Here is a 72,089-nt window from a genome sequence, read left to right on the forward strand (position 1 = left end):
CAGGAGAGATGTGGATAGGTGGGCAGGTGTGATAGTGAGAGCATATGGAAGTTCTCTTTTGATTATCTACCAAATATCAGGCACATCGGGCTGCATGAGCGTAGGCATAGAGTGGGTGCCTGATTGACTTTAATGATGGTTATGATTTCACCAGGAAAGGTCACCAAAGCAAAAAAGGAGCAAGGATATTATTATAATGATTATTTATGGAACTTAGGCTGGAAAGGAGGCAAGAGGAAGTCATGGGGGAGATATTTTAGGAACACTGAGAGTGGATTTTAGGTCCTGGTGGGGTTGTAGAATTGTAGGATTTGGGGCGTTAGAAAGAGTGACCAGGAAGATAAGAGGTTATGATCAGAGAAAGGAATATTTGAAACTGAGATTTTGCAGAGGCTGCAGTTATTGGTAACAACAAGATCAAGGGTGCGACTGTGGAAGTGAGTGGCTTAGGAAGGATGGCTGATGAGACCTTTGGAAGAGAGGCAGTCCAGGAACTGAGAGGACAGGATATTGAAAGGATAATCCCAGTAGATTCGGAAATGACCAGAAATTACATAGGAGTAGTATTAGAGAGAGTGATCATGAGCCAGGCACTAAAATCTCCAAATAACGGAGGGGGAATGAACTGGAGAATGGTAGAAGAAGCACCAGCAGGCACAGAGGGTGGTATAGCCTGATGACATGGAAGTGAAAGCTGGGATTTTACAGAGGAAGAAGAGAGAAAGGTCTGGACGCAGTAATGAGGAGCACAGAGGACACCTACCATACTTTCAGGCTCCTTGGTAATAGAGATCTAAGAGAGGAAAAGCTACCTCTTAGAAGGGCTTCAGTGGAATCAGTGTTATGGGAAGAGCCGAGTTTCAACTAGCGCAAAAGAGAAAGGGAAGTTTCCAGAGGAAGTTGAGAATGAGCGGACTTACTGGCGATTGATCTAAAGTCTCAGAGGGTTCAGGGAAAGGGTTTCAGAAGGTTTGGGGCCAGGGTCAGAACAAGTTGTGAACAAAGTCCCATGGGGATTAGTGGAGAAAGGGTAAGACATGATGGTAACTGACATGCAGAGGCCTGATGATATCTGTCCTGCTAGTCCCACAGATGGTAGTAGTGAGGCTGTGAGTTGAGGCAGAGAGAGTGCTGGGTGTAAATTCAAGGGTGGTGAGGTAGACCTTTCCAAGAACATGAAGAGTTTTGAGGTTCCCACTTGGATGTTGCTGAGGAGAAGTTTGTCTTTCAGAAGTGTGGTCACTTGTCCTTCAGAAGAGTGGTGTGACTCAGAACTCACTGATAATCTCTTGACTTGAGCCATCAATGACCTTCAGCGAGGTGGTCTTACACTGAGCAGGCTGGCTCCCTCTGAACTCATCATTACAGAACCCAGTGGCCCATCTTTGATCAGAAGACCACCTTGAATTCCTTTCTCAGCAGAATGTTATACTATTTGGCCCATCAGGTACAGACTCAACTGTGGAATTCATTGTTGCACTTTAATGACCTTCTTCTGTGATCTTTGCTCCAACTATTTCCCACCAACCTACTTATGAACCCTTCCTCCCCTCCCCATTTTTCTTCTCCAACCTGTTCCATTCCTCGATGCAGTAAGTGAATGAATAATGGTCTATGTGACTGTGTCCTCCACTTTCTCTAAAAGTACTGCATTCTCTGATACTGTGCATTCTCTAAAATACTGGTTACTCCACAGTTTTGCTCATCTTCAATGTCATGCATTCTGAACTGAGTGTAGGTATGTGCTTTGCAAGTTCTAGTGACCTTCTCCTTTGTCCTGACCTTCTGTCTTTGCAGAACTGACTTGAGAACTGCAGCTGAATCATAAATGACTCTTAACTTTTCCGTTTTCCATCTAAGACACTTCTAGAACCAACATTGTTCGGGGAGGGATGGTAACATACAGTTTTTGGAGGCACCATAGTTGGTCAGGCACTCGATGAGACTGAGATGCAAGTTGTAGTTAAATTTGAAGCCTCAGGCCCAATATCTCTGAAAAGTAAAGCTGCTTTCTGTTTGTGGATTTAGGAGCAGCTGTTCAGTTTTCTGAAAAAATAAAATATATACATATGAAATAGATATGAATAGAATGAGATCACAATTAGTGACACAGATCATCAGTACCACTGGGGTTATTATGAACTATAAAATTGCTGTTTCTTTTCTTTTCCTACCATGTAGAAACATCGTAAGGATTTTAAGGTATAATATTTGTGTGCTTTTTATGGGAAGCAGATGCTAGAGTCAGTGAAGAACACACAATTTAGATGAATGAACTTTTCTTAACAGTTAAAATTATTCATTATTCATTTTCACCTGTACCACTGGTTATTTCTCTATCCTCACTGCAAGATCAGGTTCGATCTTCTTGTTATACTTCTTGGTCTCCCTCAATATGGTTCTCACTACCTGCAGTTTCTGAGGGGGTGTGACAGAGGTAAGAGCATGGAATGTGGCAACCAAGGGCTGGTGTTTGAATTCTGGTTTACTACTTCCGAGCTGTACAGTGTTGAGGAAGTTAGAGAAGTGCTATTATCCTGTTTTCTTATTGCAGAGTCACTGTGTTAACTGCTCTAATGTATTTGAAAGTGCTCAGCACACTTTTATACGTAGTAGGTTCTTGTGAATATGCATTGAGAATGCCGTATTTATCACCTGCTCCTTGGTTTCAGCCTCAAGTGCTTGGTTAGTTTTCATGTTTTATGTTTTTCTGCCCTCGTCAACTGTCTACTCCATTTCTCCACCCAAACATTTTTTGCCTTTGCTTTCCTCTTGACTGGTGAGTGTGTGCCATATTAGGTTTCTGATTGGGAAGGGGAGGTGTTAGGAGTCTCTCTTTTAGATAAGGGCAATCTGAAGGAAAGGTGCTAATGCTATGTGTGACAAAACTAAATATTTATGGGAAAGAAGGGAAAGATGACATGATGGGAATCTGGGTGCCAAGCGATGGTATAAAGTTTTCATAACCAAACTTCTAGCAATGTCCATGGTATGTAGGACTACCGAGGAGTGAAAACTTGCCAAATAACATTGACTATCTTTTCTAGAATCTGTCAATCAACTTAATAAAATAAAATTCTATTGTTTTCATATAATTATAGAGATGTAATTTTATTTCTCAACATATCTTCCTCAGCACATAGGCATAGCACAAAACTAATAAGACTGTTTAAGAAGTAGGAAGACAGAAACTGATCAATGAGCAGCAAGAACTCAGTACCACAATATTAAAGGGGATCAATATTTTGATTTTTTTTTTTTTTTTTTTTAGAGAATAGAAACCAAAGGACAGGTGATTGGAAATTAACACTTTCCTGTTTGGACCTTTTTTTAATTTTAATTTTTGGGTGTATATTGTTAGAGTCTTTAATCATGTATCATTGAATTAAAAACCAAACCTAGTAATCACCATCCTTAAGTGATGAAATATGTACAATGAAACTCTAAACAGAAGAGATGGTTTAAATGGATTAATTTCCAAGCTCAGTTTCTTGATTGGTACTGTCTTTCAAAACAATTAGGTATTCTATGTGGTTAAAATAGCAGGGAGAAATAGAGAATATATTCTGCCTGACTGTGCCTCTTTGGTCATCTTTTCACACTCCATTAGAGGCTTTATCCAACTTTTGTATTCAGACTTTATTGTATTTTTCCGGTGCTAGAAGAAACTTCAATGAGGACATGATGAATGCCATATTAAATTGGATCCCCCTCCCCTTTTTAATTAAGTTCATTTAAATTTAATTTTTTAATTTTACTTCGGTAAACCATCTGACTCCAGATGTTGCATGCACTTTTTCTTATTTCTGTTTCCACATAATTGTACCTGTAAAAGATTTATAGCTGCAGGAGACATTTTGGAACCTTTTAGAGCATTTTTGGCATATGTTTCATGGATGACTGGTAACATGAGCAATTAACATCCTAAAATGTTGTTCTGCTCCCCAGAATATTTTTAATGGGATAAGTTACTTTTATTAGCTTGAACTTTAAACAAATAATCATCTTAAAGGAAACATTATCATCAAAATAATTCAGTTGAAACGGAAGGCCAGCCCTCAAAGGAAATTGGTAAGACTGAGAAGAAAAGACCCTTAGGCTAAGAGAGCCTTTAACAGAGACATATAAATGAACAGTGAAGATTGGCCTTTGCTAACATCAGAGCTGTAAGCAGAGTCCTGTTCCTTCTGATTGACTCTGAGTCACTGTAATGTGTGTATTGTACAGCATATATTATAGAATGATGGGTCACATCTCTTATGCTTGGGGAACATTTAACTTTGGCTTTCAGTGTACAACACTCAGATAAAAAAGAACCACACAAGCAGTACCTACTTTGTAGGAGACCAAAGAGGGAGGTTCTCATTAGTGTGTTTGTGTATTTAAGAAATATTATGCTGCCTTGGGGCCTAGAACTCAGACTTACTCCCTTGACCAGAGATCTTTACCATCACCTCCTCTCAGGCATTCTTAAAACAACAAAAAAGATTACTCATAATTAGCCTTTCTTGTTACAAGAATTATTTGAATGCTTACAGTTTTTCTAAATCAGCCTTCTTACTTTCTTAGTCAAATCACACTTGATATCTAATAACACACTTGATAACTCACCTGAGACCTTGTCTAATGTAACTCCTAGTCTTCATCAAAGAAACATATAGTACAATTAAACCCTGAGATGACCTACTAAAGAAAAACAGTAACTACAAATCCACAGCATAAAGGAATCAATTTTTTCCTCAAGTGAGAAATTATACTTCATGTTTTTAATATACTATAGTGTATCTCAATGTATATGAAATATTCCCCACTGCTATAAACAAATTAGAGTATGAATTTTTCCCCAGACTTAAGGGATCCGGTAAGCAAGCTCGAATTCTATTCTTTCACAGTCTTGCTTTGCCAGGGCAAGTATATGTGTGCTTGGGGATGAGAGTTGTCTAAGCACCACTGGTGTTTGACATTACTGTTTCCAAGAGCCCTTGTTGCTTTGAGTACTAAATAAGACTGAAATCGTTTAAAAATGACACCAACCACTGGGACCAGGCAAAAGTTGTTAGTCCATATTGGTAGATAAGGAACTCACAGTCTCCACTTGCTTCCAATATAGCAAAAAACAAGCTGATAGCAAGATTCTGTAATTCACAGAATTTTGCAAGTTTACTAAATTTTAAATAGAAAATCAGTGAAGGCCTAGAGAAAGCAATAACATCTGAAGCAGCAAATGGCTTATGGCACATGTAGTATTATTAAATTGTGATGTTACTCAATGTATTTGTTTAGAAAATTACTGTACTAAGTAGGACAGCACACTTAAAACATCCCATGTCTAGATAGAAGAGTGCTCAGTGACTGTTTGCCAATACCTCTAATTCCTACTGGGAATTAAAAATAGATGTCTACCTTGGAAATATAAAGAGAAGAATTTAGAATATATATGGAGCTTTAAAATATTGCATACATTCTAAGTAATAGAAAAAAAGGAAATTAGTTTTGAAAATTAAAAAGTGCATTGTGCTTTCAGTTGCTTCTATAGATCATTCATGATGAAATAAAACAAATTTTAATGAAATAAAATTTTTATCTACCCTAAGTCTTTGTTGAATTAGACCCTATCAGTTTATAGTTACTTGGAAAACATGTTCAGAATAAATGTCTAAGACACTATCTCTGTCCTCAATTTATTTATTTTTATTTATTTATTCATCCATTCATTCACTGACAATGTACTGAATACTTCTTGGGGCAAGCCAAGTGGTAGAGCTTGAGAAACCTGAAATGAAAATCAGAGATGGATCTTTCTGACAAGGAGCTCCCATTTGAATAGGAGAGAGAGGATTATACGATTGTACAAGGAATGAATAAATCTTACAAGAAGAGGTCAAGATGAGGTGTTAGTCCTTCTTTATTTGTACTTGGACCAATTTTCTAAGTAAAAATATTAATGTAAGCTGACTTCTTATACACAAGCACTAGTTTTTAAAAATATTTTGCATATGAGAGATGCCCCGCAACAGTATTGGTCAATGTTAAACCTTCTCATACCTTGGAAAATTGGTACCGATTCTACATGATATAGGTAGAGCAAATCTGAATAAGATGTATGAATTCTCTCTTTAATTTCCATGTTGGCCTAGGAGGCTAATGGGCCACTGGAGGCCTCCCTCAAAAGGATGCTTGTTCACTGCACTGTGCTTTAGCCCTTTGCCACTTGGAATAGTGCTGGTATGGTTTGATATCCCTCACCTTCTCCTTGAATGCAACTAGAATTTGTTTCACTGGACTTGAATAGTAACGGGACCTTTTCTTCCACTTCTAAGTTTTCACAGAATCCAAGGACACTTTGGGGGCATCTTTTCAATGTACAATCTAAAGTCTACCTTCTAATTTCCCAGCCCAATAAACACCTGTTCTAATTACTTTTAATCATTCTCTGCTGGATATTTTTGTGTGTATATTGGCTAGGGGCAGGTGTTCCATAATAATTGGGAGAAAGAACCTATTAGAGACTCCTTTTCTATGCTATTATGTACTAATAAATGCTACTTTGTCTACTTGTCTCATGCCTTGAAAGCGTTTCTGCAATTTTTTCCCCAAATTTTAGAAAAATATACACACTGATTTTGTATTACCTAGTACCTGCCATAGCTTAGTGCAAGAGTTTTAATTGTTATTTTTTCGGTTTTATTTGATATTACTGTCTAATGGTTCCTCATTTTATACAAGAACCCATAGAGCTTCTGATGCAGAGGAAAACACAATGGATTCAGTTTTGATAATCAGTACTCTGCATGGAAGTATTTGGATTAACTGAACCAACTCCATTCTGATCCTATCATGTGGGGCACATGAGAATGTTGTCTTTTTTTTTTTTTTTAAAGATTTTATTTATTTATTTTTCCCCCCAAAGCCCCAGTAGATAGTTGTGTGTCATAGCTGCACATCCTTCTAGTTGCTGTATGTGGGACGCGGCCTCAGCATGGCCGGAGAAGCGGCGCGTCGGTGCGAGCCCGGGATCCGAACCCGGGTCGCCAGCAGTGGAGCGCGCTCACTCAACCACTAAGCCACGGGGCCGGCCCGAGAATGTTGTCTTTATATGGAGAAAGATAGAGCCTTAGGACCACTGATGGTAAAATCTTTCTTCCCAAGGGTTTCTAGTTAAAAGGTATGGAAATACAGAAGGAATATTTGAAGATAGATTTTGGTATTTTATTAACATTTTCTTTAACATATAAAAGCACATCCCTGGTGTGTACTTCCTGCAGGGTATAGAAACTCAAATTCTCTCTTTCACACACGTATATAATACCAAATATTTGTTCCCAAGTGGAACCCAGTGCTAGCAAGGACTAGTTTCACATTTGTTCTGTAATATCCTAGGGGCTGCTGTGGTTCTTTTTCTTGTTACCATTGTGGTAATGAACTGTATAAATTACATAGTTTTTCTCTGCCAGATGCAAGTCATAAATCTGAAAAGAATATTTTCTGTTAAGAAGACATAACAATCATTTTACTGATAAGTTTTAAATGGTAGAAATCACATGCTTCTTTATACTGGTTAAACTATTATAAAAGGAAGTTAATAAGTCAGGTACCAAATGCAATTTGAAATGCCAGTAGGGTGTAATAAGACATATTTGCATTTTCTTTTGTAATCTTATTGAAGTAAGATCTATTTTCAACGATAGCATCATTTCCTTTAATTTAAAGACATGACATTGTAAGTACCCATGATATGAAACACTTTAAAAGGGAGACAAGAGGCATTGATGGAGATCAGTATTGCCCAGAGTGTGTGTCCTGGGACAGAAATCTCAGGAGATGTGGGTCAATGTAATGATCTCTTGGTCATAGAAGTTTGAAAAACACTGCACACATACCTGCTGTGTACTGCACACTCCACAGCCTAATAAGTCTGGGAAATGCCGCATGCTCATGTAGAATCACAATGCACAAAAACGCACAACGGCAGGTTAAATGCTCTGAGAAATATTGCAGTTTAACATTTTTTAACCTAGTGTTTCCCAAACTTGTTAGACTCCTTTTCTTTTTGTCACATATTATAACATCCCATGGAATTATGATTCTTTGGAAAACGTTGATCTCTGTAATATTATCCTTTACCTATCACAAATGAATTTATTTTAAAGAGAGGAAAAATATACACATGAGAAAGGACACTGGATGTGACATTAGAAAACCTGTGTTAGATTCCTGACTGCTCTTTGCTAACTATATGACTTTGGGGATATCGATTAAGCTTGCTGTGAAATGGTGCTAGTCTTTTTTTTTTTTGAGGAAGATCAGCCCTGAGCTAACATCCATGCCAATCCTCCTCTTTTGCTGAGGAAGACCAGCCCTGAGCTAACATCTATTGCCAATCCTCCTCCTTTTTTTTTTCCCTTTTTCTCCCCAAAGCCCAGTAGATAGTTGTATGTCATAGTTGCACATCCTTCTAGTTGCTGTATGTGGGACGCCGGCTGAGCATGGCTGGACAAGCGGTGCATCGGTGTGCACCCGGGATCTGAACTCAGGCCGCTAGTAGCAGAGTGTCTGCACTTAACCGCTAAGCCATGGGGCTGGCCCTGAAATGGTGCTAGTTTTATCGTCTCTAACTCACAGGGGACTTTTAGATCCAAATTCTAAAAGAGGTAGTGCTCTAATTTATGGTATTATTATACTATGAACCACTCCATTTATGGCATTATTGTTATTATCATTATTATTATTAACTCTAAGAGCTGTGCCTTGGAAGTAGTGGAGAAATTCTTATTTATCTTATTTGTTCTGATTTCCTAAACTTTCTTCCCTACCCTCCCTGAGGAAGCTAAGAGAAGTCGTATATTCTTATTAGGGAAAAAGAGAAATGAAACAGGATATATGAAACAAGATAATCAAATAAATTGCTTTCGGACAAATTACTTTGAAATCATTAGTTCCCCAGAAGAGGTCCAAGACTCAGTGTTTTATCAGGTTACAAAAGAGACTTTCCCTAAAGAATATAGGAAAAGAGAGAAGAAGCTGAGCATTTTTTTTTTTTTTTTTTTTTTGGTGAGGGAGCTCAGCCCTGAGCTAACATCCGTGCTAATCCTCCCCTTTTTTTTTTGCTGAGGATGACCGGCTCTGAGCTAACATCCATTGCCAATCCTCCTCCTTTTCTTTTCTTCCCCAAAGCCCCCCAGTATATAGTTGCATGTCATAGTTACACATCCTTCTAGTTGCTGTATGTGGGACACGGCCTCAGCATGGCCGGAGAAGCAGTGCGTCGGTGCGCGCCCGGGATCCGAACCCGCGCTGCCAGTAGCGGAGCGTGTGCACTTAACCGCTAAGCCATGGGGTCGGCCCAAAGCTGAGCATTTTTAATAACCACAAGAAATAGGTGAATTTAGGTGTAAAATGGTCCATCTACCTGCCCATATTGCAACACAGTCAAAAAGAATACCAATAAATCAATCACTGAGAATTTATTTGGCACATATCATATAATATATAACATAATGTAATATGCCCAGCACCGTGAAAGAGAAAAAGAATAGTATGATGCATACATGTTAATAAAAAAACCTTACAGCCTCACTGAGGAACTAACATGAACACATGGTGTAAACAGAGATCAGTCAGTCCTGGCTTTTCAGTTACAACTGCACATTACAGTTTTAAGAGTGAAAATGAGTTCTAAGAATAGAGAGGTAGAACTGTCTTCAGGTGCAGATTTGGGCTTGAATTGGCCTTTAAAAATAGGTAAGATGGGTGTCATGATTTTTGCCTCCTCATCACTTGGTATTTGTGTACATTGTGTATTGCAGGTACTCAGATACCCAATACAGATGTGTTATGTAATTGAGTGAATAGACAAGAGAGTGGGAGGATGGCAGGGAAGGAGGGAGGAGGGAAGGACAAATGGAGAACAGTTCCATTAAAACAGGGCATTCCCACCCTCGAAGATCCAGAGTAAGTATTAGTGTATATGAGGCCAACTGCAGAGGATATATGAGCCCAGGGCCTGCCCAACTCCTGGAAGCAGGAAAGCTGGAGGTAGCAGTGATACAGTGCGGAGAGTACCAAAGTTATCATTAGAAGTGGTGAGCTGGTCAGTTCCTGGTTCTGCCACTCACCACATGCATAACCTCAGGTGAGTGTCTTAAGTTTTCCGAGTCCTCTTATACAATAATGTGCTTTCTTTTTAGGCTTCTTGTAAGGATTAAATAAAGGTCTGGGAAGTTCATTAGTAAAATGTTAGACAGCTGTGAGATAATGTTATTACCTAAGGAAGTGAGGTGAAACTCCAAGAGGTCACAAAATGTTTAACGTAGCCAGTCCTTCAAAAATCTGGTGTGAATTTCTGAGACATTTTATTCAACATAGATTTGCAATATCTGTGAGCATATTGTGCTGTTATTCTACCATGTATTTCTTGGTAAGGCAGTAGAACACTAACAAAATTGTGCATTGGCCATATGCACTTGGCTCTGCAAGAAACAACTGCCTGGGAAGGGATACAATAGGGCAGATGGTACTCTTCTGAATCAACTTTTGTCGTATTGTGTGTTTAAGGCTGCTACGCTCTGTCCTGTCGAAGTCCATCAATAACTAAAATGGTTCAAGGGTGTGTTTAAGAAGATTAAAAAAAAAAAAAAAAGGAAAAAATGTATCTATTCTTGTCCCTGGGAGTTTTAAAGCTCTCAGATTTTTGTGACCAAATGAGTTGACCTTCGCAATGATTAGAAAATTACAGTCTGGGGCCCTAGTGGTAACTGAGCGGACATCCATGGAAAGTTTCTCTTACTTTTTTGCACCTTTAAGTGATACAACACAGCCAAGATATCTTGTGTGCTGGTTTGGAGCCCATGGCTCTAATGGCCCACACAGCCATATCTGAAAGAGAGAGGTCCTTGTCTCACCCTGTGGTGAGCTAATGTGCTTTCCCACTGACTTAGGGACCATTCCCGTGAGTACCCTGAGATGCCAGACTTTGATCAGAGAGGGAAAGTAATAAAAGTGCACCGTGCGAGCTACTCTCTGATTTTAGCATTAAATCCTCCTCCTCCTTCTTCTTTCCCACTTTTCTCCATTCTCCAAAGAATGTCCTCCTTGGTATGCCAAACCATTTCCCCTGCTGTAGAGGAAAAAGTGTTCTTTTTGCCAGCATGGGAACCTATAGCGAAGGAGGAGAGGAGCTGTCACCCTTTGCCTGGGGGCCCATTTTGACTTGCATGATTACTGCAAACTATCACTTCCTTGTTATGTGTTTGTTTGTTTGTTGTCTGTGATCATCCAGGAAGTATTTTTCTTTCTTTGGCATCTCATCAGGCTAGGGGCTGGTCTGGCAAAAGCGAGTTAATTGGGCCTCCTCCAATATAAAATATGTATGGTTTTTAATGAGGCGGATGGAAGGGCAGAAAGATTGGGACAGAGACAGGCTAGAGGGAGTGAGTCTCCTGTGTGGCAGGGCAAACCATTCAGTGTCTGTGCCTGGAAGTACTAAAGCAGGGCAGAGAACCTGAAGAAAATGCATAAAACACTAGAAAAGAAAGAGCGTGTGTTTCCTTTCAAGGTTATAATTTGCTTCCCCGGCCTCTATTCACACCCCAGCCCCCCACAGGCCCAAGGTAATGTCTCAAAGTCCAGATAACATTTATAAGACATGAAGACGGCTACATTCTTTCTGAAACATATGTACACATTCTGTTCATTTGCTCTGTAAAAATGCAAAATTTTTAAGATAGAAAGAAAAGCATAGAAAAGCAGTAAATGCCATCTCTTGGAGAGACTGCCAAGACCATGTCAAATGCGACCACCCTTCCTCACTCTTCACCATCCCTCTGCCATTTCAGCAATGTAGCCTCTTGGACAGGGTGGGGGTAGGGGTGCTGAGTTGCAGGAGCAAGTACTCTTGCCTGGGAAGCCCATGTCAGGCTGGGCAGAGCTCTGCTGGTCGGGAGCCCCTCGTGTGAGTCCCCTTGTAAAGCAAGTCACACAGACCAGTCCCCTGGATCACAGACGGTCATCATTTCTATAGCTATTTAAGAACCAATGTTATAAATCAATGTTAACTCAAGAGGAAAAAAAAAAGCCAATGACTTCTAAATGGATTAGATTCTGTTTGGGGCTCAAAATATGATTTTTCCTCATGTTGGTTGAACCAAATTTTTATGTTGCTTTTAATTCTTGAAGAAGACAGCGGAAACTTACCACGTTCTTGGTGGGAACACTTCGCAATAGTAACTTTCTGGTCCGAGAGGTACCCATGGCTACAAGGTTTGCGTATCACTTTTTCCACTACCTCATTCTAGGCCTCTCTTTTGAGGACGGATGACTATTTGTGTGTAAGGCGTTTTGTAGTGTGAGTCTTGAGCCTACTCTTTTAAACTCTTTGGTTTCTAAGGCTTTTACCATAAAGTTGGGTATTACTATTATTATTAGTTTATTGTGTTAAGTTAAATTTAATAAATAATAAACTAAAATTTTATTTAGAATAGTACCCTTCAAATTAATATTTCAAAGCACAATTTGAGCATAATGCCAGTTGAAACACAGTCCCCTTCCCCTCCAAACATTGCTTAGAGCCTAAATGGTTCCAAATCCAAATATCTACCCCTTCCTCTGTGTCCTCATTATGAACACGATTCTCTCTCTGCTCCTCTTCCCACTCTTCAGCAAACCTATATCCTCCCACAATGATCAAAGATTGCCCACCAACCACATCATCCTGGTTGGATGGATGGAGCTGTGGGCTGGACAGTGGCCTGGCTGGCAGCATGGCACTGTGGATAGCAGGGAGAGTTTTGTCATTGCCCTTACGGTCCAGCATGTGGATGTGAGTGAATCATAGTGGCCCCAATTCCAAGGACACCCACAAAAATGATTCCTGTGTGGTCTGTTTCAATGCCTCCTGTTGATTCACATGCACAAAAGAAATGAGCAGTTTAGACTTCAGATACAATACAGTTGAAAATGCCTCTGACATCAAGACATGTCTTATGTAACTGAAACATATCTTAGTGTTTCTGTTGAAACAAGGATAATAATTATAAATAAGCTTTCTGTTTATTTCATAAATCTTCTGTGTGTGCATAAGACTTTGCATTCATTTGGACAATCTTGAAATGTGTTAAAAGTATCAATGGATCCTTTTAATTTTTTAAAATATCCATCCCAACCACCAGCAATGATACATTGCTTGACTGGGGTGATGTTCCAGTGCATTGAGCAATGCATGAGACTACTGTGCCCTAAAAGATGTTTTCTCCTACAAGAGGAGGCCTGTGTGTTCACAAAATCATTAATGAATCCAAAAGAGCCAAGAGCAATTTCAGACCTGTTAATGCCCTCATTGAAAACCAGCAGAATAGCCAATGTCCACTCTATAAAACTAATAGATTTGTTTCTTAAATCCTCTATCTTTACAACATGTAGATGAGAAGAGAGTGTGGGGCAAACAAATGTTTCCTTGAGTAAATATGGCCTAGAAATATGGATCAATAGAAACAAAGAGCAATTTCTGTTTAGGCTGGTGAATTTTAGAAGAAGAGTAAAAGTTTTCTTATTAAAAGCTGACAGTTTTCTGATTCATTCTCTCCTTCTCCCCTTTTTCTGTGTATATACATAAGCGCATATGTAAAATACCTGTATATATATATATATATGTGCACACACACATATATATATATGTGTATACATACACACACAGAGTTAGTAAGCGATCAGCCAAAAAAACAAAAAAGGCGAAGTGACTTGGCTTTGTCTGAGAGGAGGCAAAATAGGCTGATGTGCTGAAAAGGTCGTGTGACCACACTTGAAATGAAAAAGCAGCTGTAAAACTAACCTCTCCAAGTTATGAGTTGGTCGGTGTATCTCTTGGGAGAACTACTGTGTTTTCCAAATTAAAACAATTCAGCTTAGAAAAACTAAAAATCTAAATTATCAAATGTTAAGTCCTTTTTGTTTTGGTGAGAAGTGTGAATGTTTAAGATGTGAAAAATTGTTTTTAAAACTGTAAAATAAACGAGGCCATCAGTAATTTGTCAAAAACTTAATGAGCTCTTTTTAAAGAGTGGGTAAAATGATTCACCTATTACTTGTGAATGGATCCTTCCAGTGTTTGTAGGGTACTCAAAAAAATTGGCTCATCTCAAAAATGTCCTGAGCCTTTGTACCAGACACTGGGCTAGGTGCTGAAATACAGTGTTAAATTACTATTTATAAGCTGTAAATAAACTATAATCTATAATTACCAATTGTGATAAATGCTATTGGTTCTTTAGTATTTTAGATATTATCACTTTCCTCCTAATTCTATTCTTAATTTCCTTTGCTAAGCTCTTTTCTTGGACAGTACAAATGTAAGTTTCAATCAGGCCCTTGAGTTATTTACATTACTGGAATACTAACAGAGAGTTTTACATTTCTTGATTCTTAGACATATATCCAAGTGTCTTACCATTATAAAATGTGTCTTCTAAACAATAGCTTGTCATGCAGAATAACAGCAATAAAAGCAACAATGGAAACTTCAAAGGCTTTTCATTAAGTAGTCAACTTCTCCAGCTAAAAACAAATAATGATTTTGCCTCAAAATACCAGGGTTTAGATTTTAATAAAAATTGACCCATTGTATTGATGTTTGTGTGATTACTGCATTCAATATGGAAGTGGAGAATAAAAGTGAGAAAGCCAAGTATGAAACAATGACAACGATTTAGGTATGAAATGATGAGGCCTCAATTAAGATGGTGGCATGATTAATAGAAAGTGAGAAATGATATGTGATAAAATTAGGCAGAGTAATTAGGTGGAGAACGGGAAAAACAAGATAATTTTATAGTTTCAAGTCTGGTAATGAATATTGAAAAGATTGATAAAAATAAGAAAGTTTGGAGGAAGCAGTTTGGGAATAGGGGTTTAATCTTGTTGAAATGGGTACGTTCTGAATCATCCAGATTGAAATACTCAGTAGGCTGACGGTGCTGTGGAACTGAAGCAGAGGGAGGAGGGTTCTGGCTCTAAAGGAATAAACTATCTGAGTCCTTCCATCTTCCATCCCTGTGTCGCTTCTTGCTACATGCCATCCTGGTAATTTTCTACGTGTTTTCCTTGTTTTGATGGCCTCCATGAGCAGTGGTAAATAAATATAACTTTGTTTTCATCAGTCTTGGTGAAGAATAACTAAAGGCAGGTGATAGACCATTGAATTGAAGCTACTTCGTGTGTCAAGTCTGTGTTTGGTCCAACTTTGTGTCTACACAGCACATAAATAGTGTCTGGTATGTAGAATTCATTCTACAAATGGATAATGTGTGGTCCCACATGGCATAGCTGAAGCATATGTGAGGGCCCATTGACTATCCAGGAATCAATCCAAGGGCAAGACCTAGTGCACAAGAGGAATATGTGTGTTTATATCAGTGTGTTCTTTGTAAGAAATATGCCAGATGGGAAGAAAAAGGGGGCTTCCTTTGACCTTTAAGAGGGACTAAACACAGCTGGTCATCACAAACAATGCACACGCACATACATGCACACACATAGACCACAGTTCTTGGATAGCTTTATATTGATCCCAGAGAAAGATAATGTTAAAAATGTTAAAGGATAAATGTTAAAAATAAATCACTGGATTGCAAATTAGCGGAGAATGGCCAGATTTTAAACTTAACTGTGTTGAAAACATCATGTTCAAGTTTCAGTTCCTTTTTATATTTTGCCTTATTCTTTGTAGATTTTGTGGTTAGCTGTAGGTGGTGAGGAAGCTGTGCTTTTCTTGGAAAGTCATAGTTGAAAAGACCATTAACAGTCTGAAATTTCTGTGAGGTTGCTACAGTAGAAGCAGCCTGGTTTGTAAACCATCAGTCCCTGTCTTTGATTCCATAATCCTTCAAACGGTTAGTAACATAGATTATGCTCTCCCTCCACTCTTTCTCCATCTTCCATGATAAAATTTGGCTTCATGCAATGATACCTTGTGTCCTATAATATACATGCTCAAAGGCCCTGATGAGAAGCAATGAACTGCATATGGCAAGTCTGAGGGTTTGTGGCTCCCTTTCTAGTTGGACCAGATTAGTTTCCTTCTGAGCACTTTAGCTAAGAGAGGTGCTGAGGCTGCTGTCTGCTGGACTCTCAGAATGCTCTGGCTCAGTTTGGCTTATTCTGATCTGGCTCTTGAGAGAGATAAGATTCATACTGGGCTCTTTCTGGGTAGAAACACTACTACCTAGAGTAAGTTGATCTGTTTGTCTGACTTGTAGTAAGAATTTAGAAAACTTTTTTTTAACGGTTTTCCACTGACTTCTGTATACATTTTAAAGAGGAATCATGCTTTGGATCACTAAGATCCTATTCACAAGTCATATTACTGTGTTTTTGTTTTCTTAAAAACAAACAGAAAGATGGTATGGAAAAGAAAAGCACTCGCCAAATATTCCTTATATTTCCCCAGTATCCTTGCAATTTAGTAGGGGTGATATGATTAGCTTTGGCCTAAGGGCTGTGAAGGGAAGAGGCATGAGTCACTTGCAGGCTGCGGCAGTAAGATATCCATGCTCAATGAACCAGTCTCTCATCCCCTGAGGAGGCTGAGTGTTCCAGCACTTTGGTCTCTGAGTGACTCTAAGAGAGGGGAGCCCCTGACCATATTAGATATGTAGTGCAAATAAAAACTTGACTTCCTGTATTAAGGCGCTGAGATTTGGGCGTTGTTTGTTATCACATCATTGTTAGCCTGACCTGACTAATACAAATACTAACTATTTCTGATGCTTTAATAGACTTTAAATGATTAATACATATTTTAAATATTTATCCAAAGTGGAAATTTAATCTTTTGAATACAATGACATAGAAAAATGCTGTGGAAAAATGATTGCTTGCAACCAACATTAAAAATAGATGATTTGCTTGTCTGTCCCTCGCTGACACTTAGAAGAGGTTTCCTTTCATCAGCCTAAAAGAAGAGTTTCCAGTGGTTCCTTCAGTCAAATACCTAGGTAGCCAATTGCTGTCTTGTGGCCATTCCAAATTATATTATGTGCCCATTCAGATTATTGTAAGGAACATCTTGCCTTCTTACAGGCTTGGAAAGCCCACAATGGTCTTGAGGGCAAGGGTCACATCTTATTGCGTTTTTTTACCCCTACCACTAATATAATGCATGATCCTGGTGAGCAATATTAAATGTTTGCTCTTGAATGAATCAGTGTGTCAAAATTATTAGTTACCTACAAGCATGTCAGAAAAGTTTATGAATAATCACTTCCAGTCTAACTGAAAATAAATTTTATAAATTTCCCTCTGCACATTTGCCTACATAATATTAATCCTATTCCTTCATCCCGAATCATCCCCACCCACAACAGTCTGAAATTAGCAAAGGAACTAAGCATGGTCTAGTTAGTTTGAGAGGAAAAAGAAGTGATCTCCCACCTTGGATACCAACCTCGCTGGCTGGCTCTTAATCACTTTCATTTTCTCTGACTCAAGGAGAACCTTCTTCAGGAGACCTGCACAGCATTGATCTGTCTGAGTCATAGCCCAATGCAGATGATTCAGCTAATTTGCTATAATTATGAATTTTCTGTTTCCTAGAGGTAAGACAAAATAAAAACCTTGAGCCTCGCTTTTCTTCTAAATAATATACTACATTCCCACTCTCTCGACTGTTTGCCTTGAAAGCACCAAAAGTAACTCCCTCCAAATCTCTTTGATTCATGAGCATGCTATAGAAGTTCTCTTTCTCACTCTGTGCCCTTGCTGTGAGTTAAGCTTCTACCAAAATCGGATGAGTTAGTGGTGGCTTGTAAAAGCTGTCTCACTCCTGGGACTTCTAATTTATAACTGCTACCAAATTTGGATAGTGTGAATGAATTGTTTGACTTCACATGTCCTAGAGTGAATTTCTGATCTTTACCCCCAAATTTATTCAACTTGCAGTCTTCCCCATCTCAGTTTCTCAGACCAAAGCATTTTGGAGTTATTCTGGACTCCTCTCTTCTCTCACAGCTCACATATAATCTTTCAGAAGATCCTATTGGCTCCATATTCAAAATATATCCTTAATCCTACCACGTCTCAACACCTCCATTGCTACCACTCTGGTGTAAGTTGCCATCATCTCTTGCCTGCAGTAGCCTCCTAAATTGTCTCTCTGCTTCCTCTCTTGATTGTTTAGAACCTATCTCAACATAGCAGTCAGAGTGATCTTTTAAAATATAGATATGACCCTGTCACTTCTCTACTCAAAAATCTCATAATGGATTTTCATCTTACACACAGTAAAAGACAAAATCCTTATAACAGCCTATTATGTCCTATGAGATCTGCCTCTTTCTTACTCCTCCCCTCTCCGATCATAAAATCTCCCCACCCCCTTTGCTCACAGTGCTCCAGCCACACTGATCTCCTTGCCATTCCTGAAACCCTCTTGACTTGTTCCTGCCCCAGGAGCTTTGCACTTGCTATTCTTCTGCCAGGTATGTTCTTCCACAGATGGCTAACTCCCTCACCTCCTTCAAGTCTGCTCAGATATCACCTTCATGAGGCCTACCACAGTCATTTGCCCTTGCCCTAACCTGGGGTATCCCTAATTCTGCTTATCCACTTAATTTTCTCGTTCATTTCATTTATTGTTTCTTTTTCCCCTCTAGAATGTAAACTCCATGTGGGAGAGGAGTTTTATTGATTTAGCTCATTGTTGTATCCCAAATGCTTGGAACAGTATCTGTGACACAGTAGATATGCATCAATATACAGTGAATGCATTTGATATGGTGCTGTCTCCTAGTAATACCTTGCAGTAGGTAAGCAGTTGGAGCAGTGAGGTGGTATTTTAGGGAAAAGTGGAAGGGGAAAGAATGAAAACATTTGAATCTACAAGATAAAGAGAGAAGCTGAAAAGTCATCTGAGAACTGGAGCTTTTGTGAATTTTGAATTTCTGATTTCTGTGCAATGAAAGAAGGGAATCACCTTGTATTCTTTGCATGTTATAGTTAGAGCACTGTGCCAATTAATTTGAGCATATATTCTGGAAATTATTACATTAACAATGTTTTATTTTTGTAATCAAATAATAGCTATGTACCAAGAAGTGAGTAATTTGTGTACGTATTTAATGTGTGTGAGTCAGCTCACTTCTGTTTAAAAAACCTACATAAACTGAATACTTACAGTCTATTTATACAGATCAGTTCTCTAGAAGTCTTTAATTATAAGCTGCTCAAGATTCTGTGCCTCTGTTTGTATAGTTACTAGAAACAACTGATGTAATTCGGCCTGAGCTGTACCAACACTATAATTTTGGATGTACTTTCTTCTCTGAATGTGTGAACTCTCCTTTACAGAAAGAGTTTATCCTGTGACCTAAGTGGTGATATGATCTGCACAATATCCTCTTGGCCATGGTGTGTCTTTTCATTACAGGCTTTTCCGTGCGGGATTTCTCATTCACTTTGCAAAGGCAGCGCTAAAAGTAGACGGTGCATTATTGACTAAGCGCTGATGTTGTTCTCGTGACTGAACACTTTATACCTAATTTGTGCCCTGTAGGTTTAGAGGCCAAGTTAAGGAGACAATAAAAATCAGATAAAAAGTAACTGTGAGGTCTCAAATAAACCAGACTCACTTAAATCCTTAAAAATCCTTCACCAAGATACTACTAAAATTTTTTCCAAAAGATCACAATTGCCAAGAGGAATTTGAATACAAAGAGGATAGTAGTTTCATTTGAAAAAGGATTCCAGGCACTAAGGAAAAAGAGGAAAAAAATACAATGCATCCAAGATATAGTGACAGGAAATGTCAGCCTCCAGCATTTCTTGAGCACACACTTTATGATGAGTCTGGAGAGTTACATAAAAGCAAGTTGCTCACATGTGAGTAAGTTGAACTTGGGAGAACAAAAGGAAGGAATGGAAACCACGGGGATGGTGAATACGCTAGAACAGTTGTAAATGTGTTAGAGATTGGATGAAGACAGTGGTTTCAGAAACAGAGGAAGGAACATGTCTAAGACTTATGAAGGAGAGAGAAATATAGGGACCTGGAAGAATGAAGAAATGAAAGAGAGAACTTAAAGATGGCCTCCCATGAGTTAGGACACAAGGAGGCAAGAGATTATCCTCGTCATCAATAAAGCCAAAGAAAATGACACGAAAGTGGGTGTTTGCCATAAACTGGGAATAGACATTTTATAATGAAATTGGTTGTGGTTATATTTCACTTGTTATTGGCAAGAAATCTGTGTGATGACAAGCTATAGTCAGTAAAGAAATATTGGGCTGAGGATTACATTGGGAGAGTCAGATGCAAATACGTATTGGGTGGGATTGTGGGATTTGTTGGCTGGAAAAGAATAAAGCTCTGGGGAAAGAGCACAAGACCCCCAACTAAACTTTGGAAGAGAATTGCCATTTAGGCATGAGGGTGATGGGAGGACCACTTTTTAAGAGTGGCTTTGGCAGGCATGAAATTAGAAAGGAAAGCAAGTGCACAATCTTTCTGAAGATAAAGTCAAGGAGATGATATTGAATGACGTCTAAGATAGGAGAGGCTGAGCTTGAGAATAGAAAATAAACAGGTCAGGTCATTGGTGACCTCCGAGGACTTTTTGTTGTTCAAAACGAAATGCAGCTAGGTTGTCTGGGATGAAAGACATTAGTGATGAGGACATGGAGGCAATTTAGAATATATGCCTTCAGATAGTTCAGCACATAAAAAGGAAAAAAGAAAAAGAAAGTGAGAATTGTGACAGCTTTTTATGGAGCCTGCAGGAGAACCCTTTGCTAGGACTTACATTTATAATTCTTTTCTTGACCTTTAGGAGACCAGACACTACAAACAAGCTCATCTATTTGTCATCACCTTGTACGTAGCTTGCTCTTTCTTCCATTTGCCTTTGAAATGCTACCATCCCTCTGACACTCTGCTTGACACTTACCTTTTCATGGCAGCCCTGTGAGGTTAATCATAAATAGTGTCCTGTTAGCTTTTAGACACTCACTTTACATAATACTGTTTTGTATCTCTTTTGGTCTTTCTTATGTATGTATGAGCTATGTCACCTAAGTAGATCGCATGCCCTTCAAGACAAATATCTCTGTTTCTTGGGCAGTCATTCCTAATCCCCAAAAATATGTTCTTCACCTTGTAATTGACATTTAATGGAAAAATAATCATCTGGAAAGTGAAAGACAAGTTAAATAGAGAAGAGCCATACAAAGCAAATAAATGTTGGAAAGAAGCTAAAGTGGACAAAAGTCAGAAGTGAAAAAAATCTGTAATGCAAACGAGGAGGATGGGAACAAGGTATAGTGAGAAATGACCAATGCAAAGACAAAATGGAATGTTCTTGTTACAACAAGCAAGATAAATGATATGTTTATTACTGCAAAGGATGTAGACACAATGTCATTTGTATAATAGCTTGATATACCATTTATCTTTTAAATGTTCATGGGCAGGAGTTTCAAAATGCACAGCTGTCTTTTCAACCGTAGACACTGCATGATTTTTGGCAACAGCAGATCCCAGTTGACTGAACAAAATTGGCCTTAGAAGATTCCATATACTGAAATGTTTTATGGAATCATAGCCAATACATTTTGTTTTTTTAATGAAGTTAATTTGAACATGTTCCAAACTGTGATATATTATGAATATCTGTTAATATGAAACCTTTCAATCCAAAGAGTAAAGCAGAGAAAGCATTTGTAGCCTGGCTAAAGCTGATTTTCATATGATTCCTTTAGTTGGGAGGGATGGAGTGCAGGAGGGGGAGTGCCACATCTCTACACTGAGAGATCACCCACAGCCCCAAATTCCTTAGTTTGCTATTAATATAAGTATAACTAAATGAGATAATTAGCCAAGTTTTCAACTCATGAATTAGGAGCACTTTCCAACAAGTTTATCACACCTCCCTCATTGTGTACAATTTTTAGCATTATAAAAGCAGCTAAAATTCATCCTAATTTCATTCAGTATGTTATACTTGGAGTAAATAGCTTGGAAAGAAATTCTGAATGACTAGCAAGCCTTGTATTCACAATACATCGACAATATTTCCACTCAAGTTTGGTTAAAATCCATTAATAATATTCTATATGTAGTACACATCAAATGCTGATAATTGCCAGTGTTTCCAAGGCTTGTGACTTACTTGACAGTCTTTGAGACACTTAGGACCCCAAGACTTCGCCTTCACTTCCTGTTCCTATGAGGGAGTGGGTATAACCACACTTTCAAAGGATACCCACTATGATATACAGAAAAGGGAGACTCAGCAACCTCCTTTATGTCTCGGTAGCCAGAGAAAATTTTATACATTTTCCACCCCACAAAGCTGAGCAGGAAGGAGCCTAGCCTGTAGTTGGATGTCCTGAGTTCTTATCTCCACTCTCTACCACCAGCTAGCCATATGACCTATGCCACTTGATCTCCCTGTGCCTCTCTCTTTTCTAATCATTCAAATGAGAGTAACACCTGCCCTAGATAGCTATATTAGTCTCCTTAGGCAAGGGCAACAAAAGCAAAAATAAATGAATGGGACTATATCAAACTAAAAAGCTTTTGCCTAGCAAAGGAAACCATCAACAAAACAAAAAGACAACCTACTGAATGGGAGAAGATATTTGCAAATCGTACATCTGATAAGGTTAATATCCAAAATATATAAAGAACTTACACAACTTAATATCAAAAAAAAATCTGATTAAAAAATGGACAGAGGACTTGAACAGACATTTTTCCAAAGAAGACATACAGATGGCCAGCAGGCACATGAAAAGATGCTCAACATCACTAATCATCAGGGAAAATGCAAATCAAAACCATGATGAGATACCATCTCACACTTGTCAGAATGGCTGTTATCAAAAAGGCAGAAAATAACAGGTGTTTGTGAGAAAATGGAGAAAAGGGAACCCTTGTACACTGTTTGGTGAGAATGTAAATTGGTGCAGCCACTATGGAAAACAGTATAAAGGTTCCTCAAAAAATTAAAAATAGAATTGCCATATGATCCAAAAATCCCACTTCTGGGATTTATCAGAAAAAAATGAAAACACTAATTTGAAGAGATATGCACCCAAATGTTCATCACAGCGTTATTACCAATAGCCAAGACTTAGAAACAACCTCAGTACCCATCAATGGATGAATAGATAAAGATGTGGTGTATGTATATATATATGTATACACAATGGAGTATTACTCAGCCATAAAAAAGAATGAAATCTTGCCATTTGTGACAACATGGATGGACTTAGAGGGTATTATGCTAAGAGAAATAAGTCAGAGAAATAAGAGAAAGACAGATACCATATGATTTCACTTACATGTGGAATCTAAAAAACAAAACTAAACAAAGAGACTGACAGATGCAGGAAACAAACTAGTGGATACCAGAGGGGGGAGGGGTTGGGGGGCAAGTGAAGGGGATTAAAGGGTACAAACTTTCAGTTATAAAATAAATAAGTTATGGGGATGTAATATACAACATAGGAAATATAGTCAATAATATTGTAATAACTTTGTATGGTGACAGATGGTAACTAGACTTATCGTGGTGATCATTTTGTAGTGCATATAAATATCAAATCACTGTGATGTACACCTGAAACTAATAGGATATTGCATGTCAATTATACTTCAATAAAAAAAAAAGAGTGCACTGACTGAAAAATTAGCCTTCTTCTGCCAGTGATGGTAGAAAACTGCATTCCAATTCAGCAAATTAAAATGATTACTAATCGCATGGAATGCAATGATAGATATGTCACCTTGTGGCAGATGGTTTTTCCAAAGATGGTCACAGCAATATCTCCCATCCCAACATTCCTCCCATTGAGAGGTGGAGTCTGTGTTGTGTTCTCTCTCCTTGAAACTTGGCAAAGCTGTTACGACTGTGTTGGCCAATAGAGAACAGTTAAAATGATGTGGGTTTTTTTGTTTTGTTTTTTTTTTTTGGTGAGGAAGATTGGCCTGAGCTAACATCTGTGCCCATTTTCCTCTATTTTGTATATGGGATGCTACCACAGCATGGCTTGATGAGCAGTGCATAGGTCTGTGCCCGGGATCTGAACCGGCAAACCCTGGGCCACTAAAGTGGAGTGCGCAAGCTTAACCACTATGCCACCCGGACAGCCCTAAAATGACTTTTGAGGTGAGGTTGTAAAGGCAGCGCAGCTTCCACTTTGCTCAGTGGAAGTGACTCTTTTAAAGCCTTTGGCTACCATTTGGAGAGTCTGACTGCTCTAAAGCCACCATGCTGTGAGGAAGCCCAAACTAGCCCGTGTAGAGTGACCACATGGAGAGATTCTGAGACCACATGGACGAAGAGAGATGCCCAACCAGCTCTAGCACCTGCTGTCCCAGCTCCAGCCACCATCTGACTGCACCCTCACAAGAGACTCCAGCCAGAATGACCCAGCTGAGCCCTTCCCAAATCCATGGAGATAATAAAATTATTATTGTTTTAAGCCTGTAAGTTTTAGGGTGATTTCATATACAGTAATAAATAACGGGAACACGCTGGAAAAATATTAACATAAACCCTTAAAGAAAATTTTTAAAGAGGATTTTCCATCAAGATATAATCACCAAACATTAGCAACTTTCGAAGTCCTTCAGTTTTTGAGGATAGAGGGGTACACTCGCATATCAGGTAGTTTTAGGAAATTAATTAGTTATGGACATCTACCATGGACATTTGGAAACATTACCTTTTACTAATAGCCCACCATTTCTAGACCAAAGTAAGTGCAAAGAGAACAAATAAGAATGACAAACAAATGGATGATCTAGAGGGCAGTCACAGTGTCTTTGAGATGTGGTCAGAATCCCAATCAGAGATTCACTTACCCTTAGAGTCATCCACAGCCCCCGTTCTGGATGTGATCAGCACTTGGCTGAACTGTGACTGAGTATACTGTTGTTTTTCTCATCAACGACTGTGTCTTGGACCTTTTCCCCTATGCCTATTTACTACATGCAGAACGCTGTGAGGAGCAATTCAGAGAAGAGTAACAGTGTCTCATGGAGTTTATCATTAACACACACACACACACATACACATGCATACAGTTACTAACAATACAAAGTAGATTATGACCCCCAGATAAGTGGTATCAACAGTTACGATATTCAAAAAGGAGAAAGTTCATGTTAGCTAGAATGAGTAAGGACAGCTTGTTAATGGAGACAGGGTATGTAATAAGCCTTCAGTAAAGTGCTAGTGAGTGAAGAATAGCTAAGAGTGTTGGGTTAGCTAAACTAAACATAACTAAGATAACTCCCATGATGGCAGGATAAGCTTTCAAGAATGGAAGGCTACTTTTCCATCCTCAGTCCTTTGAGTAAGTATCAGAAGTACATGTCGCCACACAGATAATGGGGCAAATGCTCAGTTGCCTCCAGAATGAGCTGGACTAGTTTATTTGTTGGGAAATTACAAACTTACTACATGTCAGACAAAATTCCTGTTTGTATCTCAGATTTTTAAAATATTTAAATTTTTATGTTATATTATTGTCATGATATTATCATCATGTTATGATACTGTCATTAAAGAAAACTTGTGGAAAATAAAAAGAGAAAGTAAGTAAAACTCACTCATCTTCCCAACATAGTGATATGTCAACTCGTTTCATTTTAACATGTCCCTCCTTGCTCAGGGCTTAACCATACCTGCATCTGTTTCGCATATTGGTAATTATGGTGTATGCCAGTTTGTATTCTACACTTGTTCATTTAATATAGTACTTAGCTACTTAGTACTAAATTCCTTAGTACTAATTTAGCAGCTGCATAGTATTCCTTCTTTCTGTGTGTTACCTATTACTGAGCCATTTCCTTTCCGTAGGATGTTTAGATTGTTTCCAGTTTAGTAAGAGGGTTATTTTTTTCACTTTTTAATTTTTACTATTCTGATTCAAATTTTTAACTAAAAAAAAAAAAACAGATGGCATTTCAGAAGTCAAGGCATGTCCTCCTCCCCCTCAATATATGTTCGTGTCCCTCATTCAAGCTCCATATACGTGACAAATATCACTAGTTTCAAAAGGTTATATTCAAGGGTGAGATGGCTCACCTCTGACACAAGTTACATCAAGCACATTCTGGCAACATGACACAGACTTGGGGGACGGGAGTTAAACATGAAAGTACTTTGGACTCACAAAGATTGCAGAGTGATCACCTCCCTCTTCCCTCTCCTTAAGGGAAAATATGTATCCTTGTGCAAGAGAAAATGAATAGCTGTGCACAGCTGTTGTCTTTCCTACGTGAAAATGTCCTCCATTCCTCACCTGCCCTCTGTTCTTCATACTCTCGATCTGCACCTTGGTGGTCAGCCTTGCTGGTCTGCTCTCACTGACAATCTGTCCCCCAACCCCTGACCCCTGCCAGGTGGAACAGGAAGGCACCTCTCTCTTCCAGGAGAGGAGGGATTCCTCCTAGTCCACCGTGAGGGTGATCTGGGAGAAAGAGCCCCGAGCTTTGGGGGATGCCGGCCTGCACCCCTGGGGGTGTGCATGGGATGCTCTGTTCTTTGCGGGTCCAGGGGAGGAACATAAGTATCTCTGTGTTAGTGTTCATATTCGTATGATCTGTAATTGTGTTGCTAAGTTGTATATAAATTATGCATACACTTCAGTTTTTCAATTAACAAAATGGGTGTTTAGACTTTTTAAGATAAGAACTATTAATGCAAATATGTGTTTAAAACAGTGTTGGTCACTCATTGTCATAACCCACTGGCAGACCCCAATCTGGTGTAGGGCAGATATTTAAATTACTCAGAGTAATTCAGTAGTGAGCTTCACAAATGGTTTATTTTTCTTTTCAATATTATCTTTATAATAAATCCATACCCCTTTGCTTGAAATCTGATAAGCTTCCTTCAGAAAGAGACAGAACAATGGAGTTACAGCTAGTGTGCTGGAAATGAAACATAATATTGCCTGCGTTACTTATAACAACGTTTCGTGGAAGCGTGCCGCAAGTGCCGCAAGTGGGCATATCGTAAGTTGTGTGTGTTGTCGTGAATTTGAGAACTCCTGTTTTGAAATACTCAGCAAAGTGATAATGAGTTCAACAGGCCCAATCCATTGTAAAATACGTTTCCCTTCTTAAAAACCTTCAATAATTCCCACTTGCATGCAGGGTGAAGTCCGGAAATCTCAGCATGGCATACAAGGCCTTCCGTGATCTTTTCCTTGCCTACATGCCCCGCCTCTTTCCCCAGCCATGTCCCCACAGCCACCCCATACTACAACGGTACTGAGCTATGTGCAGTTCTCCATTTATGCCCTGCTGTTTGGCATGTTGTCTCCTCCAGTGGACTATCTCACCCCCTTTAACACGCTGGCACTACCACTCATCCTTCAAGACCCTCTTAGCTCTGTCAGCATCTCCTTTTAGAAGCCTTCCCATCAAGCATAATTGATCTCTTTTTCACATTTGCCTCTACTGAACATAGCGTACATCTGCACACTTCTCTCTCTACCCTTATGAATTTAAACTTTTATCGTCCCTAAATCACTGCAAACTTCTTGTAGGCAGAGCCTGTGCCTTATTTGCTTCAGGCCTCTGGTACTGTTCATGGTCCAGAGAAGCCCTTAATGAATGTTTGATGAATTAATGACCTGGCAACTTATCTAGATCTTAAAGCCAATGTGCACTTAGGTAGAATGACCCCCACACTCACCCTTTCCAAGCTACATGGATCATTTCTTTCTCCAAAAGAATGTACCCAATGTTGTCCTCTCAGGGTGAGGGTAAAACTGTAAGGCACTCTCAGAAATCTGCGAAATTACACTGCGCTTTTGAGGGCCACAGAAGCTACACTTGCCGATAGACACACTAACACTAGCTTCATGCAGGCTGCCTTGCTGATGTTGCGTTGTACTGCTCAATGCTCACCTTGCCACCCTCCTATCATTCTGCATGCCTTTCTACTTATCCCCAACACAGGCATTAATCCCAGTGCTTCATAAATCCTGGGCCATGATCTTTGTTCATGTCTGTGTGACAACTGAATGGAGAAGAGCTGGCTCTTTTCCAGAAAAATAGTATGATTTGGACTCAGCTGATGGGCCAGGCGGTGGGTGGAGGCTGTTCTGGGAGGCTTCAGTGGTCTGTGGCATGGCCTCGGTAGTGCTTGGGAGGTTTGGTTACTGAAACCTCAACCATTAGCAAAGGCACGCTCTTTAAGTAGACAGCCCTCGGAGGAGTAATGCCTGATCCATCACTTGTTTCTCAACCAGGCACATTGTTGGAGCTTAATAACATTTGTCAAATAAAAGAGAGGATGAGTCTGTTTATCACAATATTTTCCTCGTAACAGGACCTCATTTTTGTTAGGAGAAAGAAATGAGGGCCTTGGGGACTTCATATGGTGACCAGAGAAGGGAAAAGGAAGAAGAAAATAGGGCTGAAGGAGGAGCCCTGCTCTAGAGTTTTGCCCTGTTCACAAGAGGATGCTCACTGTAAAGGCAGCTGTGCTCCCTGTAGAAGCCACCGAGATGGACACCTTCCTCCAATGAGATGACTGGAGTCTTCATCTTTGTTCTTCAAGCAGGGGTGTGGCAAATCCTCTCCATCCTTTCACTCTGGCCACATCTTTCTGGGAGTCATGGTGCTTTGTCCATCCAGAATCTCACTCTAGCAAACAGATGAAAACTCACCCTCTGGCCGTTCCTAGCTTCTCTTATGGTCCAAGAGAATCACTGGCGTGTGCTGCCATGGTTTCAGGCTTTGACTCCCTTCTACACGTGTTTTGAGAGACTATAATGAGGGCCGGCTCCGTGGCTTGGCGGTTAAGTGCGCGCGCTCTGATGCTGGCGGCCCGGGCTCGGATCCCGGGAGCGCCCCGAGGCACCACTTCTCCATCCAACGCGAGGCCGAGTCCCACGTACAGCAACTAGAAGGATGTGAACCTATGACATACAACTATCTACTGGGGCTTTGGGGGGAAAAAACTGAATAAATAAAATCTTTAAAAAAAAAAAAAAAAAAAAGAGAGACTATAATGAGGCACGAAATGTCCTAGACAGGATATAATAAGTGAGCATGCTTCTCGATCTGGGCTGACTTCTCCAAACCCAGGAACTTGGTGATTTATTGAGATGTGGAGAAAAATATTAGCACTTGTACTCATGTTTATTTAAAAATAAAACATAGATTAAGCTTTACTAATAGTCATTATATATAGCTTACAAATTGATGAGTGTATATATATTGGAGATATGTTGACAAAAATATTTTACTAATGGAGTGCATATTCAAAAATGCAGGTGTCCATTCCTCTAGACAATAGTAAGGGGTATGCCCAGATCCAAAAGGATCTGACTGGGGAAGGGGTTGCAGAATTTAATGTAGAAACTCGCTGCATTCAGTGTCTGCATCTAAAGGCAGGGTCTGTCTCCTACCTAGAGCTGTGGGAAGACTTCCTCCCACGAAATGCCTTGAACCCAGATGACCCAGTTCATGTGGATTGTTTGCCCATTTATGGGCTGACATGTGAGCAGTTGTTTTGCATTATTTATAAGAAAAAAAAACAAAGTATCCTGAGCTCCTCACCCCATACCTTGTCTTTTTGAAGAATGGGGCTCTGCATCACATGTGGAACTTGAGATTCTCCATACCTCACCAACAGTATCTCATTACCATCTCTTATCTCTTTCCTGATAGACGTCCTGGTCTATCAGGAAAATATCATGAATTTTTTAAGAGACTGAACACATATAATGCAATAGAGCACAATCCTTCCAAAGGAGTTATTATAAAGCTCTTTATTCCTTGTAAGGAAATCCCTAAATACATATTTATAATATGTATTAGATATGTATTAGAAGTCTCTAAATGCATATTTAGATGACAAGTTCTGTATTTAGCTGTCGCAGAGTACTTTTTTTTAAAATGTTACAAAGAATTAGGGAAACTCCCAGAGACACATCACAGTCACCACAACTACGAAGCCAGAGAAAGTTGTTTTGAGAAGTGGTTGACCTCTTGTGCATAGGGGACTGTTTGGCACCATTTTGATTGTCTTTTAAAAATAAGATTAGAAGTGAGGCAAATAGGACGAATTCAGTGCCCATTGCACAGGCAGAAAGCCTCCCAAGGCGGGTTTACCTTAAATGCATGTTTAATAAATCAGATAATCCCAATTAAAATAAACCAAAATATCTAACTCATTAATTCCCTGTTCTCCCTTCTGTGCCCAGATAAACAGAATTTCCTTCTTTTAATGCATTCATTCAAGACATTCAAGATTGATTACCTATGATATGCTAGGATATTGGAGTATGATGTGCCTTGGCATAGCTCCCACCCCACCCACCCTGGTACGCTGGTCACAGACATCACCGTGCTTGTCAATGTCACCTTGTTAGTGAATTTATAGTCAGTTGATTCCTAAAGCAGAGCACTGTTTTGCTGTGAGCCCCTGAGGAAGCGGTTGTCTATGAGAGAATGGCTTAAAGGAGATGGGCTCTCTCCTCAGAAACTGGCTCCTCCTGGCCATTTACATTCCAGATCATTTCTCAGTTTTATGGGCTTTTCAAATGTCTAGATGTTTTTCATGTGTATGCTGGATATTTTATAAGGTGATCTCACGTGTCCAGTGTATTTTATTGCAATTATAAAAGAAATAGGGTAGTTTGACTTAAGGGAAGTGGGTATGAAATCCTAGAATATTGAGCTAAAAGGCATTATCCAATCCAATCCCTTCTCATTCCAAAGATGAGCATATTGGGGATACCCAGAGAGGTTTGTGACTTTCTCAACATTATACCCATAGCTATTAAGGGAAAACAGGACTAAGGGGAACCCTGAAATGTCCTGTGTTCTCTCCACCCTGTGCTGCATTGCTTCTCGACCAGCCATATATCACTCCCTAAACCCATAAGTCTTTCTTTGGAACCTATTTCCTTGTATAAAGTAGTAGAAGTCTCCACCTCCAACACAAGGAAAGATAAAGTGTTATAAAAGCCCCAAAAATGCTTTGCAGAGAAAGTGCTAATGTAGGATTTAAAAGTGGTAATGCAGAAGGCTTCCTGACTTCTTTTACACAGTATGAGCTATTTCTCTCTGGTCTGCCCAGAGCAGGAAGGTGCTGAAAAGCGCAAGGTTATGGGAAGGTTTTACACTGGACACCAGGGTTTTACACTGGATGCTCCTTGGATACCAGGAAAGGGTTTTGGGGGTCCTGTGGACCACCTGAAATTCAATGCGTAATTGTGTGTTGAGGCACATGTTACTAGGGGAGAGGATCAAAACCTTCCTCAAAGAAGTCTGTGACCCCCCGTAGAGTTTAAGAACTACTTGAGTAGAATCTTGACTAAGATTCGTGGACATCTAGGATGGTGGTTGGGGCTACCAGTGTGGTCCAGGTTGAAGCTTCCCAATACAGCAGGGCTCTGCAGGTGTCATTTTCATCCTATAAATATAAGCAATGGATGGGCCTGGGGTTGTGATGAGATGGGGAGTGAGAAACCAGGAAATGACTGTTAGAAAGGAATAGAGTGGGCCGGCCCAGTGGCTTAGTGGTTAAGTGCGCACGCTCCACTACTGGTGGCCCGAGTTTGGATCCCCGGCGCGCACCGACGCACTGCTTCTCCGGCCATGCTGAGGCCACGTCCCACATACAGCAACTAGAAGGATGTGCAACTATGACATACAACTGTCTACTGGGGCTTTGGGGAAAAATAGGAGAAGGATTGGCAATAGATGTTAGCCCAGAGCCGGTCTTCCTCAGCAAAAAAAGAGGAGGATTAGCATGGATGTTAGCTCAGGGCTGATCTTCCTCACAAAAAAAACCAAAAAAACAAAAAAAAGAAAGGAATAGAGTTACATGGGCGAGCAGGGGCTGCCCCTCCCCCAACAAACCCATCTCACTTTTCTTTTCTTGCCTGGAAATTTTGTTTAGACTTATAACCTGGAATTCTAACAATTGGGAAATTCATATGATTTAAGTCCTCTCTTCATTCTCACTGTTTCCCTTACACTCGCCACTTTCCAAATTTTTAAAATCCTACTAGATCAGTGGTTATATGAGGCCAAGGGTGGGAGGAGGGATTAACTGCAGAAAAGCTGGAGGAAACTTTTGGGGGTGATGGAAGTGCTCTTGGACTTGACTGTGGTGGGTATTGAATAGTATACTGAAAATGGATACATTCTATTTTATGTGAATTATACTCCGGTATAGTTGACTTAAGACAAAAACCAAAAAATGAGTTGAGTTCCCAGCTGATCACTTTTTTTGTGAAGGCCACTGGTACTTGGAATTGGTACCCTTGTTTTGTGCATATGGAGACCTCTGTCACTACTTCCTTTCCTAGCTTGCCCCGCTAGTGGCCTCTCAGTTCCCTAAGGCCTGGCCCATGACTTGCTCTTCTCACTCTTCTCTGAGTTCTCTATAGGAGCAAATTTTACATGAAAGAAATACCCATCGATGACAATAATGATGAGTCAGATGAGAGAAGGGAGACCTTCAGTGTCACTAAATCACATAGAAAATTGTCTTCATTGCTTTTGCAGGAATTGAGGAAGGGTTTGTTTCTTGATTAACCAAAAAGTGGATTCCAACTCAAATGACTTGTTTTCAAGTCTCAGTTTGACACTTAATCTGTGTGATTTGGGCGAGTTACTTTGCTTCTCTGAGCTCCACTTTATATCTTTAAATGGAAGAATAAGAAATACTTGTCTTACCTACTTCCTTAGGAGATACATATGGAGATACCTCTGCAAATTATAAAGCTGTATGCAATTAGTATTTTTATAGTGTGTAATTAGCTTATAATAAAAATATTTCTTCTTTCATTTAAAAAAATACTGGCATTTTAAGGAAAAGGAATCTCCATTATTGAACTTGAACAGGAATTTTTAAAAATTTTAAAAAATATTTCCTAAAGCTCCTGGAATACTTTATTACAGAATTATGTGATCAAGCATGAAAAATATTTTAAGTTATAAATAGCAAGTTCTGTTTCATCTATTTTTTCATTTTGGCACATGTTGGAGATCTTTACTTAGTGTTATTACCATTAGTAGAAGTTTTAATTCAACCTACTCAAAAACGGATATTTCCATTTCTGTTCAGTAATTTGTTATGTTTATCAATATCAAATAATAATATTTATTAAATAGCAATATGAACATTTTTCCATTTTTAAATAAGTATATTTACAGTTGAAATCACTCCCATTTTTTGTTAGTTTTAGTTGATTTTCTCATTATTTTTTATGTTCATAACCCCCTCCTTTGTAATTCATTCAAAAAGAAAAAGTAAAGCTCATACCACAGCAGATAAATTTCCAGAATCGTTATCATTTCTTGTTACTAAGTTGAAGTGAATTTTGAAAAGAAATCTGTGCTTTTTCAACTTTGTTCGGAATCTAAAACAACGTCAATGTTTGCCAAGTTGGAAAGTAAAATATTAGGAGAAAATTTAATTTCTAAGTTCCCAAAAGGTCATGTAGAGGCAAATGAGGAAGATAAATTTAATTAATTTATTTTAAATAAAAATGACTTAAGTGCCCTTTAGAAAAAAGCACCATTTCAACAAGTGTTTTAAAGAGAAGTGAAAATTTCCAGCACTTTAGGAACAGATATGGAAAAAAGTAAATCAACAATGCTAAGCCCCACATAATAATCCACAGTGACTCAGTTGAGGTTATGACAACAGTGGCCTGAAGGGTACAAATCAGCTATGAAAATGTCTGAGTTCATTATGTGCACAAGAGCTTTGTATCCGACTGGGAGGAAAGAGCTGGGAATGGTATTTAGGGTCTATCTGTATTTCATGTTCAAAGAAGAGTCCAATTTTAAGTAGTAACAGCATGTCTGCAAGTTTTCCATTTTGCTCCATGGACTAAAACAAATAGCCCCACTCCACAAAGAGGCAGAATCAAATGTCACTGGTTTGATCTATTTCAAAACATCTTGCTTTATCACAGGAACCACTTCTAACAACTCTTTTCTGAAAGATGGCATAGGAGGAGGATCAAGAGCCCATGTAAGTCCCATCCTGTGGCCAGAATTTCTGACATGCCATACACAAAGCTTGAAAGCTATTGCAGATGAAGCCGCAGGTAGAGTGATCCCAGACAAACACCTGTTGGAAATAGGAGGCCTCCTCAGGTGAGGCTCAGAGAGCCATGCTCTTGACAAAGCTCCTTCCCTGTTGATCTCTTTGGCCATGAGTATCTGACATCCCAGTGATTATGACATCCATTGCTTCATGGGATTAAAGAAGGAATGAACAAAAGCATGCTGCTACCCAACTAGAGTTCTAAGTAATGAAAGACCTGTGGTCAGTCAGTGGAGAACATAGAGTTTAAAGCACTGTAGTTTTTTCATGTACTTAATGAGCATTTATAGAGAGCCTGGTGGTTATCTACTAGGATCTGTGCTGGTAAGATTCAAGTATGAATCAAAGGCTATGAATCCCTGCCTTCTTAGAGTTTATAATACGCTTCAAGAACTTAGGGTCCACTTTTGAGTCCTTGCCCATTAGTGATCCTTAGAGTGAAGCAGTGTTTTTTCTGAATGTAGCTTAATTTGGGGGGTAATTTTGCAACTTGTCATTTTGATGGTCCCTGGTTTTATTCCTTTAGTACCAGAACACAATTTACTTATTCCACAAATGTGTATTGAACATCTTTCACTAAGCAAATTTCTGGGGCAACTGATAGATCACTGCTCCTGAGGACTGCCTGTCATGGTGTGAAGACTACCCAGCCAGAAAGCAATGAGCTGTCTTGAGATTGGGCTTGAGGATGCGTTCACAGAGAGTTCAGCATCCCTGCATACACGTGTGCACATGCATGCACACACACAGAGAGAGCTTTTTACTCTATTATTTACACACAGGACATTCTTTTATTTATATTTCTTTGATTACTGAAGGCATTTTGTTATAGAGTGATCCTTTTTAAATGCAGATGATCTCTGAACGAATTACCCCTGAATTTTATTCCTACTACAGTAGGGTGGTATGGTGACTAAGTGGTTTTGAGTCAAGCTCTGGAGTCAGAATGCCTAAGTTTGAATCTTGGCTCCACTACTCACTAACTGTGTAACAGCAAATGCATTATCTGGATCCTGTGAGCCTCAATTTGCCAATCTGCGAAATGGGGGTGATGATAATACCTATATTGTGGGATTGTGTAAGGACTGATTGAGATGATACAGTTAAAAAACAGCTGAGAGCCTGGCACATAGCACCCAATAAATGTTCGTTGTTGCTATTATTATTATTACTATCATCAACATCATCATCATTATTAATTATCCACAAACACCTTGGTTGGAACCAGAGATCAATAGGAATAACATGCTGAAAGTGGGGAAGGTTAGGAGAGCATAATTGGAGGGAAGATGACAGTAGTTGTTAGGGCAGTTGGAAAGGCATTAAACAACAACTAAACAGATCACTTTCCCTGTTCACCCCAGTATACCCCTCTTCCCTATACCCCAGCATGAGAAAATATTTGATTCAATAGTTAAAATTTAAGAATTTGTAGCAATATCTGGATTCAGTATTTTCTTTTATTCTTTTTTTTTTTTTACTTTCTCTTTACTTTTAAAAGATTCTTAGAAAACAAAACTACATTCATTCATTGCTTTGATACATTTGCACGGAATATCCACTATGTCTATTACTTTGCTAGGTGACGGCAATAGAGTAAGAAGTAACATAGGCAGGGCCCTCTGTTCTCTGTTACTGGTCCACTCTAATCACTTCCTGTTGGGAACATGGAAAATCAATCCCTCCAGGAGCCAGACATTCAGCATAGGGCTCCAAAGATGGAGGCCAGGCCTGGGAATGGTTCTCTCCTATTTTCACCACCTGTTCACATTCCCCCATACCATTACCTCCACCTTAACAAGAACAAACAGACTGCTCTGGCATCATGAATAACTGATAAGAATTATGAAGATGAGGAAGAGGATAATGTCAATCAGAAGCAGATTTACCATGAAGTTAATGAAGCTTGAGTTTCAGGAATCCTTACTTGCCTACATGGCTTCAAGACCCCTGAAGAGACCCCAGTAATGGGCTCATATAATCATAAGTTTTCATAAAGTTGGCAAAGGGAAAATATTTTATTAATTTTCCTTAAGAGAGGATCCTCATATTATATAAGCTTCAGCCCACCTCCCCTCCAAAAGTGGTCTCCCCCCATGATAATGATGGTGATGATGATTAATAACTAATGTTATTATGGTTATTGTGAGTTTACTGAGTGCCACACACAATGGTAAATGCTCTTCCTAGGATTCCATTTAATCCTGTTGTTCTTTAGGACCTCACTAACAATGAGGATATAAAACTAGCAGCAAGCTTGAGAAACCAAGGTGTTGGAGGCAGCAAATTCTGGGAACCATGACTTAACCCCACAAATCAAAGAATCAAGAAGGTTTCACTATAACAGTATTTCTTATCATAGGGTCCATAGATCTCCAGGATGTTCATGGACAACGCAGAGGTCCATAAACTCAGATAAGAAAAAAGTGCACCTTTTTTTTCACTAACCTGTAACTGAAATTTAACATTCCTTCAGTTATGAATGCAGGATCCAAATCTCAGTAGTATTAGCAGTTCTTGTGATTTTATCACCAACAGAAATCACAAATATTTTCATAACACATACACTTGTTACAGATATCTGGAAATGTTATTTATGCTCAACACTGCTTCAAATTTTGGTAATTGTTAGACCTGCTGTTAGAATTTTTAAATGGTTTAATAAAGAAGCATTATATTACAGTAACACAATTATTTTTAAACTATTTTGATAAATGTGTTTTAGGATAATTGGTTTGCTTTGTTATCCTGTGCTTTGATTATATGAATCTAATAACAATATTCTGAGAAGAGTGTGTAGATTTCACCAGACTGCCAATACAGGCCATGGCACAAAATGAAAAGATTAAGGATTCCTGCACACTTCTACTTCTAGTAATGAGAGACCAGAGACCACATTTATGCACCCACCTGAAACAGCTAAAAAAATGGACAATATATACAAATAGTTTTAAGATATTGGACAATAGGCTGTGTAAGACAATGATACCTATGGAAAGCAAAAAAAAAAATGAGGCAAGCCCTCTGAGTTTCTCAGTTTACTGCCTCAAGAAAAAGGGGACTCAAACAGATTCTAGTAGTTTCCCTAAACTAAGGAGATGGAATTCAGAATCCAGGGAGGCCAGAGAGGCTAGAATTTGCAGGGCAGAGAACTAGAGAGGAGAGAGCTGCACAGAGAGAGGGCTTTTGAGATCTCCCAGATGTTCTCCTTAAGTCTTCTACTGTGTTCTGCTCAGCAAAAGGATGCGATGAAATCACCACATCTGGAGAAAAAACCTATAAAGGATCAGTTGAAACAGTCCCAGGAGATCACACAGGGCTTATAATAATTTATGTTCCTACCAGTCAGAGTGGAACAACCTTGTAATACAGAAGGCATTGGTTAAAGTATTGAGAATTGTATTGCCTTAGTAGGAGCGAAAAAGTACCCCTAAGCTAAAGACTGCTCTGGTCTCCCATATTGAAGCTTATAGGCAAGCCTTGAAGAGCCTTCCAAATAATTTATTTGAGTCTCAGAACAAAGCTCAAACATATTTATAAGAATATAAAAATATCCAGCATCCAAAAATGTAAAATTTATGTCAAGCATCCAATAAAAATTTACTCATACATGCACAGAAGCAGAAAAATACACCCATTATTAGGAGAAAAGATAAATCAATACAAAAAGACTCAGAAATGGCACAGATGAAAGAATTAGCACACAAGGATATTAAAACAATATTATATATATATATTCCTTATGCACAAAAAAGTAAAAGAAAACACAAGTATGTTAAGGAGGGATGTGGAAGATATTTAGAAAGACCCAAATAAAACATAGAGATGAAAAAGAACTGTCTGAGATTTAAAAATACATAGGATGGGGTTATCAGAAAATTGGACACTACAAAAGAAAAGATTAGTGAATTTGAAGACATGGCAATAGAAAATAACCACAATGAAGCACACAAAGAGAAAAAACCCTGAAAAATAAAAAATAAACAGAGCATCAGTGAGGTGTAGGAAAATATCAAGCAGCCTAATATATTTGTTACTGGAGTCCTCAAAAGGGAGAGGAGGATAGAAAAAATACTTGAAGAGATAAAGGGTGAAAATTCACAAATTTGATGAAAAATATAAACCCAGAGATGCAAGAAACTCAATAAATCCCAGGCACAAGAACACGAAGAAAACTACACCAAGGCATATTGTAATCAAATTGCCAAAACTAGTAATAAGAAAATCTTAAAAGCAGCCAAAGAAAAAACGACACAGCCCCTACAGAGGAAAAAAGATAAGAATGACTGCAGACTTCTCATCAGAAACAATGCAAGCCAGAAGACAGAGGAACAACATCTTTAAAGTACTGAAAGAGTAAAACTGTCAACCTAGAATCCAAACCCAGCAGGAATCTCTCTCAAAAATAAAGACTTTTTCAGACAGACAAAAGCCGACATCTAAATCTACACAAAGAATGAAGAGCACTGGAAATTGTAAACATGTAGGCAGATATTAAAATACTTTTTTATTTTTAAAATATAATTGGTTATTTAAAGCAGAAATAATATTGACATATTGAGGTGTTTTATCATATGTGTAGTATTAAAATGTATGACAAGAATAGTGAAAGAATGGGAGAGGAGAAATTATAATGTATACTGTTGTAATGGTCTTATACTCTACATGAATGGCATAATATTACTTGAAGTTAGGTAATAATATTTTAAAGATGTATAGACTATAAACCCTAAAGTAGCCACAATCAGAAAAGAGGTATAGCTAATAAGGCAACAAAGGATATAAAGTGGAATAATTTAAAAATATATTCAATTAATCTAAAAGAAAGCAGAAAAAAAGGATGTCTTAGTCTGCTCAGGTTACCATAACAAAATCTGGGTGGCTTAAACAACAGAAATTTATTTCTTGCAGTTTTGGAGGCTAGGAATTTCAAGATCAAGATGCCTGCCACTTCAGTTCTTGGTGAGAGCTCTCTTCCTGGCTTGAGGATGGCCACATTCTTACTGTTTCCTCACATGTCCTTTCCTTGGTCTGTGCATGTGGAGAGATGGAGGGAGATCTCTCTCTCTTTCTCTTCTTATAAGGCCACTAATCTCATCATGAGGGCCCCATCCTCATGACCTAATCTAACTCTAATTAGCTCCTAAAGGCCCCATTTCCAAATACCATCACATTCTAGGTTAAGGCTTCAGTATATGAATTTGCAGAGGAGAGGGGGATCATTCAGTCCATAACAAAGGGAGAAAGGGAAATAAAGAAGAGCTGGGATACATATAAAACAAAGAAAAGTATGGTAGATTTAAATACAATGATATCAATAATTACATTAAATGTGAATGGTTTAAACACCCAATTAAAAATGGGAGATTGTCAGACTGAGTAAAAAAGCAAGATCCAAGATATGCTTCCTACAAGAAACTCACTTAAAATATAAAGACGTAAATTGGTTAAAAGTAAAATGATACAAAATTTATACCATGGTAACACTATAGTCATGTACCGCAGAATGATGTTTCAGTCAACTACAGACTACATAGATGACAGTGGTCCCATAAGATTAGTAACATATAGCCTAGGTGTGTAGTAGGCTAGGTTTGTATAAAGTATACTCTGTGATGTTTGCACAACAACAAAATCATCTAAAGATGCCTTTATCAGAACACATCCCCATCAGTAAGCAATGCATGATTGTAATTAAAAGAAAGCTGAGTGACTATATTCATATCAGAAAAAGAATATGACCAGGCATAAAGAGTATCATTTCATAATGACAGAGAGCTCAGTTCATCTAGAGAACTTAACAATCCTAAATATTTCTGTACTTAAAAACAGAGCTTCAAAATGCATGATGCAAAAATTGATAGAAGTAAGAGGAGAATTAGACAAATCCACAATCATAGTTGGAGATTTCAACAACCCTCTCTCAAGAAATAATGTTAAAATGTACATTAAATAAGGATATAGACTTGTCTTCTAGACTTAACACTGCCAACCAATTTGACCTAATCGATATTTATGGAAGACTCTACCAAAAAATAAAAGGATACATGTCCTCAAGTTCTCATAGAATATTTACCAAGATAGACAATATTCTGACCATAAAACAAACCTCTTTAATTTAAAAAGGATCCAGGACATATAAAGTATATTCCCTGACCACAATGGAATTAAGTTACAAATCAATAACAGAAAGATATCTGGAAAATCCCCAAGTATTTGGAAAGAAAATAAAATTTCTAATTAACTTACGTGTCAAAGAAGAGTTCAAAAGGGAAATCAGGGAAACTGAATGAAAATAAAAACATGACAAATACAAATGTGTAGGATGCTACTATCACAAAGATTGAAGGGCAATTAATAGCACAACACACTTTGATTAAGAAAGAAGAATGGTCTCAAATCAATGGCCTAAACTTCCACCTAAAGACACTACGGGGGACAAAAGTAATTTAAGCCAAAGTAAGCAAAAGAAAGGAAATAATAAGGATATGAGCCCAAAACAATAAAATAAAAAACTCTACTAAAGAATATCAATTAAAATGTGGCAGACAGACCGTAAGGTAAGCTCCAATGATACCCACCTTATTGTGTTCAAGCCTTTGTGTAATCTCCTCCCGTTGAGTGCAGGTGAGGCCTGTAACTTGTTTCTAACCAGTCAAATATAGTAAAGGTGATGGGATGTCACTTCTGTAATTAGGCTGTTATATGACAAAGATGATAGGATGCAACTCCCATTATAATGTTACATGATATAAACCTCTGTCTTAGCAGACTTGAGCCAGATTCTTCTCATAGGCTCGATGGAGTAAGTGGCCATGTTGGAGAAACCCGTGTGGTAAGGATATTTAGAAAGCCTCTAGGAACTTCCGGTCACCACTACAACTTGAGAGCAGCCTTCAGCCAACAACCAGCAAAAAGCCAGTCTCCTCAGTCAAACAGCTGCAAGGAAATGAATTCTGCCAACAACCTAAATAAGCTTGGAATCGGATTCTTTCCAGTTGAGCCTCCAGATGAGAACATAGCCCAGCAACTCCTTGATTGCAGTCATGTGATATATTTTATAGATGAAGTCAATAGGACTTGCATATGCATTGGATGTAAATTGAGTTGAAGGAGGAGCTGAGAGAGAGGAGAATCAAAAATGATCTAGCTTGATTTGACACTCGGTGCATGGTGATGCACTAAACTAAGAAATATCACAGAGTAACAGATGAGATAGTGAGCGTGAGAATCAAGAATTCTGTATTGACTGTACTAAGTTTGAGATGCCTGTGATACCTGCAAGGAGAGAAATTTAAATTTAAAAACTTGTAAAATAACCACACAACAAACGATAGATTTTCTCCCTTCTTTTCCCTACAGCCTTCCACTTAAACCAAACTAGACGCTAGTAACATTTCTCGTGAAAACTCTATGAAATTCTATTAAAACGGTTTTCATCTCTTTGGCAATAACAGAGATAACTATCTGCAGGAAAATGTGGAGTAGTACAGAATATACTGTATTTGGTCATTCTGCTTCAATTTCCTAAATAACACATGAATTTATGAAATAAAACCCATTCCTAAAAATCAATTCCACTGACTCCTCCCTTGACTTTTTAAGCTCTCTAGATCCCTATATTCAAATCCCCAAGTCAGGGAGTTTTAAAATCTTACACAGAGACTAAGAAAAATGTCTGTTTTCTAGGTTTTGTTAAGACACAGTTAGGTGAGGTTAAAGTCTTCTAATTAGCCATTGCACAGCTGTGTCTTCTCATTTGCAACCAAATGACACTCAACTAAGAGGAGGAATTTTCCTCCTCTGAATTCTCAGAAAATATTTAGAAATTACTTAGAATCTAATTTTTATACCCAGGGAGCCTAGTAAGAAGGAGTCAGGAGCATTACTGCTTATCAGAAATTACTTTTTGTCTCAAGTCCTTTTTTACCCTGAAAGGCCCATTTTGATAAGCAGTGAAGATTTGAGTCAACGAGAAGGGGAAAATCATTGCAAGCAGTCATCAATGAAGCCCAGTAGCCAGGCTTATTTAGAGTGGCCCAGAAATCTTACAAATGACCAAATCTTACAAAACAATAAGTACCCTACTCTAAATGTGCTTTGAAAGCAAAAAAGGAAAATAATATATCTGCGATAATTAAAACTACATCATGATTCTATATGCTTGAGGACAGAGTATAAGAAGGAGCAAGGATAACTGAAAATAGGTGATTTGTAGTGTTATGTGATTGTGGACTTTTTCCCTTTGTTTGCCAACTTTTTGTGTAGATAATATTGTGAGGGGGGTGGGGAGCATTGAAATACATTGCAAAAATCCCGTAATTTTTATTTAAGCCGAAATAGGATCATCCAACTGTATAAAAAAATCTCAGTTTGTGTTATATTTTTAGTAAATGTTGCAAATAAGTATCTAAAATGTTTGTTACCAATAAGTTTCTTAACATACAAGAGCAGATATAATGACCTAAAAATTAATTCAACTAAATTTGCCTTAATCTTATGAAATTACTATTAATATTTGCCCTAAATAGGCATATGGAGACCTTTCCATGGCCCGTACGGCCCCACATGGTCTAACTCCTGCCTGCTTCCTCTTCCTGCTTCTTTCCAACCACTTTCCCTCTCTCACTCTGCTCCAGCCCTACTGGCCTTCTTGCTTCTCCTTGAACAAGTTCATTTGCATCCTAGAGCCTTTGTACTTGCTCTTCTCTCTGCCTGGACCACTCGCCTCTTGGTCTTTGCATCACTGCCTTCATTCAATTCTTAGTTTACATGTCACCTTCTCAGAAAGTCTTTTGGTGACCACACCATTTAAAATAACTGCACTCCCATGTCCACCACCCCCAACGGTCACTCTCTATCTCATCACACCATCATTATTTCTACATGGCAGATACCTCACAATCTGAATTACCTTTACTCATTGGACTACTTGTTTACTGTCTGTCTCCGCCAGCACACGCACACATGCACACACACAAATGTAAACTCCATGAATACAGAGACCTTGTACCTTTCCCCCTCGCCATTATATCTGCAGTGCCTGAAACATCACTTAGTATAAAGCAGGCATTCTGTACTATTTGTTGGACAGATGGTTAAGTTAAATCTGGTAGACCAAGAATCTGAGGTTTGTCTGTCAGATTTGGTAATCATATGACAGTATTACAGATGGCATGGGACCAGAATCTTTCCATCATTAAAATTAGTAATAATAATAATAATATTAATAATAATGACTCTAAGTAAATTCTTATTGATAAAGTGAGGTGTACAGGATGTTAGGAAGAGGACTTTTCTTGGAAATTTAATTGCTTTCTGTCCTTGGATGAGTCATTCTATTTAGAATGGAAAATCTGGTCCTCACATGTTAATTTAAGAAGGATAAGCTAAGGTCAATACAAACACACAAATAGTCCCAAAGGGATAAAATCCATAAGATTAGAACTTCCACTTGCAGGAGATATTTGTAAAATTTGTGAGGAGTGTATATGTTTCTGTCTGCATACTCACATTTATATTGTGATGGAACAAAAAGGCTAAAGATGTGCAATGACTCAAGTCAATGCATACCGGATTTGATCCCGCCACATGAGCAGAACAATTCTTGTACATCACCAGAGTATATTGAATATTCATGCAGGCACCATTTGGTGATTTGAGGTATTGATTTTTTTTTGGCCTTTTACGTCCATCTCATTTGATTCATTTCAGATCTTGGTACTGCCGTAGAGTTTGTCCAGACCACTTCAGTATGATATGTTCTCTCCATTTCTCTGACATCCTGTAGCAATTATTGGTAATTAAATGTGTCCTGTCTTGTGCTATTTTTGTCGTCTTGAACTCTTACTTGGGTTCTTTTTGTTTTGATTGTTTGGGGCTATTATTTAAAATTTAAGACATTATGTCTCATCTCCCCAACAAGATTTTTAAGGCAGAGGTGACACTTTAAACCTTCTTTATTCCCAACAGTTCCTGGCACTGTGCTTTATGTAGCAGGAAAGCAAACAGATGTTGCCTGACCAGCGATTCTAGAGGGTGGATGTGACATCCCAAATGCCCCATCTCAGCCTCCCTGTTATCAGCTGGGAAATATAGATGTTTTTGCAAAAACTGAAACTCTTTCCTACAGTCGCCGCAAGTATTGATCTGGAGCAATGCTGTTGCTAGCCTGAACGTAAACATATTTCTTGCTCCTCTGCCATCAGAGATTAAATCATTGGATGTAATGAACTAGAGTTAAGACTACCAAGTTCTTCGGGTTCTCAGATAAAACGAAAAACACATTAGTTGTCGTGGTTTGTTGTTATTGTTTTTTCCTGTTTGTGAGCCATAGTAAATTGTGATTACTCTGTGTACAATGAATAGATAAAAGGCCTTCTCTTTTTCATTATTAAGGTTAGGCAAGAATGCAGGTAATGTTATCTCTTATAAAGATTACTTAATTCACTTTCCCTGGAGAGGGGGAGGGCCTGAAGTAAAGCTGAAACCTGTTCTTCAAGAACCCAGTTTTCGCACCCCTGTATGTTGCTGCTCTGGCTTGTAATTCATTAAATCCCTTAGCAAAACAGATGGCATTGAAAGAGGCACGTGGACAGAAAGAAAATGCCTGACCACAAAGAGACGTAGCTACAAAACCAATTCAATAATGAATTTGGATGTGGGAAGGATTTTTTTTTAAGAAAAGGATCTTCAGTAAGTAAATAAGAATACCTCAGATTCCAGAAGGGATAGTAACAATCCACTGTAGCAATAACAGAATCAACCAGGGTCTAAATCTCATTAGTTTTTCATTTTAGTACAAGATTTTCAATTGCAAGTTGGGTTACACAGTGTACTCTGCATGGGGCTTGTAATTTTCCCCTTTATATATTGCTCAAGCTGTTCTTCAGAGACCCCACAATATTCTACCTGGTCCTTCACAATTAGCCAGTTACATGCATCCTTCTCCTCACAATTCAAAGCCTTCTCCTCTATAAACTCTTCCTTGATCATCTCTGCCCATAACAAGTTCTGTTGATTCAACTCCTGTAGCCCTTACTGCATATACATCTCATTTAAATCTTAACATATCCAGCAACTTTTAGCATATTTCCAAATAGAAGGCAATGTTCACCAAAGCAGAAGTAAGTATCTTGCAAGGCCCAAGAGGCTGTATGGCCACAGCATATATGGATGGTATAGAGGAGGCATCCCAGTGGGGCCCAAAAAGACAGATTTTAAAATAAGACGAACTTAGATCTGAAACATGTTTCCTGCTCTTACTAGTTAGTTGTGTGACTGTATTAATTTCCTATGGCTGCTGTAGCAAATTATCACAGCCTGGGTGACTTAAAACAGAAATGTGTGCTCTCACAGTTCCGGAGGCCGGAAGTCTGAAATCAAGGGGTCGGCAAACCCTCACTCCTCTGAAGGCTTTAGGGAGAATCCGTTCTTTGCCTCTTCCAGCTTCTGGTGGCTCCAGGCTTGTGGCCGTACCAGTCCAATCTTTACCTCTGTTGTCACTTTGCCTCCACCTCTTCTGTGCGTCTTCTCTTTGTGTCCATCCCCCAACTCCCTCTGCCTCTCTCATAAGGATACATATGATTGCATTTAGGGCCTACATGGATAATCCAGAATAAACTTCTCCTCTCAAGATCCTTAACTTAATCACATCTTTTGCCATTTAAGGTAACATTCACAGGTTCCAAGAATTAGGACATGGACACATCTTTTTAGGGGCCACCATTCAACCTGTGCAGTGATCTAACAAGAGATTTCATTGTTTTGAGCTACAGTTCCTTATCAGTAAGATGAGGACAATGACCTCTCATTGTCATGGCTGTTAAATATATTTTCCATGTAAAACATGTTTTGCAGGGTCACATAAATAGTAAAGATTATTTCTCTGGATGGACTATCCATTGCTATTGTAATAAATTTACCCTCTGCAGCACCCTGTCCCTAGAGGTGTCTCATGGGCTCATTAAGAAATGCATTTAGGGGGCCGGCCCAGTGGTGTAGTGGTTAAGTTTGGGCGCTCCACTTCAGCAGCCCAGGGTTCACGAGTTCAGATCCCGGGCACGGACCTACGCACCACTTATCAAGCCATGCTGTGGCAGGCATCCCACGTATAAAGTAGAGGAAGATGGGCACGGATGTTAGCCTAGGGCCAATCTTCCTCAGTAAAAACAGAAAGAATAAAGAAAGAAATGCATTCAGTCATCACATGACATCAGCCACCCACCCCCCACTGCCTCCTGCTTCAGATGTCTTTGGTAATACCTGTCTTCTCTGCTTCATGCCAAACCACTGCCACTAGTGCCCAGGTCCATGCCAAAGGTCAAGCTTCCTGATACCCCCAGATCTGCCAGCAGTATATTCCACAGCCGGGTCTGCTTGTCACTGTTTTGAGATTGTTGGTTTGAGGAGCTGCTGGTATGCTGCCATGGTAGACCATGTGCTGCCACCACTGTGGGGTGGCTGGTTTACTCAAGCTCTCCAGGTGCCAAAGTTGTATCATGTTCTTTGTAGTCTTCCACGTGCACAATCACTCTGAACCTTGCCAAAATGGGAAGACTCTCTTCTCTGTCTCACCCATTCAATTTAAATACCTCTTCAGTAGGTGAGTACAATACATATGAGTCCATGCACAATTGGGTCAGAATACAAATCAAAATGCCAGTCCTGTGGATTGCTCTATCCCACTGATAAATGAGGTAGTGTCACAGGCCAAGTGAGTTTGTCTGAAGTAGTACTCTCTTAAGAGGTTCTTAAGTCCCTTGTGCACATAGACAGATAATTCCACAAATTTTCCAGATACCTATGAATCCCAGTGATTCATAGAGTAGAGCTGAGACTCAAACTAGAATACTCTATTCTTCTCTTTCTCCTGCACCTCCTCTCCCTCCCTCCTCTTTCACCCTCACCCATCACAAACACACAAGTAAATGTGCCTTGCACAGGTGCTCAATAAATACAAGATCTTTTTCTGTTCTGTTCCCACAGTGTTTTGCAAACATTAAGTAGTCAATAAATATGCTTTGACCAGTGAAGATATGGATCTTTATTATATACGAAAAATGGAAATATCCCTCATAAAATTGTTGTCACTTAACTTGGCCTCTAATTTCGATGTCTACCACTGTTAATTGTCTGGTTATTAATAATAAGCCCCTAAATATAGACTTTTGTACATTCATATGTGCGTAAATAATTGTCCACATGTCATTTAAAATTCCTACTTCCTAGACACTTGCTTTGCAACATTGCTAGTTGTACTAAACTCTTTTATAACCTACGAAGAGGAAAAGTTCCTGATTTTATGTTGTAAACCCAAGAAAGGGTCTTGTCAATGCTATAATAATATTATTTACCTAGTGGTTTTCTCCAGGGAAAAACATGCTTTTTTGACATGCTTTTCAGATGCCAAAATGTTCATGTTTGCAAATTTTCAGGGAGAAAAGATAAAGAATTTTGATCCTTGTTTTCTAAATAAGAACCTGAAGACCTAGAAAACTGTGACTTGCTCACATAGCGGAAAAGCCTTGTGCCCTCCCTGATGCAAAGTTGGGATCGTTTCAGAAGCGGTGTGCCAAGTTTCCAAGCATTTGTTGCAATTTATGTTTCATGGACCAGTAATCATCTCTTACCCCTGAAATCATTGTGGATTGACACACTCTGGTTCTGGTTGGGGCCAAGGGAATTAAAGTAATTATGATGTAAACATGCTGGTATTTATGCTAATGCTTGCTAGAAAATGCAACCTAGAGAAGGTGGATTGACATAAGGCCTTATACCCAGTGTGTTCTCATTAAACATTTGAAGGCTGAAAATGCAAGAAGGCTGGCAAATTTGTGGGAAAAAATATTTTGAAAATGTTAGCTAAATGGTAGATTTAGAAGTAGAGGAAGGGATGGAAGAATAAAAAAGGCTATTTAATTAGGGTAAAACTTGTAAGAGTTGATCTAGATACGTGGGAAATGGAAGTGGGGTGGTTTCTCTACCTTTGTCACATCTCTTTTGCACATCATGGCATTTTGCTTGGGCTTAGGACATTGTCTCTTTCCTTTCTCTGACAGGATGCTAAGAGAAAATTGATATAACTCTTTATCGTGACGGGTTTCTGTGGGACCTAACCCAGCAGCATTGGTGCCATTTAGGAAATGTGCCTGGTAGAGAGCAGCAAGTAGAAAGAAGACGAGTTTGAACCCCTTCCTCTACTAGCTATGTGATCTAGAAAAAGTTATTTTGCTTCTATGGGCCTTAGTGTTTTCTCTCATCTGTAGTATGGGAAATAATAATATTGGCAGGGTTGTTAGAAGGTTCAGATGAGACAGTTTACGTAACAGTGCTTGGTGAAGCATAGGCCAGTACACGTGTTATGTAAATAACTGGCTTGTGCCACTGTTTGTCACCTGCTACACTAGACCTGACTGCCTTCTTGTGGGAAATAGAGTACAATCAAGGAAATCAGCAACTTCAGCCTCCTTTCTAATTTAAATAATATGCAATATTATATATGTATAAGTACATACATGTATATATATGTGTGTCTATGTATGTATGTGTGTGTGTGTATGTGTATTCATATCTAAGTTTCTTCACTATTGAAAAATCAGGTACAGCTGACAGTAATTTCCATCATTGGAGTTTCCTCGTGATAGCAGATTTGGCTTGAGTGAACAGCATTGGTAGAAATGGAGACTGCTTCAACCATTGTGATTGAACAGGGAATAAAATGGTCTGGAAACAGTGACTTAAACCCTGACTCAGCCAGGAAGCAGACAGTGAGAAGCAAGAATTGTCAGATCATGCCTTAGTTTAAGTGAATGAATGCTGAGATCTGAGAAGGGAGACAAGTCAGCAAGGCCTACAGTCAGCCATGATGATAACCTTGGAAGAGGTAACACTAGACAGGATGTGAGCCGGGTTATGGGCAGCAAGTTCAGAGCAAAGAGGGGGGTAGCAAGAGCAGCTGCTTCAAGACTTTCCATAAGACCACCTACTGATCACAACCCCTTATTTTATATTATTTGCTATTGATAGGCTGTGCAGGTATTAAAGCAACACTTTTCTTTGGTTATCATCTACAGCAATGATAGCAAGAAAGCACAGAACAATTACCAGTATCTAAGATCCAAGGTGTGAATGGCACAGATGAAGTTGTGCCACAACTGGTAGACACTCAGGCCAGAGGAAGTGGTCCTGCCTCTGGGCTGTATCCACTGACCTTTGCCAGCACATTGGTTGGCCGTTCAGGACGATTCCCAAGACAAACTCCTTCTACTCCACCCTGTCCAGGATCCCTTGGAATTTTCTCTGAAGGAACATTTTCCTAGATTTCCTTTTCCATCAGCAGTTGAGCTCTTGAGGTCTCTGGGTACAGAAAATCTGTCACTGCCAATTCCTTATCAGCATAATTTCTTACTTAGTTTAGGTAAATAGGCCATCTTTTCTGAACCCAGTGGTGTACCAAGTTGGGGTCAGTGGGAGCTGTCTTTCTGGTGAGGAGTATTTTATCACCGACTTGGTTGAGATGGTGATGATAAAAAGCAGATCAACTTTTAGTTGGATGTATTTTTAAGTTCCCTACAGCAGGGTACTCCTTTATTGTCTGAACCTCAGGCAGACCCCCACCTTGGAATGCCATTGTCTAAACCCAGAAATTTGAAACTATTGCTCTAAGGTTTTTTTGGTGGGAAGGGAGGAGGGTAGGAGCATCAAAATGGTCTTTAGTGTTTTATTTTTTTTCTTTTCTAGGAATTTTCTTAAGTCAAGACACTTAAGCCTGTTCAGTTGTACATTTAACAATTACTCGTGGCGTACTGTTTGGTCAAGTACTTGTCTAGATATTAGAATTACAATAATAGACAAGCCCTGTTCCCTGCTCATCAGGTCAGACATCCAAACATCTTCCAGATTCTCCAGAAGCTATTTGTTTATTTATTAATTTATTAAAAAAAATTTAAGTACTTACTATTGCCATGCACTGTGCTAGACATTGAAGATAAGGTTAACATAGAAACACTTGACTGTCTTGATCTGGCTTCCAATCTCTCTTACATGCTTACCTCTCTTATTTATATAAATAAAATTACACACACTTAGTCACCTATTCATTACCTTCATGATTTTTCCTATATTGGTATATTGAAAGTACTATTATTTACTTAATATTTTCTTTAAATTGGCACACTCTTAAATTTAAACCATCTTAAAAGAAAACACGATATCTCTAAGTAGGTAACTAGAAGTTCCTATGGCTTGTTTTAAATATAAGATACGTGAATATAAATACAATGGAAACAAACCTGATTAATAAATTCTAGCTGAATCTTGTGGTCTGCCAAGACCTACATTAGTTAAAAGAAAGATCAGCAAAGATTAGAGACAACTTTAACCAATGTAAGACTTTCTCCTTGAACTCATCAGAATTATTGAGAAGGAAATTGCGTTGTCATCTGTGCCTTGGTGTTACTTTATTTCATGTCCTTATTCCACCTGACACAGTCTTGTTAGTTACAGGAACCACACTGCATGCTTTCTAAGGGCCTGTATGAGGCTCTTGGCTTACATATTGCTTCTGTGTAGAGAAGTCTCTTTTGTTGAAGGCCTGGAATTACTTAGATAAACAGGGATTATGAAGCTAATTTCAATTTATTTTCTCTTTCTTTAGCAATCTACAGGCAATGCATTTTCAGCAATCACAATATTTTTTTGCTCATTTTCTTTTCTATTTTCTGTAGAATGCAGAGTCCTGGATCTCTTGGTCACGGATTGACAGCCTGGAATCCTAAGGAAGACCAAGACTCCTGACGGTAAGGCATGGGTCTTTTGCAATTGTGTCTCTTCCACATGGAATGATCCTATTATTTGATTTAAGTTTGAACTTGGAAGATTCATTCTTCTTAGGGAAATATATATCATCTACTCTGGAGTTTTGGCTCATCCTGACGCTGGACGTGCTTAACTAAGTGGTCAGGTTGGGTTAGCTTTTCAGAGTGGATTCTTAATTTAGTATAGATCAAAATTCAAGTTCTATTATGATTTTTTAAGCCCTCTTTCCCAGTTTAGAAAAACACGATAGGAGGAGAATAAAGATAAATAATAGAAGCACTGTTTCAGGCATACCATCTGAATAACAATCTAGATCAGTTTGCTGCATGCCATACACTGAAAATGCTTTATGGAGGTGTTTCCAAGTTTTAATCAATGTAAAGTCTATTCTTTCAGTAACCAAATATGTGGACTGTAATGACCATGTCTGGCAGGCATTTGATGGAGCAGGACAAGTTGTGTGGTGTATATAGAGGAAAATTATCCTGATTTTTTGACCAAGTGACAAGAGTGGAAGCAACTGAGTATCAAAGGAAGCCTGTTAATTGATGGGACATGTGACTATTTTGCCTCATGAATATTTGAGGGAGCAGGTTCAGGGCCGTAAGCACTTCTATTCAAGCAGTGACAGTGGTGTGGGGTGACTGAGTGACTATCACGGTAACTGCGAACGTATGTACAGACCCTGTGAGACACTGATAGAAACAGCGATTGTGTTGAAATCATTACTCACTCTTAGTGCAATTTTAAGTTTCTTGGTCCCTATAAATGTGTCTCCAAGATTCTAAAATTTTAAAATTTCTTTTCCATTGAATAAAAGGTGAGACTTTCTGGTTCAGGATTCTTCTTTCTCCTATCACTTTTTCTCATTTCTCAAGTCAAATCCTTCCTTAAACTTACAATTCTTTTAGTAATTCGATAGTTATTTTCAACCTTCATGTCCTAAGAAATCTGTTATAAAACGTGCTGCTCTAGTGGACAGGACACTTTATAATTTTATGTCTACTTTGTTTGTGAGGGTCTGCACCAACTGAAAGGTTAATTCTCAGAAAAAGGCTGGCTCCCCATGAGATGGCAGTAGAGAGCAGCCTGGCAGACAGGCTCATATTGGTTTTTGACCCAGACTGGGGGCTGGGCCTAGTGGGAGGAGCTAGGTGACCAAGGTAAGCTGCTTTTGATTTTGTTCTTTGTTTTTATCTGAGAGTACCTTTCTGAAGAGGGGGTTAGGCATAGCTATTAAGGAAAGTCCTCAATAGTAACATCTGAGGTTGATGTCAGGAGAAAGGGAGATAATTCCTGACATATACCACCCTCAGGTGATCAGAGTTCTACCTGGCTCACACACAGACATGCACGCACATGTGCGCATACGTGCACACACATACATACATGGAGAGAGAGAGAGAGAGAAGGAAGAGGAGGAGAAGAAGGAGGGGGAAGGGAGGGGTTGAGGAGGAGGAGAAAAAGAGAGAAAAGACACATGTTTTGTCATTGAAAAATCAGCAAGAAGCCAAAAGGCAATTGTAACTGTTGGGGAGCCACTTATGACAGCTCAGCTGTGAGACCACATACATTGGCATTGCATCTTCCATCCTTCCAAGGGGCCAAAGTTCCACTGGAGTAGACACCAGGGTGGATTCTAACATCCTGTGTGTTTTGACATCCCCTACTGTACAGAGAAATCAGAAAATGTGGAAGATGTATGGCATTTTGAAAAACTGCAACCCATTAGGTGACATGTTTTGCCCAAGGTCACTTAGTTAACTAGTGGCAGTATTAGGATTAGAAATTCACTTGTCCTAATTATCAATAGTTTATCCTTTCTAAATCACAAGAGCAGGGGAAACTTGATAATTTCTCTCAAACAGAAAAGTTATTAAAAGAGTCTGAAATTCTCTCATTCTCATTTTCCTTAATTAATATTTTGGCCTATGAGACAAGATTTGGGCCACAAGGGGGTTTAGGATATCATCTCTGATTGTTTAGTAAGTTAACAAGGTAATCGATTAATGTGCGACAGAATCGCTCAGAATTTTATCCTTGAAAGATACCTCAGCAGTCATATATTGTTTTTTTAGCTCTTATTTTTCATAAGTAGGAAGTCTGAAATAGGAGGACAAATGATGTAGTGTTCTGTATTCCAGCTTTCTTTTATGAAAACTCAATATGTAGAACAGGTAAGTAAACTTGGAAGAGAGAGTGAGGATGTTAGAATAGACTCTTACCTGCTTCCCAACCATGCTGTCCTTCTTCGTCCAAAATGGCCCCAGGAATATGTTGGACGGATGTGAATGCCTTAATATGGTAGAAGAAAAGGAGCTCTGTGACCAAAAACACCTGGAGTCAAATCTTGTTTCCCTCTTTTATAATCTGTATGATACTGACTTGTTATTTGATTTCTTCTGAGCTTCAGCTTTCTCATTTAAAAAATGTGAATAACACTGATATAATACAGTTGTGCTGAAGATTAAATGAGACACATGTACATAAAAGAGTGCTGAGTGAACACTGGATCCTAAAGTTATTGTAGCTGGAAAATGTTGATTTGATGATTAGAACTGGATTTTGTAGTCTAAGTTAGAAGGTCAATTCACTTTTAGGATAGAATGTGCTTTTGTTCTATCAAGAACTGCTTGCCTGGTTGCTTATAGTTATGTAGACGTGGAGTAAGTAGAGATCCGTTTTTCTGGAGGGAGAGCTTTCTCTGGCGGGTATAGTGGGGGTGAGGAAGAATGGCCCTGAGCCAACATCTGTTGCCAATCTTTCTCCTTTTTTCTTGAGGATGATTGGCCCTGAGCTAACATCTGTGCCCATCTTCCTCTACTTTATATGTGGGCTGCCGCCACAGCACAGCTTGGTGAGCAATGTGTAGGTCTGTGCCCAGGATCTGAACACACGAACCATGGGCTGCCAAAGCGGAGTGCACAAACTTGACCACTACACTACCGGGCCAGCCCCTGGAGGGAGAGCCTTTAAGAGTACATTTTTACCTTGTCTAGGACCCAGCATTAAAAACTGTAAGCAAATGAAGTTAGTGCTCTGTTCCCGTAAGAGTCATAGGAACTTCCTAGGAAAAAGGGATTCAGACACTTTTCTCTAGGATTAGCCTGAGGAAAAAATACTTTGCTAATAATGTTGGTGGCTTGGGAATGGGGACAAGGGTGAGAGGAGGAGCCAGACAGTCATTCTTCCATGGAAAGGTGTGACGGCCTCACATGGGCCCCACAGCTCTGCAGTACCTGTTACTCACTGGGCCTTTCCCCTTGGCCACTGAAGAGACAGCGTTGGTTCCAGTCAAAAACTGACCCTGGAGAAGATTTGTGATTTGTGGATCCCGTTGGACCTTTGATTATTCTAGACAAAATCAGAGAGTCAGCACCAGTCAAGAGAGGTCCATGGCTGGGCCAGGGAGGTTCTGGGCCAAGAGACACTAAGGCCAACCTTGGAAAAGATCTACATCACAAGTCAAATCGAATAATCGTGCTTGAGTTCCCTGGTGCACATTAATACAATCTGAAAGAACGAGTGTCTCTGGCTGCTTTCTCACCAAGTCACCAGGAAGTCTATATGTGAAACAGAGATCTGGGTACCAATGTTTATCCCTCTTCGTAAAGTATCAACTTAAATTTTTGACACATTAGAGAATTGAAATTAATGCTCAAAAAGAAAGCTTTTCATAAAATAAAACTAATGAAATGTGGCTCTGAACGGATTTCAGAAATACGTCTTCCAGCCTGCCTGGGGTCCCTTGGAAGGAAAAGGTTTTCTCTGATTATCAGCAAATTATGGACAACCATGACTACACTGCTAGAAACTCGCAACTTTCTTTCTTTTTCTTTGACCCAGAAACTCTTTCTTTCCCCATTGGTCTCTTAAAACCTCTATTAGTGACCATTTTGTGACAGTGGCTTTGTAATCTCCCAATTCTGGCTCTCGAGTGGAAAAAAAAAAGCTTATTGGCAAGCTCACAGGGGTCTGGAAAGGCCGTTCCTTTCCCAGCTGGCCAGGGGAGCCGGAAGCCTGAGAAGGCTGTCCACAGGCTGTCTGGCGAGAGTAAAGGAAGAGGGGAGGAGGAAGCTTAATTCCTAGCTGGCTGGACCTCGGAAGGTGGCCTTCTTTCCCTTTGGCTCATGAAGCAGAATAGAAGGCCAAGAATCCTGGCTTAGTTCCTGTCAGCTTGTCGCCTTGTTTTTGGGCTTGCGGAGAGAACTGAGTCCGGAAGAAGCCTGAGGGCTATGTGAGACAGGCTTACAACTGAGCCTTGAGGAACAGGGATCCTGCCTGTCGCCACTCGGGTCAGAATCTGTTACCAGAAGCCTCTCTCCTTTCAGTTTAGAGGAGAAATGGATTGAGGAGTAAATGGCCTAATTAGTTATGGAATGTTTGCTCAAATACACTGGGGATCTTTTCTATTTTCCCATGAAATTACCATAAACATAAACTACAAACACTTTTTTATTTCTTAAGCGTTACGAATCTCGTTGCAGGTATCGAGAAGTACCTGGCATTAGTTTTTAAACTTATGAGTATTTTTTTGCAGCAAATGTTGCAAGAGTCCAAAAAGTCATCTTAAAATATGATTCTTCTCAAAGAGACTGATGTGACCTCAATGAAATGCTCATTTAGGCAACATCACTCTAGTAGGTACTGGCTTTATTAAGACCGTTCAATATCTATGCAATGTGCTACATGCAAGAAGGCACCAAGTCTTAATCATTTTAGTTTCCCCAGTGCTTAATAGAGTATTTCTTTACTGCTTTATTGAAATATAATTGCTAGACAAAAATGGCACATATTTAATATATACAATTTGATGAGTTTGGATATATGCACCCATGATACCAGCACCACAATCAAGATAATAAACATAGCTATCACCTCCAAAAGTTTCCTTACGTCCCTGTGTGTTTTTTTGGTTTTTGTTTCTGTTTTGTGGTAAGAACACTAAACATGAAATCTACCCTCTTAATAAATTTTTAAGTGCACAATATTGTATTGTTAACAATAGGCACTGTACTGTACAAGAGATCTCTAGAACTTATTTATTCATCTTGTGTAACTATAACTTTATACCCATTGAACAACTCCCTATTTTCCCCTCCCCCTATCTCCTTGCAACTACCCTTCTATTTTTTTATTCTTTAAGTTTGGCTAGTTTAGACACCTCATATAAGTGAAATCAGGTAGTATTTGTCCTTCTGTGACTGGCTTATTTCACTTAGAATAATGTCTCCCAGGTCCATCCATGTTATCGCACATGGTAGGATTTTCTTCTTCTTTAGGGCCAAATAATATGGTATGGTATGTATATACCACATTTTTTTAAATCCATTCATCCATTGATGAACATTTAGATTGTTTCCATGTCTTGGCTAATGTAAATAATGCTGTAGTGAACATGGGAGTGAAGATATCTTTTTGAGATCCTGATTTCAATTATTTTGTATATATACCTAGACGTGGGATTGCTGGATCATATGGTAGTTCTATTTTCAATTTTTTGAGGAACCTTCATACTGTTTTCCATAGCAGCTGCACCATTTTACATTCCTACCAACAGCATACAAGGGTTCCAATTTCTCCAAAACCTTGCCAACACTTTTTGTTTTTGTTTTTTGATGGCAGCAATTCCAATAGGTGTGAGGTGATATCTCATGGTTTTTATTTGCTTGTCGCTGATGATTAATGATGTTGAGTACCTTTCCATGTACTTGTTGGCCATTTGCATGTCTTCTCTGGGGAAATGTCTATTCAGATCCTCTGCCCATTTTTTAATTGGGCTATTTGTTTTTTTGCTGTTGAGTTGTAGGAATTCCTTATGTATTTTGGAAATTAATTCTTTGTCAGATATATGGCTTGCAATTATCTTCTTCCATTCCATAGGTTGTCTTTTCACTCTGATGATTATTTCCTTTGCTGTGTAGAAGTTTTTTAGTTTGATGTAGTCCCACTTGTCTACTTTTGCTTTTGTTGCTTGTGCTTTTGGTGTCATATCCAAAAATAATTGCCAAGACCAATGTCAAGAAGTTTTTCTCTGGTGTTTTCTTCCGGGAATTTTATAGTTTCAGGTCAATATATATTAAGTCCTTAATCGATTTTGAGTTGATTTTTTTTTTTTAATAATTTTACTTATTTATTTTTCCCCCAAAGCCCCAGTGGATAGTTGTATGTCATAGCTGCACATCCTTCTTGTTGCTGTATGTGGGATGCGGCCCCAGCATGGCCGGAGAAGCAGTGCGTCGGTGTGCGCCTGGGCTCCAAACCCGGGCCGTCAGTAGCAGAACGCGCACACTTAACTGCTAAGCCACGGGGCCGGCCCTTGAGTTGATTTTTATGTATGGTGTAACAGAGGGGTTCAATTCCATTCTTTTGTATGTGGATATCGAGTTTTCCCAACACAATTTGTTGAAGAGATTATTCTGTCCCCATTGTGTATTCTGGGCACTCTTATTGAAAATCAGTTGACTATATATGTGTGGGTTTACTTCTGGACTCTGTATTTTGTTTCTTTTGTCTTTATGTACATCTTTATGCCAGTACCATACTGTTTTAATTATTGTAGCTTTTCAATACAGTCATGTGACGCAAAAGGTTTCAGTCAACAATGGACCGCGTATACGAAGGTGGTCCCATGAGATTAGTACCATATTAGCCTAGGTGTGTAGTAAGCTATACCATCTAGGTTTGTGTAACTGCACTCTATGATGTTTGCACAATGATGAAATCACCTAACAACATATTTCTCAGAACATATCCCACTCATTAGGCAACACGTGACTGAATATTTTGAAATCAAGAAGTATGATACTGCGCTGGCCCTGTGGCATAGCGGTTAAGTGCGCGTGCTCCACTGCTGGTGGCCTGGGTTTGGATCCTGGGCGTGCACCGATGCACCCGTTGTCAGGCCATGCTGTGGCGGCGTCCCATATAAAGTGGAGGAAGATGGGCACAGATGTTAGCCCAGGGCCAGTCTTCCTTAGCAAAAAGAAGAGGATTGGCATGGATGTTAGCTCAGGGCTGATCTTCCTCACACAAAAAAAAAGGAGTGCAATACCTCCAGCTTTGTTCTTTTTTCTTAAGATTGGTTTGGCTACTCTGAGTCTTTTGTGGTTCTATATGAATTTTAGGATTTTTTCTATTTCTGTAAAAAATGCCATTTGGGATTTTGATGGGAATAACATTTAATCTGTAGATTGCTTGGAGGAGTATAGACATTTTAACGATATTTTAATAAAATATTGAGGCAAAGATGGTAATGCTCAGCAAATATTCCCTTTGTTTCCTTATATTCCTTCACCCCTTTGCAATTAGACAGGGCACTGTGACCAATTCTGGACAATGACATGTGAGTGGAAGTGATGGGTGTGTCACTTCCAGACTGAAGAAGTGAAAGCCCATATGCAGTTTTTTATGATTTCTTGGCATGATTTTATGGCAATCAAGCAGGCACATGTTCTGGATGACATAGCTACAGGATGATGTCATCTCCGTCAACTTGGATCCCTGAGTGGCTATGTGGAGCAGAGTCCCTGCTGACCCTGCATGGGACATACAGTATGAGCAAGAAATAAGCTTTTGTTGTATTAAGTCAAGTCACTGAGATATTGGTGTCAGTTTGTGACTTGCATAATGGAGCTTATCCTGACTAACACAAGTGCCAAGCAAGTAGCAAGCACTTCCCTCAAGTGGCTCACGATGACACTGCTAAATGGTGGGGCTATGGTGGGAGTGTGTACAGAGTATGGTAAGAACAAGGAAAATTGTTGGGGGAGATCTGTGTCACAGGGGAAGTGACATGTGTCCTAGATCTTGAAGGAGACATGGGCATATTCCAGGCAGAGGAGGTAGAGAGGGCGTTCTAAGCAAAGGCAGGGAGGTGGGAAAGGGTTCTGTGTTTGATATGTTGATACTTCATTCATTCACTCATTCACTTAGCTCTACTCTCGACGCTGGTCATTAGTCGAAGCACAGATTTCATGGGAGGACTGGTAGAGAAATGAACTACTAAAGTTATGTAGGATCAGGTTGGGAGGGCTTTATCTTGCTAATTTGGAGGTTTCATTTAAGGAGAATTCTAAATGACCTTTACAACCTTAAAACATAAGCTTTTATTTGATGAAAGGAAATGGACTTAAGTATTGTACTCATGTTATGTGTGTGAGGAATCTGAGAATTTCATATACATTATTTTCAGGTTCAATTAAGCACAAATCAGTGGTAGAGCTTATAAACAGCTTAGAATTATGTACTATTTCTTCCACTTACCTATTGCCCTATCTACAACCTGCACCCCCTCCACCACCACCCCTGCTGCGGCACCCCCCGCCATGCTCCTCAAGAAAATGCAAAAAACCCCTGAAGTCATTTTAGAGACAAACACTGGGAATGGAGGTGGGGAAGCATGGATATAGACTAGAGGTCATACACCCAAGCATGCTGTCTGATTTAATTCAGGCAGTTGTCTTCGTTTTTGCCCGTGGACTCATCCCATTCACTTAAGCCTGAGGTAACCCCTGCTCCAACTCTTAGATGTATTTCCTGACTCCAATCCCTTCACTTGCTTAGCACCCCCTCACTTCCCTCCTTTATGGAGAGGCCTAGGGCAGATGATATCCTTTAAGTACAAATCTATCTTTCATCCAAAAATATGTTGGCATTTGAAGACAAAAGAGACAGGAATACTTCGTAGTCGTGTAAAAAGGTCATATTGTATGATTAAAGGTTCATGGTGTGGGAACAATGTGGATAAACCAGAAAAGTGATGTTTTATAACGTGGAATGTATTTTATTTTCCCTAGAATATTAATTCATTTAACCAAAATTTATTGACTAGAATCACAAACTAGATATTTTCAAAATTTCAGGAAAATATATCCTTTCCCTGGAATTAATTACAATATTTGGGTTTTTATTCCTCCAAAAAGATGAGTGTTTTCAAATACCACATGAACTCTGCAGGAAGCAGCATGTAAATTATGCTATCAGTCCTGTCCTAATAACCCGGGTAGAGTATGCAATGAGGAACACCTGGGCACTAATGCCGCCACCTTCTTGGGTTTACCTGGATGGGGTAACACGTTTAAATTGCCTTTCCATAGCTACGGAGAGCCCATGGGCTCAACCCTGGCCAGCTTTCTCTCAAGTGTTGCCATTAGTCTACAGCAGGGAAACATCACGAATGACCTGGCACAACCCATTTACACCACAAGAGAAAAACTCAAATCACAAATTCCAGTAACTAGGGATTAACATCATCATTTTGTATTTGAAGAAGAGCATATTGCTATCATTACAAATAAATTTAGCCTATTTAATGTTTTAATAAGTAGAATTATTAAAATGTTAGAAATATAAAACAGCCACAGAATTCAACATTTTTACCAATGATTTTTTTTTTTTGGAAGTGATGCAGCGAGGAGCATCTGACTAACCATTCTCTATGCCATTTCATTTTCTCAAGCTTGCAGTTGGCTTCATTGGTAAAGCTGACCAAAAGACAATACTAGATACACTGTTTTGCACTAGATATTGTGAAGTAATCTAGTAAACTGTGGCATAAGAATATTGGCTTAGTCTCCTCATAGTTCAGCTCTTTCTATGTAAATGCCCAGTCAGGTGCTCATAAAAACTGAAATTATGACCTTCATTTTCTGTGGCTTGGAGTTAGAGCAAAAGTGTTCCATCGATAAAATCTTCAATGGTTTTTCGATCCTCATAATATCACCCAGCAATTCTCTCCTTGAGTTGAGATAATAGCAGCAATTAGGCAGCTTTTATTTCTCAACCCCTTTTAACTTTGCTGTCTTATAAATGAGCACACTGCATATGTATGTAACCACTATAGAGAGAATGCTGGCCAGCGTCAGAAGCAGGGAAAAACAATTAGCCCATTCATGAATTATCTTTTATTTTTCACTTTAGCCCCAAAGGTTAAATGTGAATGTGCTTAGTTGCCTCACTTTCTATTTTGACCACATGTGAAAGCTTTGATGGAGTTCTGCAGAGAGTAAGAAAAGTAAGATTTGTGAAAATCAAACACACTTGCATTTATTAATGGTCACTAATGGCATGTAATTAAAGTAATTACAGGAAGGCAAACAGACAGTTAACTTGTTGGAAGTGTCAAGAAAGAGCAATAACAGAGTTTAAAGTTCTTGTCTGTCTGGTTCATCTTTAAGTCCCACAAATATCATAAAGAAAGATGGGCTAACCAGAAGGATCGGGCCAATATGAGACCCTTATAAAGCAACCGTGGAGTCCATAAGGGAAAAGTAAAGGGCCAAGGACATCAAGCTGGAGTGGGAGTGGGAGAGAAGGAAGGGAGCTAGAATCAAAAACAGGCTTCATGAATGATGGTGGCTTTATCAGAGCTTTGACAAGGATTAACTACAGCAGATGGCAAACAAAGAAGGATGAACATATGCGTCTTTCTTCTCCATCATTCTACGTTCTCCAAAGTGTGAACCGTATTCTTCAGCCCTGATTGGTCTTGGCCAAAAGTCATTTCAGGCATATATTAATTTTGTATTACCAAGCGGTTATCAGCTCTCAGGGGACAAAACTTTCATTTTAGGAATCTTCCATATGTTCTGCCATGCTCAGTATAGAGTTGAGCAGCATTTGATGAGTAGGAGTCTCCTGAATTGCCCATTTAGCATCCTCATCCCCAACCTGTTTCTGTAAGCCAAGTTCAGTGAGGGGCACACGTGATGCTAAGCACTAAGAACCCTATCTCAATTACTGAAACTGACCTTTTATGAATCCTGTACACAGCCACTGACACGCAAGAACTCTGCTAATAATACTAATAAATGTATATGCATCAGTTATCTTTTATGCACTACACACTTTATTCTTACCTCATTGGAATAACTCTATGAGGCTGTCTTATAAGAGTTGGGGGGAATCTGATTTCTACTGTGTCTATGTAAAATAAGTTGAAGTTTTAGAGCAGTGAGTTGGAAACCAACCTTTGGGATGAGTAGATTGGGAGCCCTTTTATTATTAACTGAATGATTACAGTATATGAGGTCTAGGGGCCATTGCAGTCAGAGGAATGCAGGAATAAGAAGAGGGCCACCCACTCTGTCAATGAAAACACACGTCTAAAGACACATGGAAGTGGTTTGCAATTCTGTTAAATCATACACTGCAACATTTCTTAAATTCATTATTTTCTTATCATTGTTATTGCACTGCCTGAGTTCTTTGTTATTTCTCACCTAGAGGAAAGCAATGCTTTCAAAGCAGCTTCCTCTATTCCATCTCTCCCTGTCTCCAATGTATTTGATGTACGTCTCCTATCTAATGAGCATCTCTTATCTAATGGGTAACTCTGATGGTATTACTGTCCACTCAGACACCTTCAGTGGTTCTCCACGGTCTACACGACAAAGTCCAGTCATCTTATCTTGACAGTCACAGTTATCCACAAGCTGGGTCCTACCTACCTTGTGTAATCAATCCCCCATTACTCTCCTTCAGACATTCTATATTTCAATTTAAATAGCACTCTTCATATGTCCTGTACATTCCTTGAGCTTTCTCACCTCCATTCCCTGGCTTATGCTGTCCTAACTATTTTTCTACACTGTAATTCTGTCTTTATTTCAAGACCTACCTCACATGTCACACTAATGACACACCGTTACCTAATTTCTCTCCCTGCCCTCTGCTTCTGCCTCTGAACTTCCAAGCTTCTTATCTGTACCATTTTAACTTGTATTTATTTATTTTTAGATCCGACTCATCTCCATAATAACAATTTAACATGCTTGTGGAGTTGAAGTTGTTCTACTTCTCATTATATCTTCATAATGAAAACAATACCTTAAATAAAAACACTTCCCCTAACCCTGCTATCTTCCTTCACCTAGTGAACTCCTACTTAACTGTGAAGACCCAGTTTGAATATCATCTCTTGCAGAAAGTCCTTCTTAAACCTTCAAGGCTGGGTTTAGGGCACCTTTGTGTTTTCTCATTGTCCTTTGTTCATACTTCATCTTGGATCTATATCATCATAATGAAATTATCTAATTATAGGGCTATCTCCACTATTAGACTCAAAATCCCCCTAAGGAATTATCTGGTATTAAGTTCCCTGAGCCATGAGAATCATAGCTACCATATTGTGGGTGCTCAATACATTCTGAATGACTCTTTAAAGGCTCAAATCCATGACACTTTCCTGATGAGGCTGGAGACAGTAGATAAGGGCAGTTTAGATGAGATTAGAGAGCCCTTTCTGAGGTGAGCAGCCACAAAACACTTCCAGTGTTCAGGTTATAAAATTATGTTCAGCCTGGGCTTTGTCATCTTGAACTCCACAGCCGCCCCCATATACAGCTACAAAATGGCTCTGTACTTAAGTGCATGGAGAGGATAAGTACCTTTGGCAGATTTAAAAAGAATTTGGATGGATTCTAGAAAGTAACAAATGTTTTAAACTCTTAAGCTTTTTTAGACACCTGAGCTCCAATTTTTTGCACTGGGACGTTTCCCATGGTTCTTCTTGAACTGGCCTTGACTGAGTGTTTCTAAGAATTTGAGATTGATGGATACAAGCCTGTTTTAACTCTCAACGACTGCAGTTTCTAGACACCTGGCCCTGAAGTCGGGCCACTGCCAGTTCTAATCACCTCCAGCTTGTAAATCCATTGAGCTCTGTTGCTGAGTATGTCTGCAGCGCTCTGAACAGGAGGGGAAGGTGATATGGTTTAGTCTGTAATCACTGTGAACTATTTTCCTCTACAAGCTAAGCCCTGACCCCAGTGCTAGGGAGGAACACAGGTACCTGCTATATATTTCAGCCCTGCCTGTTCAAGATATAACTATGTTTGTGTACAAATTCATCTTAAAAAACAGGCAAACAAAGTAAGGCTGAGCATAGGAGTCCTGAGGAGGGGTGGAGTGGAGGTGTGACCTGTCAGGTCTGGTTAATTATAGAAAGCCTCCTGGGAGAAGTCATTTTTCTGAGAGATGAGGGAAGTATTTGGTAAGGAAAGGGAGGGCAGCCATTTCAGGTGCAGCATGCAGCATGGTGTAAGGAGACTTGGACAGTGTCAAGCAAGACACGCAAGGAAAACAAGCCGACCCTTTGGCTAAGCGAGGATTCTGAGTAGGTAAATCATAAATGATTAAATCTCTGAGAATGCATAAGTGGTAAGTCTAGAATTTAGATTAAAGATATGACTTGACATGATAACAACTGGAAGTCATTATAAATTATTGAGTGAGGGGAGAGAAATTTGATAAAATGTTTTTGAGAAAGATTGTTTTAAAACTTTTGTATTAAAGATGTTAAAGAAGAAAGAGCTAAAACTTGGGCACTACAAAGGACTTTGCTACATTGAATGTGTGAGATGATGAGGGCTTGGACGGGGGATGACATGCCATCCTTACCTATTCCATGACAGGTATCCATATTCAAAATCAGAATGCTTTCAGAATGGCAGCAGAATCCTTCTCAACACAGCCCTCTGGGAAGCCTCTACGAAACAATTTGAGTTGGCAAGTTAGATGATGCCTAAATGCTATTCCTGTTTTAGACTATAGTGTAACATGTGGAAATGATATAATAGGGGTCATTATGTAGAAGTCATATGTAGGATATGCTAACAGGATGGCTTGGACATAGAAGATGAAGAAAAATGAGGAATAAGAAATGACTGAAAATGTAGAAACCTAAGGGACTACAAAGAGTTGTTTTAAGAATGTAATAGAAAAATGAGGGAGGAATTCTTTTTTTGACAAGAAAATGAGTTATTTCTCAATCCATTAGGCTTAGGTCCATGTGAATGTAGTTAACTATATAAAAATGGCTTAGAGAGAGGATAAGATATAATATTGGGATTAGTAACTTTATTCATTCAATACTTTTAATAAATACATTTTGAGCAATTACTCTGTACCAGGTACTTTTTTGGGTTCTTTGGGATACGTCAGTGAACAAGCTTGAGGCATAAATTCCAACAATGAAGGGAGACAGACAACCAACAATAGATACAATAAATAATCACATTAGTTTATTAGAAGATGATAAGTACAGTAAAAGAAAGAAAAATTTATAGCAGCATAAGAATGATCAGGAATTCAGGGGCATGGAGGGAATTAGGAGTCCTTTATTTCTAGATCCTCACCATTTGACCTACTGTGAAAATATTTGCTGGGTCAACTCTATACAACTTAAGAAGTATTAACAATTAATTTTCTTACCTCTGATCATAGAGACTCACTGGCCATAGACTCTTCAGGTTACAGAGGTATGTGGGAGGGCTTTTTATGAGACCAGAGATTGATCATCTTGACTCTTATACTGATCTTGTTACCTTCCAGGAAAGGAAAGAGAAGTCCAGGTAGCCTCCAGTGGTTGAATAGGATGCAACATTTGGCCTATTGGATTCCCCCTGTTGCCTTCATGGATAAATTTATGCTCCAAAGGATGGTGAGGGCAGATTGCCTGATTTTGCCCACTCAAGGCACCAGAGTCCTGACTGTAATAGTCAAGTATAGTCTATCCAAGTTTCTATCAATTACAAAACCTGGAGGAGATTTTAACTTCAGGACTTTTTGAAGACCATGGAAGGATTTGTTGAGGCATTAAACCTACTCTCTATAATGGGAACTAAATGGATTTTACTATTCAGTTACCATAAGACTACCTGTACTATAGAATGACCATAAATATTGTGGTGGTGTTCAGACTTCCAACTTCATGCCTTTCTCCGTAAGAATTTGTTAAAATCTCTCAACTCCTCCTGGCAGAGAAATGGTATCTATGGTGGCTCACTCTAAACTCTTCTCTTTTGTGTTCCTGTTTCTTGGAGCCTCTTTGGTTTGCTACAAATGCCCTGTCTTGTTTCTTTCATACCAAGATGTGGGTTTCTGGTTTCAAGGTCCTTGTTGATAATTCTTGGGCTTCCTATCTGCAAGAGCTTAAAGTTTAGTTCAGGTTGAACCTTTGCAGAAAGTTTTGTTTAGCTCACCAAAATGCTGGCTTCCTGCTTTACATGTCAGCCTCATAAATGACTTTGGTCTATTTGCTTGACCCTGCAACTCTTCTCACGCAGGAGGGCTCCCTCCTCTCTCCATTCTATTTGGCACAATCAGCACTTTCTCTGCATTTTGTAGCGTCCTAAGCATACTCTGGCAGCAGGAAGGGTATTTTCAGTCTCTTTTTGGCAGTAAGAGTCATCTTTTGCCTGGCACCAAGCTGAAAACATTCCCCATCGTGCAGTGCTTTGACATTGTCTCAGCAGTAGCAGTGCAGAAGTACTTCCTGTGTAGCACCGTTAAATATCCCTACCCCATCAACAGCCCTTCAGGGACATTTCCTGTGTGTAGCACTATGGAAATTCCTGCCACAGCAGTAGCAATGCAGGGGTACTTCTCTGATACATTAGGGATACATCCTATGTAACATCATTACAGTCCTTGCATCAAGAGGAGTAGCATAGGGATACTTTTGGTTTTGATTAAATATTTTGTTGCAGTGGCCAACAAAATTATGTATTTCATTTCCAATATTGTTGGAATTCTTCACAAGTGTATAAAATATTACTACCAGTTAGTTGAATCTAATATTTTATTCCCTTGTCAGAGTCACTCAAGGCATGGATACCCAGGCATGGAAATGATGGAATCTCTTCAGGTTTAAGGCCCCAAGTAACCCCTGAATTCATAATAGCGTTCAAGAAGGAAGCAAAACTTGTACTATTTGTATCCTGAGTGATTTTTATTTTGTTCCTCAGTCCTTAACTATAAACAATAAATAAAAAAGCAGTCTAAACGCTATCATTGTCAAGAGAGCAGTCAATTCAAAGAGCAGTTTCAAACTGCACAGTTGTTGGGGTGGGAGAAGAGAATGCATGTGATTTCCTGTGGAAGGGATCCCAACTCTGATTGATTCAAAAAGTTGTTTATTAAGCCTTTTCTTCTTACTCTTCAAAGGCTACAAGGATGGTTATGGCATATTACACTGGACAAACGTACCTTAGAATAATGTAGTGATTTATGAATACTTATGAATATTCAACCTAGAGAACACTCCAAATTGGAATTCATGCATGGCTTTTATGCTATAGAAGACATAGATTCACCATGTTCTTAGATGACATAAATGCCTTCTGTATCACCATGACTAAACTGCATGTGATTAACTCTGTGGTCAATATCTGAGTCACTCTGACCTGCAAAGCAGGCACAAGAAAGATCAATATTCCCAGGTCCACATTAACGTAATGGGTCACATTGAATGAAACCAACCAACATTTTTTTGGGTCGCATCCATGTTTTTCACAGTGTCTAGCATGGTCTATTTTTGGAGAAGTGGTTAATACTTTGGAAGAAGGAATAAACACAAAATGACCACAATTAGACAGAGACATACCCTCTACCCCTCAAGAAAAAAAGTGAAGGTCACCAGGAACAAGTACACAATAAAACATTTGCAGAGAGAGTGAAATTCTCTGGTTTAATTACAATTAAATCTATACCAAAGAAAGTCATACAATATTTAACCCAAAGAGAATTTTGTCAGGCTCAATTTTGTTACTTATCCAGCTTTCTAGAACGATGTCATTTAGTTGGGTTAGCTTGACCACTGTCCAGAACTGGTGAGACACAGAGATAAACAAAGCAGAAAACCCAAGAAAGCTAGTCTTTAAATTTTTCATGAGAGTGGCAGATAGGCATAGCGCTCAGCTGTAGGAGCATCACTGTCTGGTCCATGCTGTGTTTCATATAGGCAAGAGACGTGGCACTGCTCTTCACAGGGTACCCAACTTTGTGAGCTCTTTCATCAGCCACAGTTAACATAATAGGAGAAGACAACATTGCTTTCCAAAAGGAGCCAGAAAGATTCAGTTCACTGGGCCAACAACACTGTTTATTGCAAGTCCACATTATTGGACTGTGTTTGTGTTGATAATAAAAGGATGAGATTGCCAAAAAGCTGCTTTGTAGTGAACTGAATTAGGGCAGCAGGGCCAGGTGGGAGAGTGGTGGTTACGAGACATAGCCAAAGTATCTAATAAAAGCCAAAGTCTGCTGAAGTACATAGTTATGGCTAGTGAGAAAATGGGATTGTTAATACTTAGTGACCAAGCATAAGAACTCATTTTTAGTTAAAGCACAAAAAAGTATACAAAGCAGAGTTGCAAACAATATCAGACTATGAAAAGGACAGCTGCAGTCAATGTTCTCACTAATATTTTCCATCCATGTACTGAGTGAATTTGTAATGTGCAACTTATGTTAAGAAAATAAACAGATGTGCACCACAGGCAGGAACAACAGTGAAAGAACTTGCATAGATTTTTATGAAGATTGCACTTCTGATGCTGATTCTGCTGGTGCGAGGGTATTGTAGGAAAAGGTCTCCCATTTGTAAAGTTGCCTTCTATTAAGGAAGATGACAATGTTGACATGCCCCAACAACCCAAAATGTTTTGAACTCACTCTAGGGGATCTGCGCCAACTCTGAAACATGCTCTCACCCATTCCCATCATGAGCTCCAATGCAAGGCTGCCAGACAGCTGGACGTGCATTATTACAGTGAAGAAAACAGGCCTACCAAAGAATCACATCTGTTATCTTGGCCTCATGTGCACCCTGCCTAAACCAGATTCTCCACCTGGCCAAAGACATGGGAGAGTACAATTATATTTTAATGAATTCTTGACATTGGAAAACTCTCTATAACTGAGTTTGTACATTTTTATAGGGAGAAGAATTTAGACTAGAAATTGAATTGATGACACTAATGCTAAATCTATACTACTATTAACTATGAATGTGTTGCATGGCTTAAAAAGTTCTTCATAATTTGTCCCCTATGCTTATCACTTTATTAGCCGTGCCATTCCCTAAGCATCCTACAGTAGAGCCAATACATGAGTTAACATTGCCATAATACACCATTATTTTTAAATAAATATTCATTGAACAACTACTGTATAGAAGGCATGGACCTTTTTTTACAGTAGTCTCTGCCCTCAAGTCTAGTGGGCAAACTAATATTAAACAGATAAACAAATAAATATTTAATTAAAAGTGTGACATGTTTATACAAGTAACCCATAATACATTCTATTTGTAAAGGTAATTAAAATATACAAACACATATAGTCAAAATGAAAGTACCTAAACTTTCAGTTGCAAGTGAAAGAGGCCAAATCAAATTAAGAAAAGTGAGTTTATTTGTTCTTATAACTGGGAGATCTAGAGATGGGCTGGCCTTAGGGTAAACCAGTCAATAAAAAGGAGATGCAAAGATTCAAATGATCGGCCTCTCTCCCTCTTCTGCTTTTCTCTCCTCCCTTCTCTCATTTCTTCCTAGTCCAGGAAGACAGGGATTGGGACCATGGCTTCAGACAGCTGGAGATTAATCATACTCATAATGGTAGTGACTCTAGAAAAAAGAGAACGCTTTCCTCTCTCAGTGTCCATATATAAAATCTCAGGGAAGGCCTCTCATTGGGCCTTCTTAAGTCATATGACCATCCTTAACAATCCCTGTGCAAGAGAATGTGTACTGCAATTGACATCCCCATAAGAACCTTGGAGAAAAATAGTTCCTGAAGGGAAAGTGGAGGAAATGATTGCTAATCAGGTAATATCTATAGATGCTCCTCCTTCCAACACCACTCTCTCTAAAGAGGTCACCACCATAAAAGTTAGTTTTTGTTTTTCCAAGCCTATGTCCATGCATTTCTAGTGCACAAACATATATACATTTATGCACACATCTGTACATATATGTGTGCATATTTGTACATGTGTATGTGCATGTGTACATATGCACACATATATACATACATCTGTGCATAAATGTGTATATGTATGGCTTCCTTTTGTAAAAACATAAATTGGGCTATATTATATGTATTGTTTTATAGTTTTCTTCACTTGGCATTACATATTGAAGACTTTTCCATGTCTCTAAATATGGATCTACTTCATTCTTCTGAATGCTGAAAAATACGTCCTAGTAAAGATGTATGACATTTTACCAATCTTCCCTCTATTTGATATTTAGGTTATTTCTGATTTTAAATTACAATGCTTCAATGAACATCCTCGTACATGCTTCTTTATGCATATATGCAAGTATTTCTCTGGTGGAGTTATCTAACCATGGTTATCTAGCCTGTGTTGCTTATGAAAGTTATTTCAACTCCAATAATATAAAATATACTATATTCTTCTAATATCTCTCATAATTTTTCTTTTTTTCTTTTTTTTGCTGAGGAAGATTCACCCTGAGCTAACATCTGTGCCAATCTTCCTCTATTTTGTCTGTGGGTCGCCACCACAGCATGGCTGATGAGTGGTGTAGGTCTGCAACCAGGAACTGAACCCATGAACCCTGGCTGCTGAAGTGGAGCACGCCAAACTTAACCACTAGGCCACAGGGCTGGCCCCCATAATTTTGCTTTTTATATTTAGTTCTTTCCTTCATGAGTTTTGGTGAGTGGTTAGAGGTAGGAATCTATTACCTGTTTCCCTCTACCCAACACCACCAAATGGCCAATCTCTTGCCTCAGTACCATTTACTGGAGGGCTGATCCTTTTGTGGCTGACTTTCCTGGCAACCTCTACCAGTTACTAAATCTCTGATATGTGTGCACATGTTTCTAGCCTCTCTAGTCTGTTCCACTGGTCTATTTGTACATTCCTAACTCAATCATACTATTTTTTACTTCTTTTGTTTCTGTCATTCCTATTTTTGTTATACAAGTAATACGCAGTATTTTCTTTGCACTTGGTTGAAAGAGTAAGAAATATCCAGAGGAAACATAAAAGACCTTTTCTTCCCCTCATTATTCCCCCTGCCTTCCTCCCAACTGTCAACAGCTAGGAGATATTTTTCTGTTTTCCTTATGTGTTTCCATATACACATGAAGCTATGTAGATGTATCTGGTTTTGTTCTTTTTGTTAATATAAGTGGGATCATGCTATATGTATGATTTCAACTTGCTTTTGTCACTTAACACTCTTGGAGATCTTTTCATGTCAGACCTTATTTTTTCTTTTTAAAACAACTGCACAAGATTCCATAGTATGTATATACTATGAGATATTTATCTACTCTTTTTTTTTCCTGAAGACACTTTTAATTAACGCAGCTTTATAGTATTTAAATGTATAGGGCAATAGAAAGATAATTTTTATTTGAGGATCAGAGAAGAAAGCCTGAGACCTGAGGAGGAGGCAGAGTTAGCTGGAGAAAGAGTGGAAGGGAGAGCAGCCACACCAGAAGCACCAGTGTGCACAGAGCCTAAGAGTGGAGAAGCATGGCCTGGAAGAAATTCTAGAAGAAGGCCTCTGTGGCTAGAGCGTAGTAAGTGAAGCAGAGGAAGGAGCGGGATGAAGACTGAGATAGACAGGGGTCAGATCCTTAGGTCCTGTAGGATATCTAAAAGAATCAATATTTTACTCTAAAACAGTAGATTGAAAGATTTTAAGCATGGAAGTGACATTCTGTAGTGAGTTTAATTATAGCCACAAAAAGATATGCCCAAGTCCTAACCCCAGGTACCTATGAATGTGACTTTATTTGGAAAAAAAGGTCTTTGCAGATGTAATTAAGTGAAGAATCTTGAGATGAGATAGATCATCCTGGATTACCTGGGTGGACCCTAAACCCAATGACAAATGTCCTTAAAAGAAAAGGAAAACACAGGGGACAAGGCCATTTGAAGAAGGAGACAGAGATTGAGATTATGCTGCCACATGCCAAAGAATACCTTGAGCCACCAAAAACTGGAAGAGACATGGAAGGATTCTCCCCTGCAGCTTTTGGAGGGGGTGTGGTCCTGCAGACATCTTGATTTTAGACTTCTGTTGTTTGAAGCCACCAAGTTTGTGGTAGTTTGTTATGGCAGCCCTAGGAAACTGATATGCATTGCTTCCTTTACCCTTTTATTCGTTTGCTCAGATAGTCAACAAATGTCTATTGAAAGTGTTCACTACGCAAAACTGTTCGAAGTCCTGGGGATAGAGCAGTGAATATGGAAACACACAAAAAAGTCCCTGCGTTTGTAAGCTTATGTTCCTTCACAGCACATCACCTGTCAGTGTGGGACCCTGAGGGGCTGCAGTCTTAACGCCTCTCTTTTCTTCACTCTTATCGATTGCCATGGGGGTTGGATTTTACTTGCAGTTTCTCAGCATGGGTTCTTAT

This window comes from Ceratotherium simum, chromosome 3 (assembly GCF_057802395.1).
Source record: "Ceratotherium simum simum isolate JZ-2026a chromosome 3, ASM5780239v1, whole genome shotgun sequence".
Classification (NCBI taxonomy): Eukaryota; Metazoa; Chordata; class Mammalia; order Perissodactyla; family Rhinocerotidae; genus Ceratotherium; species Ceratotherium simum.